The sequence below is a fragment of the Sarcophilus harrisii genome, chromosome 4 (assembly GCF_902635505.1).
Source record: "Sarcophilus harrisii chromosome 4, mSarHar1.11, whole genome shotgun sequence".
Lineage (NCBI taxonomy): Eukaryota > Metazoa > Chordata > Mammalia > Dasyuromorphia > Dasyuridae > Sarcophilus > Sarcophilus harrisii.
The window spans coordinates 456,921,919-456,984,366 of NC_045429.1; the positions used below are offsets into that span (position 1 = coordinate 456,921,919).

The following is a 62,448-nucleotide window of genomic DNA, read 5'->3' on the forward strand; positions in this document are numbered from 1 at the left end:
TGTAGCCGAATGCCCTGCCCTGCCCTTCTCCCTACCTCCCACAGTGAAAGCAGGAGTGCTCTCTCTTTGGCTTTCTATTCCCCACTGCTTAGCCCAGTGCCTGACACAATAAGTGCTTAATAAATGCTTCCCCCCTCCCTCCATTCATTTGTTCCCCTCTCCTCTCAGGTCTCTGATGTAAGCTCGGACAGAGAAAGGATCAAGTCCCGTCCCTCTGCCCACCCGAGCTTCGAGTAGAGAACTTCCGAGTCACTGCTTCCCAGGCAGGCACTTGCCTGTTTTCTGTTACACAAAGCGGCTCCCCCCGGCACCCCTCAGCGCCAGCCAAGGAAGCCCCGGCTTTGCTCGTGGTGGAGCCGGAGAAATCGGAACAAGTCACGGCCGAACAAGAGCGACGGCAAGTGAACCTTAGCGACAGAGATGCAAGAGCTTGAAAGACAAGTGGGTCAGTGGTTCATGAAGGGCAACAGTCATCCTTGAGGGCTTGCCACCTTCTTTAACGGTTTGTGCCCATTATTCTCCTCATTCTCTCCTCCACAAGCACTTTATATCTATTTTCCCTCCCTTCCTTCCTCTCTGGCTCTTTTTCTTTCTCCCTCTTCTCTTTTCCTCTCTCTGTGTCTCTTTCCCTTCCTTCTTTCTCTCTCCCTCTGTCTCCCTCCCTCCCTCTATCTCTCTTTGTCTCGCTCTCTCTGAGCACCCTTAAAACTTGCCCCAGTTCTCTGTGGCTTCTCTAGTACATCGCTATACTAATGCGGTGAGTAGACAGGTATTCACGAGTACAAAGGAAATGAGGGTTTGGGTGATAGTTTTGTTTTTGAGAAAGAGAAGGGGGGGGGAACACAGGGGCAGAAATAGAGAGGAAAACAAAGAGAGAGGAAAGGAGAGAGATAGGGGTGGAAGGAAAGAGCAGAGACAGAAATAAAGAGGAAAGAGAGACAGAGAGAGGGAGGGAGACAGAGAGAGAAGGAGGGAGGGAAAGAGCAGAGACGGAGATAAAGAGGAAAGAGACAGACAGAGAAAGAAAGAGGGAGGGAAAGAGCAGAGACAGAGATAAAGAGGGAAGAGAGAAACAGAGAAAGGGAGGGAGAGAAAGAGCAGAGACAGAAATAAAGAGGAAAGAGAGACAGAGAGAGGGAGGGAGACAGAGAGAGAAGGAGGGAGGTAAAGAGCAGAGACGGAGATAAAGAGGAAAGAGAGAAAGAAGAAAGAGAGAGAGGGAGGGAAAGAGCAGAGACAGAGATAAAGAGGGAAGAGAGAAACAGAGAGAGGGAGGGAGAGAAAGAGCAGAGACAGAGAGAAAGAGGAAAGAGAGAGGGAGGGAGGGAGGGAAAGAGCAGAGACAGATGAGGAAAGAGAGAAACAGAGAGAGGGAGGGAGAGAAAGAGCAGAGACAGAGAAAGGAAAGAGAGAAACAGAGAGAGGGAGACAGAGGGAGGGAGGGAAACAGAGAGGAAAGGAGAGAAAGAAGCATGAAGAGAGAGGGAGAGAGGGAGAAGACTGGGGGGGGGGGGGGAGGACCTGGGGAGAAGGGACAGCGGGGAAGGGCGTCCGGACCCCGGAGCTGGTCTGGCGGCTCTCGTGGGCGTCCTGGCGGGCAATTCACCCCCTCTCCCCCCTCCCGCACTTGGCTGGCGGCCGTGCCCGCTGCCCGGATCGGGGCCCGGGGAAGCCGGGAAAGCAGAGGGAGGCCGAGCCCGCCGAGCCGATACCTCTGGAGCCTCCTGGAGCCGCCGCCGTCCCGCCGGAACCGAAGCTGCCGCCGGCCGAATGTCGGGGCCCGGGCGCGGGGCCGGCCTGGCCGGGAGGGCGGCGGCTCCGGGCAGGCCCCGGCGCGCAGATTGGAGGCTGCAGAATGGGCGAGAGCCGGGAGGGACCAGGGGGGCGGGGGGAGGCTGGTCCGGGCGCCTCCTCTAATCTGCGAGGCTGCCGGGCGCTCGGGGACGCGCCCGCTTCCCTGGTGGCTCCGCGGGGCGCGCATGGCTCCTGTGCCCTCGGCCCTCGGCCCCGAGACAGAGTCCGGCGGGGGAAGCAAAGGCTCTGAGCAGAGCGCTCGTCCCGGCCTCCCCCTCCCGGGCCGCCGGAGCCTCCCCCTCCCGGGGCCCGAGCTCCGCGCTGACCCTGAAGCTGGCATGAGCCAGAGCCGTCTTGGGCCTCTTGGCTGGCGCCCGGGCCCCTCATCGGATGGAGGAGGAAGGGGAGAAGCCGCAGGGAAGGAGTCCAGAGCTGGCTCCTAGTGGCCCTGGGACCGGGGCTCAGCTTTGCAGATGCCCCCCATCCAGGGCTCTCCGGGCCAAGCTTGGGTGAGGGGTCATGGTCAAGCCTCCCCCCCCAGGGAGGTGTGGGGAGGGGGACAGTGACCTGGGATGGCTCCGGCCATCTCAGGGGAAGAGAAAAACCCCGTCCCGCTCTGTGATCTCAGACACCTTGTAGCTGGTGTCTGTGTATGTGTCCCCGAGGGTCCATCCTGAGCACCCAGCACAGAGCCCGGCAGTAGCAGGCGCTTAGCCACTGCTTGGGGAGTTAGGTCGGTCTTTAGGGGACAGAAGAGGATCTCTGAGCCTAGGACGCGCCGGGGATGGCGCAAAGGCCACTGAAAGCGGGAGGAGCAATCATGGAAAGTTCCAGTGCCCAGGGCATCCAACGCCTTGTGCACAGCTGGTGCTGGGCGCGCAAGGCAGGAGGGGGGAAACTGAGGCAGGCGGTGGCGAAGGGAGTCGGGGAAGCTGCGGGGCAGGAGTTCTAGACAGAAGCAGCCTTCGGTGAGAACGTGCGGATGGGCTGCCCTCTGCTCCAGTGGAGGGTCTTCATGAAGGATCCCCTGGGATTCCCCCGAACAGAGCGTGAACAGTAGCTGGTGTTTAAGTAGCTTTACGCATTAATCTCATTTGAGCTTCAAACAGTCCTAGGAGGAAAGTGCGATTGTTACCCTCGTTTTACGGAGGGTTAAACAGAAAGAAGCGGAAGAATATTGACTTGGTCAAGATGTTTCTGAATGTCTGAGGGTGAATTTGAACTCCTGTCCTCCTGACTCGGGGTACAATGCTCTCGCTGCTCCACCTAGCGGCCGATCCAGGAAAAACACCGTCTTTCCACAGTGCGCAGGTGCAAACGAAAACCCTTGGAGCCTTCTGGGAGATGGAGTCCCTTCGGCAGTGAGCCTGCGCAGTGTGATAGGACTGCCGGACTCCATTTCCCAGAAGGCTTTCGGAAGCCCGAGGGGAGGAATCGTCCTTCCAAGGATTGGCCCCAGCCCCAGACCAAAGGGGGGGGGGGGGGGGGGTGGCGGAGCCCCGGGTGAGTGTAGAAAGGAGGGACAGAGAGTGCGCAGGCGCCTCCTCCAGCCTGCTCCTTCCGACTTCCGCGACCCAGAGGGTGAACCGACGAAAGGGCGGGAGAGGAAGGGACTGCGCATGCGCCTTCTCCCCCTCCCTAGAGTGGGCAGAGCGAGGAGATGGGAGGGAGTGCGCACGCGCAGAATTGATTTCTTTCCCCTCTCATTTAAGTCTGGCTTTGTCATTCCCTTACTCTGGAAACTGGCTGCTCCCTAGTACCCCAGCATCAAGTCACAGCGCGCTCAGCCTCACTACCCGTGTGGCCCAGGTCGAGTCCCTTCGCCACCGCCTGCCTCAGTTTCCCCATCTGTAAGATAGGGGTAACCATGGCACCCGACCCCCTAGGATTACTGGGAGGTAACATGTGTACCCCACGTAGCCCGGAGCCCGGCGCCCCACGTGGGGACTGAAGTCCTCTGGCTTCATGGGGAAGAGACCACGATGAGGGACGCCCCCTCCCCAACCCCCCTGACGACCACCACCACTCCTTACCTGGTGAAGGGGAGGCAGGACCTGCTGCGGACCCCGACTCACCTTTCCCCCACTGATTAAAGGGGGCACAATTTACATCAGAGAGATTATGTTCTAAGGGTTTTAAGAGACAAAAGACAGGGTGAGATAAAGGGAATACAGGGAGCACGAAAGAATGAGGATAATAGGAAGGGATGCCGACAAGCAGCAGAAACGTACAGGTCCTGAAAAGGAAAAACAAGGTGGGGAAAGACAGAGAGGAAAAAACTCCAATCTAAGGAGTGACCTTTGGTCAACTGGGGCACAAACTGTGGCCCATGAAGGCAATGGGATATTCTGGAAATGTGAGAAAATACAAAAGAGAGTTTTCAGAGAATTCCTGCCTTGTACAAATGGATAGAGAGTCAAGTGAGAATTCACCTAAAGACAATATTGTAACAAACCAAAACATGCAAAGACTGAAGTACTCAGACCATGGTCAGGCCTGGAGGAAGGAGGCAGCTGGCCTTCCTCGGGTTCCAAGGTGCAGAGAGACGGTCATAGATGCAGGTCGTGGCCCCTTTCTGGGAGGGGCCTTTTGTTTGTTTGTTTGTTTGTTTTTATTTTCAAAACATATGCACGGATCATTTGTCAACATTGACCCTTGCGTAGCCTTGTGTTTCAGATTTTCTCCTGCCTCCTCTACCCCCTCCCCTAGATGGCAAGCAATCCAATATATGTTTAATATGTTCAGTCTAATGTGTGTAAACATATTTATACAATTTTCTTGTTGCACAAGAAAAATTAGATCCAAAAGGAGAGTAAGAAAACAAAATGCAAACAAACACCAACAAAGAGTGAGAATGTTATGTTGTGATCTACACTGAATTCCCACAGGCCTCTCTCTGGGTGCAGATGCTCTCTTCGTCACAAGATCATTGGAACTGGCATCAATCATCTCATTGTTGAAAAGAGCCACGTCCATCAGAGTTGATCATCATACGGTCTTATTGCCCTGTACCACGATCTCCTGGCCCTGCTCATTTCCCTCAGCATCAGTTCATGTAAGTCTCTCCAAGCCTTTTTGAAATCATTCTGCTGGTCATCTCTGGGCAATACTTACATGAGTATTCCATAGCATTCATATTCCATAACTTTTTCAGCCATTCTCTGACTGATGGGCATCCATTCAGTTTCTGGCCACTACAAGGAGACCTGCCACAAACATTTTTGCACAGGTGGGTCCCTTTCTCTCCTTTAGTATCTCTTTGGGAGGTAAGTCCAGTAGTAACACCTCTGGATCAAAGGGGATGCACAATTTGATAACTTTTTGAGCATAGTTCCGGTTGCTCTCCAGAATGGCTGAATCCATTCACAATTCCACCAACAATGTATCAGTGTCCCAGTTTTCCCACATTCTCTATTATCTTTTCCTGTCTTCTTAGCCAATCTGAGAGGTGTGTAATAGTGTCTCAGAGTTGTCTTAATTTGCATTTCTCTGATCAATAGTGATTCAGAGCACCTCTTCATATGATTAGAAATGGTTTTAATTTCATCTAAAAATTGTTCATATCCTTTGACTATTTATCAATTAGAGAATGGCTTGAGTTCTTGTAAATTTGAGTCAATTCTCTATATATTTTAGAATTAGGCCTTTATCAGAACCCTTAAATGTAAAAATGTTTTCCCAATTTGTTTCCTTTCTAATCTTTGCATTCATTTTGTTTCTACAAAACCTTTTTAACTTAATATAATCAAACTTATCTATTTGGTGTTCAATTATGAGTTTCAGTTCTTCTTCGGACACAGATCTGAGAGGTCAACCATCCTTTGTTCTTCTAATTTGCTTATAATATCACTATGTCTAAATCATGAAGCCATTTTGACCTTACCTTGGTATGTGGTATTAGGTGTGGGTCAATGCTTAGGTCTTGAGACTGTAGAAAGCAGATGTAGCTTGTGGCTCACTGGATACGGTACAGGGCCAGTTCAAATGCAGCCTCACATACTTCCTAGCTATGGGAACTTGAGCAGGACACCTGACCTCTTATTGCCTGACAAAAAGATCCAGTCCATGGGAGATGGAAATGGCAAATCACACTAGTATGAGAAAACCCTATGGACAATATGGCCCATGGGGTCACTAAGAACAACAACAAAAACTACAGGTATCTGGTCTGTCACCTCATTAACCCTTTCAAATAAGGAAAGAAGTTCTGTTAAGTTTGACCTGTCTTTTTAAAAGTTAACATTGATATTTTACTTTTACATCACTTTCCTTTCCAAATTCTTCTCTCCCTCTTTACTCCCAAGGAATTCATGCCTTGGTAAGAAAAAAGGAAAAAAAAAGTTCAATCGTCTTGTTTTATTATTAACTTTAAAAATATAAACAAACATTTTACATACAAAAAACAAGAGTGTACCCAACATTGACTTTCTATTAAATACTAAGCTGTTCTTTTTAAAAAGTATATATTAAACTCAAAGCAATCATACTAACATTGCTCTAATTCAGTCCTTTTCTGAACTTCTAGTTGTCTTCTTCAGGGCATTTAAAAACATTTGATCGCTCCATCTTCCCTCCTCTGTTCTGTTACCATCTCTATCCATTCTTTTCTCCCCTCCAACCCCTCTCCCCCAAGTAAAAATCCTCCCTTGTAACAAATTGGTATAGTCAGGCAAAACAAATTCACCAACTTATACCTCCACAATACATGCCCTCCTCAGATAAATAACCCACAGTTGTGCTGGATTACTATAATTCCAAGCATTGATCTATATTTATCTGCTAGCCCTTGTATACGTTGGGTTCCTAATTCAGCTTACTTTGCTATTATTTTGTATCGGGTATTTTTTATATCCCAGACTTCCCAGATTTGTTATTACAGCACAGAATCATTCCATTATATTCCCATGTCCCAGTTACTTTAGCCATTCCCCATTTGACAGCATCCACTTTCCAACAGATGTTGTGGACGCTGATGTTGCATTCAAAATGAGCCAATGCAGATGTTCTCTGATATAAGGGATCTTAAGACTGGTCCACATCAGCTTCAAAAGATCTCTTTCCAGCATGAGCTCTCTGGCAAATTCAAGCACCCCACGGGCATCCCCTCTCAATGAAAGTTTTCCCACATTTATTACATTTAAAAGCTTTCCGAGATGAGTGATCTGATGAACACTAAGGTGGGTCCTCTGGCTGAAGCCTTTCTTATTCACTATTTAAAGGCTTTCATTTCAAATAAAATGAGATCTTTGTAAAATCATTTAGCACAGCAAATGTCGGCTGGCATATAGTAGGTGCTTAATAATGCTCATTCCCTTCCACTTCCCTGGTACGAATTATCTGTAGGATTCTGAGTAACCTACTTTCACTGAAGAGTCTCTCACTTTATTTGCTGGCAAAGCTTTGATTTTACACAAGTAAGAGTTCTTTGACAGATAATAAAGATCCTCTCCAACTGAGGCCTTTCCTACGATCATTTTAAAAAAATAAAATCATTATTTTCTGTCTAATATAAGTTGCTGCTAGAAGGTGTCTCTTCTTGAGGTGGCAAACTATTGGAAACAAAGTAGATAGCCAACCACTCAGGGGGGAATGGCAAAACAGGTTATGGTACATGGATGTAATGGAGGTGTTAAGGTGCTATAAGAAAGGGTCAACATGAAAAGTATAGGAAGATCTACATGAAATGAAGGTAAAAGTAGGAAAACAACATATAGGGAGGGAAAGAAAACAACATCTAAACTAATTTATATGAAATTATGACCAGTTTGGCTTTGAAGAAATGAAAGGGTATCTGATTCTTTACAGTAGTAGGGAACTATGAGTGTGCAATGTTGCATTTAATGTCAGATTTTTCAGGTGTTGTTTGATTTTGCTGGATCAGTTTTTTCTTTGGTATAGGGGATGGCTTCCTGGGAGGCCAGGAGGAGGTGACACATTGGGAAATGCAGAAAAACAAAACTCGCAAAAAAATTTTTAGATGATGTCCCCTCCAGCTAAAACCTTGCTCATATTATGTTTAAATGATTATTTTATTATGAAGTTTCTGATGTGTAATAATTCCTCTGCCTAAAGATTTTTCTCAATCATTATATTAAAAAAGCTTCTTTCCAGTATGCATTCTCTGATAGGTAATAAGTTTTGCCCATTGGCAAAAGGTTCTTCCCCAGGATACGTTCTCTGGAAAGTAATAATTTTTTGATATCTTGCTGAAATATTTTTCACATTCATTACATGGAAAGAATTTCTGATGCTCAATACAGCATACAGTGTCCCCTCCAGGAAAAGCCTTTCCCACATTCATAAGACCCAAAAGGCTCATCTCCAGTATGAATTCTTATATGTCTTTTGAGCATGGAAGGTGGGGGGAACTTTCCTGTATTTGTTACATGAGAAGAGTTTTCCTCTAGTATGTATTCACTGATGTCCTCTGACAGTCTTAGGAATGCTAAGGACTATCCTAATAAATTGTTTCCTATATAATATTCAGAGTGCTTCTCTCGAGTATAAGTTATCTGATAACTTTTGAGTATTTTACCCTCATCAAAGACTTGGACACTGTAATTATATTCAAAGGTTTCTCTCTAGTATGACTTTTCTAATAAATGAGAAGGCTTGCTCTCTGGGTTCACCCAGAGTTTTCTGATGAGTGATGAGGTTTTTCACTTCACTGAAAACTTCCTCACATTCCCACATGCAAAGAGTTTCTCTTCAGTACAAGTTCTCTGAGGGCAATAAAGTTTCCCCTCTGGTTACAGTCTTTCTCACATTCATTACTTTTAAAGGATTTCTCTCCCCTATGAACTTTTTAATGATTAATGAGGTGCCCCCTCTAGTTGAAATTCTTCCCACACTGTTTAAAGCCTTTCCTTGATAATTAATAAAGTGCTCCCTCTGGCTGAAAGCTTTCCCACACTCGGTATATTCAAAGAGGTTTTTTTTTCCCTCCTTCCAGTATGAATTCTCTTATGTCTATTCAACCTTCCCCTGATTACTGATGTAATATTCATTAAATTTAAAGGGCTTCTCTGGAGTATGAGTTCTCTGGTGTATAATAAGATCTGACACCAGACTAAAGTCTTTGCTACACATTACATTCAATGGGGTTCTCTGCAATATGAGTTCTCTGATGACTAATAAGATTTCCACTCTCCCCAAAACCTTTCCTACATTCATTACATTTAAAAGGATTCTCCCTAGTATAAAATCCTGGGTGATTAATGGGATGCCCCCTCTGGCTGAAGCTCTTCCCACACATCATATTTAAAGCTCTTCTCTCCACTATGAATTCCTTGATGATTAATAAGGTGTCCCCTCTGACTGAAGGTTTTTCCACATTCATTACATTCAAAAGGTTTCTCTCCAGTATGAGTTCTCTGATGGGTAATAAGGTTTCCCCTATGACTAAAGTCTTTCCCACATTCCTTACATGAAAAGGGTTTCTCCCCAGTATGAGTTCTTTGATGAGCAATAAGGTTTCCTCTCCGTCTAAAGTCTTTCCCACATTCGTTACATTTAAAGGGTTTCTCTCCAGTATGAGTTCTCTGATGAGTAGTAAGAGTTCCCCTCTCCCTAAATCTTTTCCCACAGTCACTACATTTAAAGGGCTTATCTCCATCATAAACATGAATCGCTTCATGATAAATGAGGTGTCCCTTCTGGCTGAAGCCTTTGCCACATTCATTACATCGATAGGGTTTCTCTCCAGTGTGAATTCTCAGATGTCTGTTGAGGCTTCCCCTGCTACTGAAAGCTTTCTCACATTCATTACATTCAAAGGGTTTCTCTCCAGTGTGAGTTCTCTGATGGGTATTGAGGGTTGCCCTCTCACTGAAAGCTTTTCCACATTCATTACATGTAAAAGGTTTCTCTCCAGTGTGAGTTCTCTGATGACTAAGGAGGCTCCCCCGCTCACTGAAAGCTTTTCCACATTCCTGACACACGAAAGGTTTCTCTCCAGTATGGGTTCTTTGGTGGGTAATAAGACTTGCCCTCCAACTGAAGCCTTTTCCACATTCTCCACATTTAAAGCGTTTGTCTCCACTGTGAATTCCTTGATGACTGGTAAGGTGTCCCTTGCGGCTGAAAGCTTTCCCACACTCAGTACATTCAAAAGGTTTTTCTCCACTATGAATTATCTTATGCCTGTTAAGTCTTCCCCTTATACTGAAGTATTTTCCACATTCATTACATTTAAAAGGTTTCTCCATAGTGTGAGTTCTCTCATGTATAATAAGGTTTGACACCAAACTAAAGCCTTTGCCACATTCATTACATTCCAAGTGTTTTCCTCTGGTATGAATTCTCTTATGTTTAGTCAAGATTTCAGTGTAGCTAGTTTTCCCACATTTATCACAATTACAGTATTTCTTTCCAGTATGTATTATCCAATGTTCAGTCAGATTTGATCTTTTGCCACAGGCTGTCCCGTCCTCAATGTGTTCATGTAGTCTTCTTCCAGCATGTATTTTATGAAAGGCAATTAGATCTGAGTGGTAACTGAAGGGCTTCTTATGCTTGGTATATTTAGAAAGGCTCTTCTCTAAGGAGACTATATTGCATATAAAGTGGTTGGGAAAATCTTTCAAGCTTTTTCCAAGTTTCTTATCTTTATGGAGACTTTTCCCCATAGTGCCTTTCTTCGGTATAACAAAGCCTGACCCCAAATGAAAACTTCTCCCCAATGTATTATGATGAAGAACATGCATTTTATTAGGGTCTTTGCTGTAACTAGTTACTAGTCTGGATTGTCTCCTCTGGCTATCTTTCTGTTTCTCTAAAATGACTTTGAATCGCCTCATTTCTCTCTTTTTAGAAGGCTGAGGACTATCCTTTGGCAGGCTTTTTTTATACGATGTTCCTGGGGAAATGCCTTGTACCAGACTGGAATCCTGTCTTTCATACCAGGTCTCTTCAATAAAGGAATCTGAAAGAAACAACAAATTGTCATTCCCCACTATTTGCTAGGCTGAGAGAAAGGAATCCTCTTTAAAGGAAGTTCTAGTTTCTCTGTCTTTTGTTAAAAAAGAATGATGCTCAGCTTGGATCAGGGAGAATAGTGTCTTCAGAAACTGAATCTAGAATGGGTTCTATTCATCATATTGGATACTCTGTTTAGTTCTCAGCTGCCCCATTAAATGAAGGCCATTGATGATTAGTAGGGTATCCACAGGATCAGAGACAGCACAGTCTGCACCTCAAATCTGTGGAGAAAGGAGGAATTTATCGCCAAAAAACCCTAGAAACCAGTAGCCAGTCAGAGGAACTAAGGTTTGTCCTCAGATTATGGGCTTGCTCTGAAGGATCGTGTATCTTCAGATGGTGGGTTGCTGATCTCTCATGAGGAGAAAATAAAGGTATTCCTAAATTGCATTATGAAATGCAAAATCTATCATTTGGAATACATTAAATTAAAAAGGGTTTGCACAAACAAAATCAATGCAACCAAGATTAGAAGAAAAGAGGAAAGCTGGGGGGGGGGGGGAATGTACAACTAGTATTTCTGATGAAGGCCGCATTTTTAAAATATATAAAAATTGACTCAAATTTATAGGAATATAAGTCATTTCCCAAATGACAAATGGACAAAAGATATAAACACAAAATTTTCAAGTAAAGAAATTGTCATTTCTAGTCATATGAAAAAAATGCTTTAAATCACTATTGATTATAGAAATGCATATTAAGAACCCTCTGAGATACCATCTCATATCTCTCATATTGGCTAAGATGACAAGAAAAGATAATCAATATTGGAGGTAAACTAGGTAAGTTGCGACAATGATGTGTTGTTGGTGAAGTTGTGAAATGATCTAACCATTCTGGGTTTTTTTCTGTTTTTGCTAAGGCAATTAGGGTTAAGTGACTTGGCCAAGGTCACACAGCTAGGAAGTGTTAGGTGTCTTAAGGCTGGATTTGAACGCAGGTCCTCCTGACTTCAGGGCTGATGCTCTATGTACTGCTGAAGAGGGACAATCACTGCAAAGGCTGCCTCCCTCTCAGGAACAAGAGGACTAGGGCTTGCACCAGGGCAGGCAGCCGGCAAGCTCTCTGTCCAACTCAGCTCTGCCCTCCCCAAGGGGCCGCCGCGCTTACCCACAGAGACCAGGTTCTGGAAGTTCTCCAGCATCACGTCCCTGTGCAGGGCCCTCTGGGCCGGCTCCAGGATGCTCCATTCCTCCCAGGTGAAGTCCACGGCCACGTCCCGGAAGGTCACCGGCTCCTGAATCAGACACAAGCCTGCTGAGCCCCAGACCGAGCCTGCCTCGGTGTCCTGCTCTCCTACTTGTGGGGGCCTCGGGAGCCTGCTCACACCGGGCTCCCCATGGTCCCCCCGACAACCCTCTCCAAGAATTCCTCCTGACGCCCCAAACCTCCCAGGAGAATGAGCCGGCATCTGACCCCTGAGCACAAAACCAACACTGGCAATCATAGTCCAAATATGGACGCCCTGTAGGTGCCCTAATTGATCCGTCTCCATTACTGACCAAGAGGGAGGGCCCAGGGCCAGGGCCTCACTCGGCCTTTGTGTCCCTGCTGACCCGAGCCGGAAGAAAGAAAGGGGGGTAGGAGGAGAGAAGGGGCGGGAGGAGCCGGGACTCACCTGAAAGGGGGCCATGAGGAAGCCAGAAGTCGGGCCCTCCTTGGCCTCCATCTGCCGCTGGGGAAGAGCAGGGTCTTTACGGGGCTGAGCTGGAGGAGAAAGAAGCTGTGAGGGGCCCAGACCGGCTCTGCCGGGAGCTCCTGGACAAGTGCCCTCCCCCAGCCCCTCTGGGAGCTCGAGAGTCGGGGAGCCCTCTCACAGAAGGGCGGGTCTGCTGAAGGTCTGGGGGCCTCCCCTGTCCTGGCCCCACCCCGGGGACTTTCTGGCCTGGGAAGGACCTGGCACAGGGGAGCAGGAGGACGGGGAACAGGCCCCTGGAGCCGGCACCAGGGAGACCCTGGCGGGGGGAGGAAGCAGGAGCCCCGATGGTGCCGTCCTGCTGAGGAGGTGACTCACTAAGGGCAGGGGAGAGCCAAGGGCCTTGGGGGAAAGGGGAAGGATGTGGCAGGGGTGGGCACCGCTGGGGTCTGTGCAGGCCATGGAGACACCGAGGCAGGAAGGAAGCAATCCTGCCAGGAGGAAGGGGGGAGGAGGGGACAGGGAAAACTGCTGCACACAGAGAGACAGACACAGACACAGACACACACACTGTACACACTGGCAGCCAAAGGAGATGCAAGCTTAAGATCTTTGGTGCTTTAATTCCAGGACATTTTTACTTTTTCAAAGCTTTTCTAACAAACCAACGTCCGGAGCCACTGTTTGCACCACTTTGCCTGTGACTTCCTGGGATTCCCGGCTGTGAAACACATCACCTCATGGAATATTCTCCCAGACGGGGCCCCCTCGGGCCTGGAGACCCGGTCCCGGCCCAGGCTGGAAGCGCAGGGGCTCCGGGGCCCTCAGGCTGCCGCTGCTCTGGGCAGGTTCTCGGCCCCGACCTCCCCGATGCCCCCTGAGCCCCTCCCCCCCTCCCCGGCCCACGGCTGCCCCGGCCTCAGGGGCTCCCCCTGTCGCTCAGGCCGGATGCGCTTTGGCCCTCGGGTGACCCCCGGGCATCCACCTCCCCGGGAGCCCCTCTGGGCTCGGTCAAGTTTATCATTAAACTTTTCAGGGCAAATTGAAGAAAATCAGCACAAACACCAGCGGAGGAGAGAGAGGTCCGTCCGCCTCCGGCCGAGCCCGGCTCCTGCACGGGGAACCACCCCCTGGAACCGCCCCCCTGGGCGCAGTGTTGGGAGGACCTTCCCGGGTCATGCTTCTTGCAGGGAAGAAAGTCGGGCTGGGCCCGGCGGCCAGTAAAAGGGCTTCTGACGCTGCACCGAGGATACAGAAGTGACTCAAGAAGGATGTGGGGCCTGGGGGAGAGATGGGGGGGAGTCGAGCTAAGAAACAAAAGCTGGAGCAATAAGGTGACGCCCCACGGGGGAGGAGCCAGAGGGCAAGGAGAGGAGGCAGCTTGGGTCCAGCTGCAATGAGGGGGGTCTTGAAAGGGGCGGGGACAAGAGTCGAGGGAGCAGGGAGGCTGAGGGAGATGGGGGGCGTGCGCACGCTCAGGAGTTAGCCCCCACCCCCTGCGTGCACAAGGACAAGATCACAGACTGGCTCCCCAGCCTGGGGGCTCAGCAGCGGGCTCGCGCGTGCGCACTGTCAGGACTGAAGCCGGGGGGGGGGGGCTCCCCCCTTCCGCCTGTGGCTCACACAGCAGGGCGCAGGCAGCGCATGCGCAATGACACTAACCGCAGGGCGGGCACCAGAAACTTGGCGATGAGGGGGCGGAGTTGAGGAAGCACGTGCGCGATGACCCGCCCTCTTTGCCGGGCGTTCCTAAATGTTAAGCGATAGGAGGGCAGGGCAGGGGAGGCAGGAGCAGGGGTCGCGAGTGCTCACTTCCGCGCTCACCTTGGTGGCTCCGACGGAGCTGGCAGCGGGGAACGGGGAGCGAGGAGGAAGCGCGACGGTGGCGCGAATCAGAGGTGCACTCAGGGAGGCGGAAGAAATGTTCCCATGATGCATTTCACTCGGCGGGAATATTGACAGCCTATAGTGCCGCAGACCGACTAATCGCAAAACCTTATGGGAAATCGAGTGCGGAAGGGGAAGGCTCCGTCCTGCACGCGAGGGAGAGCCGTTGACTTGGACTACATCTCCTAGGAAGCGCTGCGGCCCTTTCTCGGACAGCGTTGAGTCTGCGCACTGAGCATTCTTTTCCTGCGTTCGATTTCACCGGGTACTTTGCCCGTTCCAGCGTCCCTTAGTTCTCGCCACAATGACCGCTTCGTCTGACCCTCGTGTAACAGACGATTGCATGATTCGCTGTCCCGCCCCTCCCGCGCAAGGCCCCTGCAGTGCCAGGTTCGGCTTTGGAGGTGACTGTAGTTGTTCCAGAACCGAGGGGAGCAGTCCCCGGCACTCTCATCCCTTTGCGGGGCGCTGGCTCTCCCCGGGCCGCCATCTAGACCCCCGATCCTTGGGCTTTGTGTAGGGCCGCCACCTCCGCCTCAGGCTATGCAGTTAGGTCTGGGACTAAGGAGAGGAATCGCTGTCCATGGGAGACCTAGGAAGAGAGGCGGGGCTGGCTCGGGGGCCCCTTGGGGACGTACTCCGGGGCCGTCAGGAGGGGAATCTCTCGGGGATTCGGGAAGAACTCCCACTTGGACCCTGTGGCACAAGAGTTCTCTGCGCCCAGGTCCGGATGGAGGGAGGTTCAGTGGGCGCTCCTCCAGGGACTCGGTGCAAGAGGGGCGTCACCCCTGGTTTCTCCCGCCCAGCTTTCCTGCCCGTCCTTGGGCTCCTGCAAACTGCGGGGCAGGTGCTTCCCTTCTTTATGTCCGGGTTCGGGCACAAGACGGGGGAGTCCCCCGAGTACTGGGGGGCCTTTCCTCCTGGTTCCACTCCTGTTTAACTCCCCAGTGGTCACTGCAAGTCTGGGCGCTGCTCGTGATCCCGAGGGGGTCAATGGCCTGGAATCGAGCTCTTACCCAGGGGGGCGTGGTCAGACGGGCAGAGACTGGCTTCTCCGCAGGGATCGGGGCTGAGGGGAAGCTGGGGTGGGAGTGGGATGGAGACTGAGGCTGTCCTCAGAGGGAGAGGAGGACGGTGCGCAGTATGGGTGTGCTTGTGTTTCGGAGCCTGCCTGGGTGTGGGTGAGCCTACGTGTGTCTATCTGGGGGTGTGTTTGTGTGCACATTTGTGTGAGCCCGCGTGCGTGCGCGTGTATGGCTGCGTGCGTGTTTTCTCTGTGTGTGTCTGAGCCCGCATGGGCGAGCACTGAATGTGCGTCTGTATCTGCGCGCACACGGGCATGGGCGTGTCCTTGGAGTTTGGTGGGTATATATGATTTATGTTATTCTCTCTATCAATGGCGGCCTCGGGGAGACTCATGCCCCCTAAAGGGTTGGGAGTTCGGGATCTGCTCTTCTTGGTCCTGATCCCACTACAAGTGGTCGGGATCCCAAACGAACGGGGAGTTTCAGGGCCGGTGCGCGGGGCTATCGGGGCATTGAGTCACTCAATTATTTGCAACCTAAGGCACCACAGAATGTGGATAGTGCCCGGTGAAACCCCCGCAAAGAATGGAATCTCCTCCACATTCTTCTAGTGCGCAAACTCAACACTTTCCAAAGGGAGCCGCAATGCCTGATGGGAGATGAAGTCCAGGTTAACCACTGTGAAGCGCGCGCAGGAAACCTTCGGCTTCCGCACTCTACTTCCCAGAAGGCTGTGGGGACGGCTGGTCTGCCGCACTATAGGCTGTCAATATTCCCGCCGAGTGAAAAGCTTCATGGGAATATTTTTTTCTGCCTCTCTGAATGCCTCTGATCCGCAGACCGGGAGAGGTTAAAGCGGTAAGCGCGCCCGCCGCCCGTTCCCTCGGAGCCCCCAGGTGAGCGCCAGAGCACAGTCGGGCCGAGTGCGTGCGGTACCTGCCCCTCCGGCCCTTCGCCCTCACTGCCCTTCGGTGTGCGCCTCCTGCCGTTGCGGGGAGCGAGAGCGGGGCACCTGCTTCCTCAACTCCCTCCCCACCATCTTTGCCGCCCGGTCTTCTGGGTCGGGCGCATGCGCGACTCGGCTCCTGCTGCGGGAGCCTGGGTCAAATCGAGGGTGAGAGGACGTCAGCCGTAACATTGCGCACGCGCGGCTCCGTTTTTTGCCGAGGTGCTGGCAAAGTGAGGGCGGGATGCCATTAGCCGTCAGGATACTGCGCACGCGCAAGCCGGCAGCTGCTTCCCTGTTCGTGGGACTCCTGCTGTGACTTCGGAGGTGGCTAAAATGAGGTCTTTACAAAGGTTGTCGTTTCAAATAAAGTTCACGTTTTTAAAGCCACCAAAAGGCTAGGGGCCGTTTTTAGTTTGATAAAAGGGCCTTTATTTTAAATGTGACCCCGATTTGGGAAAAGTCCGGCAAAAGTGTGGGGGTAAGTTTTGGGGCGCGTGGGGGGTGTTGTGGACGGGCGCGGGGGGTGGGGCAGGTGGAAAGGAGGGTTGGGGGGAGCCCGGGGGTGGTGGAAGGAAAAGGGGGTGGAAGGGGGTTTGGAGGGAGGGAAACCCGGAAGGTGGAAAAGGGAAGGAAGAAAGACCCCGGGAAAGGAGGGACAAATGGGGAGGGAATCCCAAAAAAAGGTCCGTCAGGAGGTCCAAAGATGGGCTTGCACTAAGAAAACCTTTCCCCCGGGTCCCCAGGGACTTCTGCAAAGATGGCTGGGCAGGGGCCCCTGGCCAAAGGGTTGCTTTTGATCTTTCCCCAACCGGGGCCATCACCCAGTGAATCTGGGAGACTCATTTTCAATTCAAAATTGAATGAGATTCCTTCTCTGGGATTGCCCTTATGCCCCTTCTAGAGGAGGGTTTGAGACCCCAAATCACCCTCCCACAGTTTCAGGGCCTCAATTTACATCAAATGTATGAGGGTATGTGTGTGTGTGTGAGTGTGTGTGCAGGTGCCCTCTGCCAGGCGCCCTTCCAAGGCCGGAAAGCCCCCAGGGTGGGGCTAGGACAGGGGAGGGCCCCAGACCTTCAGCAGACCCGCCCTTCTGTGAGAGGGCTCCCCCACTCTGGAGCCTCCCAGAGGGGCTGGGGGAGGGCACTGTCCAGAGCTCCCGCAGGCCTTGGGGCCCCCTCACAGCTTTTCCCCTCCAGCTCAGCCCCCAAAAAGACCCTGCTCTTCCCCCAGGCAGATGGAGGCCAAGGAGGGGCTCTGGCTTCCTCATGGCCCCCTTTGGTGAGTCCCGCCCTCCCCCCTCTCCTCCCCGGCCAGGTCAAGGGACACAAAGGCCGAGTGAGTCTGGCCCTGGCCCTGGGCTCTCCCTCTTGGTCAGTAATGGAGATAGATCAATCAGGGCACCTACGGTACATCCATATTTGCACTGTGATTGCCAGTGTTTTTTGTCTCCAATGCCGCCCTTCTCCAGGTTTGGGGCCGGGAGGAAAGGGCCCGGCCCCGGGTTCTTGGAGGGTTTCGGGGAATGGGGAGCCCGGGTGAGCGGCCCCAGGCCCCACCAAGTAGGGAGAGCAGGACACCAGGCAGGCTCGGCTGGGGCTCGCAGGCTTTGGTCGATTAGGAGCCGGTGACCTTCCGGGACGGGCCGGGAAACCTGGGAGGAATGGGATCCTGGAGCCGGCCCAAGGGCCCGACAGGGACGGATGCTGGAGAACTCCAGAACCGGTCTCTGGGGCGCCGCCCCTTGGGAGGGGGCGAGGGGATCATAGGGGTCCCAGTGCTCCCTCAGCCTGACCCGTGAGAGGAGAGCCAGGGATTGCCCCTCCCCACAGAATGGAGCGTGACCTGGTTTCCCAGCTAACCAGACCTTCCGGCCCCTCGACAGATGTGGGATTTAAGCCCCCAATGCTGGGGAAGTCTCTGAGGCCCCCTGTCCTTGTGGGCTCTTTTGCCATTGTTCCCCTGAAGTTCCGGGGCCTTGGGCACCTCCTGCCCGGCTTCCGCTGCCCCGCCAGGTCCTCTTCTCCCCTGTTCCCCTTTCTTGGGAATCCTCCTTCTTTAGATGGGGCCGCTTGGGGTAGGGACTTTAAGGTCCCCTGGGGGTCGGGACGTGAGAACAGCCCCCGGGAAAGGCCCGGAGCCTTCCTGCTTTCAGGGAGTCCTGTCACACGGGAGGGACAACATGCAAACTGCTTAGGGACAAAGGAGATGTGGCAGAGAGAACTGGGGATAATCCAGAGGGGCCCGGACAAGGGGCGGGGAGGTTTGGGCAGGAGGTGGGATTTAGCAGGGAAGAAAGCCACAAGACACTGAGGGAGCTGAGAAGTCCAGGGGTGAGGGAGAGCCCCTGAAAGGGCCGTGTCTGATGGGCAGATGGGGCATCTTGTTCTGGGAAGCACACGGAGGCTGGTGTCCAAAGCTCCCCTGATGGGCTTGTTCCTATTTTTCACCCTCTCCTCAATCCCTGAGGACCTTGTGTGCCCTGCTCTCCACCCCTGGTGCAGTTGTGACTGGATGCTGGAGTCAGGGCACAGCCAGGGGGAGCTGGTTCTTCGAGGGGCTTTGCAGCTTCCTCCAGGCAGCCTGGCCTGCCCACTCTCCACATCTGCCCCTGAGCTCCATCCCCAGTCCGTGGAGGCCAGAGTCTGAGCATAGTGAGGGCTTCTGGGTCTCCTCCTCGAGGGCAGCACTGTTGTGGTTGTCTCAGAGCCTTGACAACTTGCGAGTCTTCTGAGAAGGGTCTGGGAGTAATCTGAGCAGGAAAGTCCCAGTAGGGAAGGAAATGCTCTTGCCTAGATTGAAGATGCCCCTGGATGAAGAGCTTGTCCCCCAGTGAGCATGTCTGGGACAGACAGCACGGGGGGGAGGGGGGAATGGACTTAGGGTCGGGGTCCCTGCTACATGGGGAGACAGAGTTGAGAGCTTCAGAGCCCTCTGGCCATCCTCCCCACCTGCTTGTCCCTGAGTAATTAAGTTCCTGATGTTCTGTCCCCGTGTGCAGGGATTCCTGTTTCCAGACTGGATGTGATCTCCCTGTTGGAGAAGCAAGAAGGAGCCTGGAGTCCCCAGAGCCGAGACTCCATTGGGTCTCATCAAGGTGGGTGAACAGCAGGCAGATGCTGGGAGTCAGCCCCCTCTGCCTCGTTCTCTGTCTTGTCCAATATGGTGGTGCCATCCCTGGATCCAAGGCAGGAGAGCTTGGCTGCTTGTGTCTGCATTGTGTATCCCTCTGGTCATGGCTCTCCTGTATTTGATTTTATACTTATTTTTGTGCATTTGACATTCTATTTCAGAGAAACCGTCATTTGTATTTTTTAGAAATTTGAAGAGGTAAAAGACTTTTCCTAATGCTTCTTGCTAATTTGGGTTTCTTTTTCTTTCTTTTTGTCTTTTTCTATTAATTTGGCCATTTACGTTAATAATTTTGCTAAAATATTGAACTTGTCTTTCATTCATTGTATAAATTCCACTTAGTCATCGTGTAGACTCTTTTCAATATGTTGCTAGATTTCCTTTGCCAATATTAACACTTTTGCATCAATATTCAATAGGGACATCAGTCCATAATGTGCTCTTTTTGTCCGTTTGGTTATCACAAGCATAATTCAGTCATAGACCTGTATTCCCTCATTATAGAATGGAGCCAGTTAGTCTTTGAATATCTCATAGAGCTCCCTTGTAGAATTATCTGACCCTGAATTTTTTTCTTTGGAAATTCAGTTATGACTTCAGAGTGACTTTATCGTCTAGATACGCCGCCATATTCTTTTCTTTACTTTTGTTGAGCTTCCTAATATCGTGGCATTTTTTATATCATATATAACTCCCACTATGACACTCGAAGACCTTAAGGCTCCCAACAGATACTGGACTCTTCTCTGGCTAGTAGAATACAAGCATTTCGTTATCATCTAGTCCCTTCCTTTAGCCCAAATGTAGTTACCATTCTAAATTTCCCTTGTTTCCTGTGATTACATTTCATAATATTCATTCAATTTTGATCTTTTTATCAGCAATACTTAAAAATCCTCTATTTCATTAAAGATCCATTTTTCTATTTTATTGAATTTTGCAAGATAATAACTTATTCTTAGTTGTAAGCCAACACCAAAATTTCCTCCTCATTATACTGGTAGCTGCTACTTGTGTGGTGCTGAGCTCTCACTTTGGGCTGCTTAATGGTATTTTTAATTTTGACAAAGCTCTGGACTGTGGTCAGGATGTTCTTTGTTGTTTGCATTTGCAGTTTCTTTCAAGCAGGGATGATTGGATTTTTTTTTTCTAGTTTCACTTTGCTTTCTGGGTAGTTATCATTTGTAATTTCTTAAAATATAATATTCATCTTCTGTTTTGTTGAGGGTTTTTTGTCACTGCTTTTAGGTAACCTCTAACTATTAAAGCTTAAAACTGTACTGAGATGTTTGGTAAGCTTTATATTTGATATTTATTGTCTTTTATGCTTACTTATTTTCAGTGTCATATTTCCTCCTACTTTCTTCCCTCTAAAAAATTTTTAATAGAAAAAACATACTAATTCTCCATAGTTAGATAAATGTCTCACTTGAGATCTGTCAGAGAATCATAAATGTTAATAGTTGAGTAAACCTTAATGGACTTATCTAACCTATACCCAATGGCTGACAAATGACTTGTTCTCTTAGGGCTCCAGTGAAATGAAAATCACTGCTCCCAGAGGTAGCTCATTCTAATCATTTAGAAACTTCCCCTTCCATCAGGCCTAAGTTTCTCCCTTTGCAATTTGTACCCATTATGGGTCATTCTTCCCTTTTGACCATTTCCCCATAATTCTTTGAGAGGCAACATGATGAATAGAGAATTGTATTTCGAGCCTCTAAGTCATATTTAACCTCTCTGGGCACCAGCTGTCTCCGGGTCAGTAGAGGAAATTCCTCACCAGGAAATCCATGTGGAGATTAAGTCTAGGTCTAGTACATAAAAGATTTTTCCCAGCTAAAGGCTGTTTCTTTTTTTAATGGCATCTGAGGCTGTCTGCCATGCTGGAATGACGCATTCAGTCCATTTTATGAACTTCAGGGAAGTTCATTGAGCTTTTGTCTTCTGAATGCTAGACCTTCCTAAGGATAGTTTCTGAGTATCTTTATTGTCCAGATAAGCAGCCATATTCTTTCTTTTATTTATAATGAGCTTCCTAAAATCCTGGCATCTTTTAAAGATGACCTGTTTTCTAGCCATATAACACCCTCGCATCCCCCCAATTTTGTATCTGGTGAGTTTCTATACCAAAATGTAGGACTTCATAATTATTTCTTACATTTCTTATAAATTAAAATCTGTTGATTTAGTCTGTTGAGATCTCTTTGAATCCTAATTCTCATAAATATTGTTAGTTACTTGTCCAAATTTTGTTATTTCCATATTTCACTAAATTATCATATGTGACTTTATTCAAGTCACTTATTAAAATAGGTTGAATTTTAAAGAAAAATCTTTCCTTATTGTTTTGTACGGCTATATATATTTGCAAAAATATCTGCTTTTTCTTGTCTTCTGATAGAATAGGAAACAGGGTGAGAAAATTCAGAGCTGAAAATAAAATGAAACTTTTAAAAATGAAAATTTAAATAAAAATGTAATTCCCTATTTCATTGAGGAAATAAAGTTAATCTCTTAACCTTTAGTATGTGATATTTAGGGTTTTTACTCCTTTTTTCTTTTCATAGCAAATTAGATTGCTCTTATTTGATATGCCATGCCCTTCTTGGTTATTTAAAAAAACTATAAGTTAATTGTTGCAGATTGACATTTATGGATCTTTGTGAATTTGTCATTTTAGTTTGGGAGTGTATAAATTCTGTGTTTAAATATCTTTTTTCTTCAAGGTTCTTGGTAACTTAAAATATTTATACACATATATACAAATATGTACATTTTCCTGAAATATATTAGTTGAATTCTTTTTATTTTCCAATTTGGGGAAAGCTTAGTAATTCTTAAGATTTCTCCAATTGCTTATTGTCGTCTAAATCTCACTTTCACCTATATAGATTCTAAGTTGCATATATTTTCACTTGAGTGATTTTTCTCTGCTAATTTCCCCTCTCTTGTGTGGCTTTCTATTCTTTAAGGATACAAAAAATAATTTAGCTTTCCATTAAATGTTATTTTTCTTGACATCTATAATTATTTGAATGCACTGAAATGCACTTAGTCCTAGGCAACTAAGAGTCTTTTGTTTTCTTTTTATCTCTCTCTGGCTTCAGTTCAGACAAACAGCGCTTTTTCTGCTTGGTTCAAAGTGAGCATAATTGTCTTTATGGGTAGGGACAAAAACTAGAACTTGCTCAAAATAAGATTCCTTGCTCTCAGTACAGAATCAGTGACTAGTAATGTTTTTTAAATTTTTTTTTTCAGATTCCTTTAGCAACGAAATAAAATTTGAAAGAAGGAGCTCAAGTCTGATGCAGAACATTTCTGTAGAAGCATCGTCCAGGAAGACACAATCGAAGGGCACAGCCTGGCACCGCAAGATGGAGAAATCTGAGGAACATGATGTTGATTTAGAAAAATCAAAGAGCAACTTGGAGAGAAGATCCAGACAAATAGCAGTTACTCCCAGAACAATGTTTAATAAAGAAAATGGAGTTCAGAGTAATATATTTGGGAGAAGATTTAGCTTTGGATCTGTCCTTGTTTCACTGTGGAGAGAAATAATGAGGAATCGTCTCTATAACTATAAGATGCTTGGAAAGGATGTTAAAGATTTTCCTGCCCTAATTATTAGTAATACATTCTCCTTAGGGAAGGAGTTTTCTGTGTATACCAAGTGCAAGACACCCTTTAGGTACCACTCAGATCTAATTAAATATCACAGAATACATGCTGGAGAGAAACAACATAAATACAAGAAAGGTGGCAAAGCCGTTGGCAGTAGATCAAATTTTACTGACTGTCAAAATAGAGACAAAAATGAGTGTAAGCAAGATGAGAAAGCCTTCACCTATAAGAGAAGCTTGACTAATCCTAAACAAATTCATATTCAAGAGAAATCTTTTGAATTTAATGAATTTGGAAAAGCCTTCAGTGAAAAGGGACATATTGCTCATCAAGGAATTCAGACTAAAGAGAAACCCTTTGAATGTAATCAATGTGGGAAATCCTTCCGTGAGAAGGGAAGCTTTAATAAACATCAGAGAGTTCATACTGGAGAGAAGCCATTTCAATGTAATGAATGTGGAAAGGCCTTCAGCGAGAGGGGAAACCTCAATGTGCATCAGAGAATTCATACTGGAGAGAAACCTTTTGAATGTAATCAATGTGGGAAAGCTTTTAGACAAAAGGAAAATCTTATTCACCACCAGAGGATTCATACTGGAGAGAAACCTTTTGAATGTAAAGAATGCAGGAAAGCCTTCAGTGTGAGGGGAAGCCTCAACAGACATCAAAGAATTCATACTGGAGAGAAACCATTTACATGTAATGAATGTGGGAGAGCCTTCAGTGAGAGGGGAAACTTTGTTAAACATCATAGAACTCACACTGAAGAAAAACCCTTTCCATGTAATGAATGCAGGGAAGCTTTCAGTACAAGGGGAAGACTCAATAGACATCAAAGAATTCATACTCAAGAGAAACTCTCTGCATGTAATGAATATGGGGAAGCCTATAATGGGAAGGGATATTTCACTAAACAGAGAACTCATACTAGAGAAAAACCCTTTCCGTGTAATGCATGTGGGGAAGGTTTCAGCACAAGGGGAAGCCTTAATAGACATCAAAGAATTCATACTGGAGAGAAACCCTTTACATGTAATGAATGTGGGAAAGCCTTCAGTGGGAGGGGATACTTTATTGAACATCAAATTACTCATACGGGAGAAAAACCCTTTCCATGTAAAGAATGTGGAAAAGCTTTCAGTAAGCAGGGAAACCTCAATAGACATCAAAGAATTCATACTGGAGAAAAACCCTTTTCATGTAATGATTGTGGAAAAGCCTTTAGCCAAAAGGTCAAACTTATTACCCATCAGAGTATTCATACTGGAGAGAAACCATTTGAATGTAATGACTGCGGAAAAAGTTTTAACAGGAAGGACTCTCTCATCAGTCATCAGAGGACTCACACTGGAGACAAACCATTTGAATGTAATGAATGTGGGAAAACTTTTAGCAAAATGGGAAAGCTTAATATCCATCAGAGAACACATTCTGGGGAGAAACCTTTTGTGTGCAGTGACTGTGGAAAAGCCTTTGGCCAGAATATATACCTTATTTATCATCAGAGAACTCATACTGGAGAGAGACCCTTTGCTTGTAATGATTGTGGAAAAGCTTTCAGTTGGAGAACAAGCCTTATTATTCATCAGAGGACTCATGCTGGAGAAAAACTCTTATAATGTAGGAATGTGGGAAAAGTCTTCAGCGATTATATTCCAAAATTATCAGAGATTTCAAAGTTATACCAGAGAAGGGGCTTTTGTGGTGAATATAGAAAAATTGCTGGAAGGCAAGTCTTACTACACATGGGAAACTCATACAGGGAAGAAATCATTTGAATATAATTGGAAAAGGCTTCATCAAAAACCTCATGCTAGAGAGAATGACATACAATAAATCAAGTATTAAGTGCTTACAGGTAATGTGCTAAATTTGAGATACAAAGGTAAAAGAGAAATAGTCCCTTCCCTTAAAGAGGTTACATTCTAATGAGGTAGACAAACTCATGTACAAAATATGTCAGTTTAGAGAGGGTCCTAATGGCGGGGAGATCAAGAATCCATGTAAAAAAGTTGCATAAACTGATACTTGGTTTTTGACCAAACTGATACTTGAAGGAAACAGGAATTCTAATGGTGGAGGGAATGACTTTCAGACATAGAGAAGAACCATCTCGAAGCCAAAGACAAGAAATAGAATAGTTCAATGTGACAGCCTTGCAAAGTTTGAGAAGGCAAGTTTGCAGATTTATCTGAATACAAATGACATTTGAATCAAGGAGCACTATTGAGATCTCTTAAGTAATGTAATGTAGAGCAAGCAAAAAGAGAGTTTTATGTACACAATGGTCATGACAGGAATAGTCATCAGCAAGGGAGACAGGAGAAGCATTGTCCAGAGGAGAAGAGAACCGGTGTTATGGAAACCCAGTAATAATAGAATATTCAAGAGGAGTTTGGTAGTATGTGAAATACTTAAAAAAGATCAAAAGATAAAGAGGGCATTGACCTTGCCAATTAAGCAATCACTGGCAACTTTGGAGAGAGCACTTTCAACTGAGTAATGAAGTCAGACAGCTTTTTACAGAAGATTGAGAAGAGAGGGAGAGGAGAGCAGGTGAAGCCTCTGAGAAGAAAGAGCTTTTTCCAAGTTGCTTTGCCAAGAATGAAAAGAACTCTGTGAGAATAACAGAAGTGCTAATATCTTGGGGAAGGTAATGGTGCTTAGTAGGACTTGGTCATGTGTGTGGGCAAGAGGAAGGAACTAGTAGATAAGGAAAATGAGAGAATGTGGGAAAGTCGTCAGTGATTGGAGAAAGCTTATTAGAGAACTGATACTGGAGAAAAACTCCTTTGAATAATGAATTAAAACAGGTTATATTAAAATCAATGCCATTTGATTACAGGATGAAATTATGACGTGGATATAATGCAATATCCTATGTGGTAAGAATACAAAGAATTTAAATATGTAAAATATGAAAAAGAAGGAATAAGAAGTAACTTACATAATAGCTACAGGAACATAAATAGAAACAATGACAAAACAACCCAGTGCTATATAATTATGACCAGGTTAATCCCAAGAGAATGAAAGAATGTACCTTCCTCCCCTAGCAAGAAAGGAGGAGAATGGATGGTTAAACACATTGCATGGCTCTAGCCATCTTCCTGCCATGTTTCTTTGCTTCATCTTCACACTTTCCATTTTAGGGCCAGGAAATACAAGTCCATTAGTAGCCCTATGGTCTTCTGTATCTATCATTTTTTAAAACAATTCTTGCCTCCATAGCCACCATTCTTCATATGCATATTTGCATATTAGAATGAAAGCTCCTTAAGGAAGGTATCGTATTGCTTTTTGTATTTTTACCCCAAATGCTTAACACAATGCCTGGCAAGTAAGAAGCATTTAATAAATGGGTTTTTCCTTCATTCGTTGCATATCTTATACAACTTGCTAGATGTGGCGATGGCCTAGAAGGGCAGAACGAGACATTCTTTTTCAGTTGTGACATTGTGGTATTAGTTAATTGGTTTTACTGAGTTATGCCTATTTTAAAGAGGACTTTTCTTAGCAGCAATAGCTGTAAGAAGGATTGGGTGAGTTTTATACCCAAAAAATAAGTAATGCCAGGAAAGAGCAAAAGAACATTGAAAAGGGAATAGAGAGATACATCAATGGTGATACTATCCAGCTAAATTAAACATATGCACTTTATTGAAAAAAATATACATAATAAAGATCTTCTGTTTTATATTTATATATCATCCTTTTTCTGTGGGGGGGGTTGGGGTTTTTTTTTTTTTTGTTTTTTGGGGGTTTTTTGGTATGTCATGTTTGTTGTTGCTGTTAAGTTCATAATAAAAAAAAAAATTGAGGGCAGCTAGGTGCTGTGTGGGACGCAAAAGCCCCTACCCAAAATGACGACTCACAGAGTTCACTCAAAGTAGAAAGCAGAAAAGGTTGTTTATTATAGCAACTCATGAGTGTTGGGGCAGACCCACTTGGACATAAAGAGACTAACAGCAGGACGGCCCAACACTCCGGCTACATAGGGTTTTTGTTACAAGAGATTACACCACAAATTAGAAAGTATTAAGAAGCCTGGGGCCTCCTAATTGGATATCGCTACAGCAAAAAAAAAAAAGATGGGAATGGAATGTTTCAGTTTCCCTGAAATTACCTGCTTTTTAGGAAACCACAAACCAGCAGGTGACTGAGCTGACAGTGTTTAAACGAATAGGCTAAAGAATGTCAAACATTGATAAAGACTACCAGTTTAGGATAAGTAAATATGTCTGAAACTGGTCTAGGTTTAAGTAAATAGAGAGGTACACATAGGTCATAGCGAGATACAGAAATAATGAAAATAAAGAAAAAGTATTCACACATCCCTGTAAGTTCTTCATTTCATCTTCCCATTCCACACAGAACACCAGCCCTGAAGTCAAGAGGACCTGAGTTCACATCTGACCTCAGACACTTAACACTTCCTGGCTGTGTGACCCTGGGCAAGTCACTTAATCCCAATTGCCTCAGCAAATAATAATAATAATTGAGCCTCTTAAATGTTATAAAGGATAGTTTTCTGTCTTAGTATGGGAAAGGTACTATGAAATTAAATATCCATAAAACATGTGAAATCAATTCAAATACATCTTAAGTACTGATTTTTTTTTTGACCAAGTGCTATGCTAAATGTCAGAGATTCAAACACAAAGAATGAAACTATTAGAAATTATATTCTGAAGTGGGAGGCAAATATTTATAGGTGTGTTAATGTATAGATAACAGAATGAATGTAAAGTTGACTATACATGTAAATACAAGTTCTTAAATTTAACGTAGTTTGGGAGGGCATTTGTCATTCAGGGGTGATCTTGCAAAAAAATGGCCCCAAGCTCCATCCTAAAGGGAGACACTGACTAGTAGGCAGAGATAAGGAGGAAGAGCTTTCCAAGCTTGGGGTGATGATCACTTGTTAAGGACCATACCTAAGTGTGAAACCTAGGGCCTGTAACAAGGGGTCCTCAAACTACTGCTCCCAGGCCAGATGCGGCAGCTGAGGACGATTATCCCCCTCACTCAGGGCTATGAAGTTTCTTTATTTAAAGGCCCACAAAACAAAGTTTTTGTTTTTACTGTAGTCCAGCCCTCCAACAGTTGAAGAACGGCGAACTGGCCCCCTATTTAAAAAGTTTGAGGATCCCTGCTGTAAAGGATTAAAGGGTCTGCACCATTAAGGGGCAGGGCAGTCTCTATAAGCCTCCACAGCTGTGAATTATTACACACTTGAAGGAAATGGAAATCAGCTTTTTCTGACTCAGATGTTGCTTGTGGATTGGGAATGAAATAAATAAAAGGGGAGAGGAGGGATGTCAGAGAACGCAACTGCCTCTCAGTCTCCTTGTATTGTCATCCTTATATGAAGGGATCTATTCTGCTAATCAAAATTAGAGCCCCAGCAACCACTGGCAGGTGGCTCCCATAACATGACATTACTTGTAAGCATCCCAGCTTTGCCATTTCACAAGAGGTCTAGCGATAAGCTATACAGTATTGTGTGTGAAGAGCAGGACGAAGGTCAAATTGGCAAGATTTCAGAGTGGGAACGATATCCAAGAAGGCAGAAAGGTAGGCTAAGTCTGGGCTTTAAAAGCTAGAAGAAGAGATTGTAGTCTAGAGGCAGTAGGAAATCACTGGATTTGTTTCAATACAAGACTGATAGGATCAGAGCTAGGATTAAGGAAAAGCACTTGAGCCACAGTGGGTAGAATGGGCTGGCGTATGGAAGTCTTGGAGTAGACAGCCATGTAGAAGACTTGCAATAATCTAGGTGAAGGAATGAAGGCATTAACTGAGATGGTAACTGAGTCAAGAGAAGTAATGATGTAAGTGAATTTGTGAGGTACAAGATTTAGCAATTGGATGTGTGGAGTAAGGAAGAGTCAGGAGTCAAGAATGTCAAGTTGAAAAATTATTTTGGAGGATGTCTGTGTCTTTGAGAAGAGTAGGGAAGTTTGGAAGAAGGATGGCTTTAGAGTTAAAAATGGTAAGTTTAGTGTTAACCACATCGAGTCTAAGATATTTGAAACAGGCAATTGATGATACAGTACTGGAGCTTGGAGGAGAGACAGCTGAAACTGGAAGAACACCTGCGTGGATATGATAGCTAATGGACCCATGGACTCTAGAGGTTACTGAGAAAGACAGTACAGAGAAAACAGGAGAAGACCTAGGATAGAACCTTGATGAGCACCACAGTTAGAGGATGTGACATGAATGATGAGTCAGTCAAGGAGACAGAAGTAATCAGAAAGACAGGTGATGAACCAGGAGAGGTTAGTGTAAGAAATACCCAGAGTATCCAGGAAGAGAAACCATGACACTTTCAAAATTATAAATTTCACTGGCCTGAATTGATTTCTTTTCTTCTTTCCTTCCAACTGAAAGATCAGGACAATATGGCGACCAATCAAACTTGCATAAGTTCTGACAAAATAATTGACAAAGTTTCATGATAATGCTCATAGAACTGATCTAGACAATAGTACAATTAAATAGATCCCAAAATGGGTTAAAGGCAGTCCTTAAGAGTCACTAATGTTGAATAAATTATATTGAAAAGCTTACATCCAAAAAATCCAGGGAACTTCACTGTTAGAATATTTTTCTAAGTGACTTGATTGAAAACATAAATAAACCTTGCTTATTCAATTTTCAGATGACACAAATCTGGTAGAGAGTGAACATAGCTACTGATAGTGTCCAGAGCAGGCTAAATTGCGAAGGCAGAATTTAGTATGGATAACTGTTGGGTCTTGCACTTGGATTTTAAACAAATCTTCAAAAATCCAAGTTAGGGTTTAGGGGAAGAGTCAATGATTGATTCAACAGCAATTGGAGTAAGATTTGGGAGGTTTTGTTGGTTTAACTCTCTATTTGAGACTAGCATAATATAGTAACCAAAAAATATGGCACTCTTTGCATGTCTTAAGAACTGAATAAGTTTCACTTTTCTCTGCCCTAGTTTAAACATATGTGAAGTCATGTGTTCCATGCTGGGTAACAGCAGGGTATTGCTGGGTCAAATTTTTTTTTTTTTCCTGAGGAGGGTAGCTTAGAGTGGTCTAGCCTGGCCAGAGGAACTTCTAGTCATTTTCAAGTATCTGAACGGCTGACATGTGGAGGAGGAATTAATGTGATCCTGCTTGTTCCCCAAAAGTGGAACTAGGAACAATGGGTGCAAGTTCCCAACTTTAGACTGAATGCTTAAAAAAAAAAAAATCCTTCCTCGGAAAAGCGATCTCTTTAAGAATCTTTTTATATGGAGAATTTAATGGAGAAAAGGGCGGGGGGGGGGGGGGGAGTGCTTTTTTGTAAATGAAGTGATTTGTACTCAGTGTCAGAAGGTGTAGGACATTGTCCCTCTTGTGGATGAACATTGATATGTGAGTAGAAAAAGAAATACTTTAGGGGCAGCTAGGTGGTGCAGTGGTTAGAGCACCAGCCCTGAAGTCAGGAGGGATTTGAGTTCAAATTTGACCTCAGACATTTAATACTTCTTGGCTGTGTGACCCTGGGCAAGTCACTTAATCCCAATTGCCTCGGGGGAAAAAAAAGTGTTTTAATATGAACTCTGTATGAAGAAACAGCTTTCAGGTGGAATCATGGATAATGGAGAAAAAGATCATCTGTGATCTAGATTTGAGGAATTGGATCTTGGTGTCAACAAAGTTGGAGTGAGGCCTTATTTATGTGAAAACAGTTGACCACAATAAAGAACTAGAGAAAGACTTTTTATTTATAAAATTATTATTTTATTTATTAAAAATTAGAGAAATGTGAGTATAAAGAAGTATTTTCTAAGATACCAAAGAGATCAAGTGTCTTGCTGGAGATTTCAGAGCTGTTGGCTGCCAAAGGCAGAAGACCCAAGATGCCCTTTTCTGAATGAGTGAAAATCAAGCAACAACTTCTCCTTAATCTGTTCCATTTCTGTGTCAGGAGGCTCAGTGAAATGAGCCCTGCCCTGGAGTCAGGACCAGATTCTACTGCTGATTATTGTTACCTTCATGACTCTAGGTAAGTCTGTTAATCTCTCCAGGTCTCTGTCTCCTCATCTATAAAATGGGCTGAAGGAAATGATAAACCACTCCAGTGTCTTTGCCAAGAAAACCCCTTATCTTGGTATAGAGTGTGAGATGTCGGTCAGTGCCTAGTTTCTGTTATACTATTTTGTGCTTTTTTATATGTGATATAATTTACATCATTTTTACTTCCCCTTCCCTCTTCTCCCGTAAAATCTTTTTTCCACTCCTTAATTTCTTCTTTTTTTAAATCAGTTGTTATTGTCCTTTTTCCTCAAAGAGGACCAAAATGCTATCATTGTATTATGTTCAACTGTGGCTGAGCAGATCAGCATGAGTCAGAATACTCTATCACAGTGGGCCTTAAACAGTCCCCATGAACATTAGGGGTGGATTCTCTAACTTTGTGCATCTCTCACATTGCTTCTCAGCTAATCCAATTTTGCATTACTCCTAGAGCATAGCACCTTCTCTGATGAGGGCCCTCCAATGACCGGCAGTCCTGTACCAGTGTTTCTCATGTGATGCAGTCAGTTCCAACGTCCCTAAGAGAGACCTTGAGAGTGTCCTTGTCTTACTTTTTTCCTGACCATCTTGTGAGTGCCTGTCCTGTGTGAGTTTTCCATAAAATAATCTAATTTTGGCAATTACACGTTTGGCATTTGAACCATGTGGCTAGCCCAATGGAGTTGCATTCTCTGCAGTCAAATTGGAATGTCGGGCAGTTTAGTAGCTTATCCTTCCAGGTTAAGGACAATTCAATTGGAAGCGATTCAGGAGTAACCGTGTTTTCTTGGTGGCGTTAGGCCAAAATGAGCACAAGCAGCAAAGAATCAATTCACACTTTGGTGCATCTTGGCTTCAGAGGCTGCCCCCTTGCAGGGGTTTCAAGTTGCTCCTGGTCTTTGTTGACACTTTTAAGCTGAGCCCCTTTGAACTTCTGTATGGGAGGCCCTTCCTCACTTCTGACATTCTCATAGATCCAGAACAGCATCTGGTCACCCAGTTTACCACACAACATGGGGCTCTTTTTGAATACACAGACGAGCATCTCCCTAAACCTAAAGATGCTCATGCTCAGACAGCCTCCCCTGTGAATCCAGGGGACGTGGTGCGCTTGAAATCTTCGAAGCTTAAGGTACTGACACTCTGGGTATAAAGTGGAAAGAACCATATAAGGTCATTCTGACCACCCCAATGTCAGTCAAACTGGAAGAGTCCCCCAGCTGGACTCATGTTTCCAGGATTAAAAATGCTGCTGCTGTGTCCTCTCCTTTAGATACCTCAGAATATTCCCGTGAGCCCATAGAGGACCCTTACGTTTCTGTTCCACAAGACTCCTGAAAACGCTCTGGAGAAAGAAGGTAAAATTGTCTGTGCCCTTCTTTCTCTCACTAATCTCCATTTTTACTTTCTCACCATGAGAACTTTACTCCTAATATTCTCTCTCCAGCTTTCCTGGTCTTACTCTGAGAGCCCCCGCCAGTGGGGAGATAATTTTCTAGCCAGACTAGGGAACTCTGAGGGTAATGGGAACATTCAAGATTGTTGGGTGTGCCATCAACACCCCCAAGGCGGCCCACAGATGCAACCTAATGCATTTTTTTGCAAAGATCCCATTCTCAAATGTCACCATCTGCACCTTGGATGCCACCCCAACTGTACCAGCTACACTCTGACTCGGCTATCCCGTTTTCTTGCTGGAAAAGACCTTTACCTGCATATTACCACACCAATATCACAGGGACAGTAGATGTCACCATGGCCCATAGGGCCCATGTTTACACCCCTGATGTTGGGACACTGACTTGTATCAACAATACTATTGGTGCAAGTGAGTGTGACTCTTCTCAAGCCTGCTGCAATTTCACCACAACAATCTGAACCAGCTGCACAGGTGGGTCAAGGGCTAGCTGTACCTATGACTATGGACCACTCCAAGAAATAACTGTAGGGCATCCATTCCAAGATTATCCTGGCAAACTCGCTCATAATGCTTCTTCAGCACCTTCCATGAAGCTTCTTCATAACTTCCTGAAAACTGACATTCCGACTGATAGAATGTTATGTAACTACAAGCACCTTGGGGACAATTAACCAGGAAACTACGACAAAATCTGACCTAAAGTACTATCTGTGTACCTAAGGGATATCCTGTTCTCTGTACAGTAAATTCTCCATTCTACGTCAATGTTTCTGAGGGATCTGTTAGGAGGAATGCCTCTGACTGGAATCCTCCCTAGCCCGTAATTCTCTCTTCCTGATTTTTACCCTCTTTTAAACACTATGGGTCTTACACCCTAGATTACCTAAGAACTCCTTTCACTGTATATAATGTCACTGCCTTAAACACTGCCCCCACCCCTTTGAGGAAACAAAGGCAGGGATTTGGGGAAAATGTTCTTTGGTAGTTAAAATCACAGCAATGCTAGCTCCCTAGTGGGGTACTTAGCACATGAAAACATACTTTCCAACCTGACTGCCACAATCAACCAGCTGGCCAAGGAAACTGCGCACTCTCTCTGAGAGATCCAAGAATCTTTGGACTCTCTTGCTAACATGGTTTTAGATAACCGAATGGCCTTGGATTATCTTCTTGTTTCAAGCAGTGGTGTTTGTGCCCTGGTCAATACCAATTTCTGTATGTACATCAACAACTCGGGGAAGGTTGAGCTTCGTACTTAGAGAAAGCTGGCTGGGTGCGAGACCTTGATGGAAAACTACTCACACACACCCGGTCTTTCTCTGGGTGGGGTTTCTGGCTATGGTGTCTAATCCTATAATAACTCCACTTCTAATAATTATTTTTTTACTCATATTTGGCCATTGCATTTTCAATCTGCTTATGAGATTTGTTTCCTCCAGACTCCACACTATGAACTTCTAACTACTCGTTCATGGAAAAACTGACTTGGACACTCATCCTCTAGATGCTACTGCTGCCATCTTCATATCTCACACTTCCCCTTCTGGCCTGAACCCCCATTGAACATAGGGATAACTCTACACTCCTTGTCAGCTTGAAGCAGCTCCAGAAGATGAGACCTTCATCCCTTTGTGCCAAATGAATTTTAGATGACTGCTTGAGGGGGAAGTGATATAAACTGAGATTTTGGGGGAGGAAGGGCGGTTCTGGGTTAGAAATCTCAAACCCCTCTAAGAGAGACTCTACTCTCCTGTTCATAGGGGAAACTCCCAGATAAGTAATTTCATTCAGTTCAATTAGAGATCTTGGCTAGGGGCATAATCCTTAACCTCTATTGAGTTGAAAATTACGCCTTCAAATTCATCTGGAGATTGGCCCCCAGCTCTGGGCCAAAGAAACTCAACATAACCAAAGCCTGTGCACCCAAATCTTTGCAAAAAAGATCCTAATAACATTTTGCCTGCTAAAAGAGCTGTTTTTTTTAGTGTAATAAATCCACTTTTTTTGCCACAAACCTTGCCATCCGGGCTTACACACAAGGAATCTGTGGTACCAACCAAGGGATTTCTCAATCCTCATTTCTCACACCTCAACATAATGAATGTGGAAAAGCCTTCAGCCAGAGAATAAATCTTATTGCACACCAGAGAATTCACATTGGAGAAAAATACTTTGTATGTAAGGAATGAGGAAAAGGCTTTTAGTCTGAGGGCTATTTCAAAGAGTTCACACTGGAGAGAACCCCTTTGTATATAATGAGTATGGGCAGTCCTTTATCCAGAGAACAAGTCTTATTATCCATCAGAAAATTCATATTGGAAATAATGTAATGAATGTGGAAAATCTTTCAGCCACTACTTTTCTTCAAAGGACTCAAGCTGGAGAAAAACTCTTTATTTGTAATGAATGAGGGAAAGCCTTCAGGCACTGGGTATTACTTGTCCTCAAAGAACTCAACAGAAACACCATTTGAATTACAGGAGTGTGGGAAAGCTTGCAGTCAGAAAGCAAATCTTATTACCCATCAAAGAACTCATATAAGAGAAAAACTTCTTGTATGTAAGGAATGGAGCAAGGCTTCAGCAGGAGGTCTAACTTTATTACTCATCAGAAGTTATATTGAAAAGAAACAATTTGCTAAAATAGACACAGAAATGGAAGTTATTTACTAAAGACTACCAACACACACACACACACACACACACACACACACACACACACACACACACACACACACACACAGCTACCCCACAGAAAAACTGAAAGGAAGGGCCCCAGGACCCGAGGGACCCCACCTCACAGACTGCCCCATCTTGTGGGCAGAACCCGGACATAGAAAGAAAACCACGAGCCCCACAACGCCCAGGAAGGGCAGGAAAGCTGAGCAGCGGAAACCAAGGCTGGACGCCCCTTTTGCACCCCATTCCCGGCCCAGCCCACTGAGCCTGTCGGGGCGGACAATGGGGAGACCTTATGCCATAGAGTTGGGGATAGTTTTTCCCCTCCTGACTGCCCTGGAATACGGCCTCCAGGGGACCCTGAGCAAGCCCCACCTCTTTTTCCTAGCTCTACCACGGACAGCGACTGGTCCTCTCCTCTTAGGCCCCCAAACCACTAGGGGGCGCAGGCAGCAACTCTAGACAAAACTCGAGGGAAAAGGAGCAGGGGGCCCTGATGGAGGCACAAGGACGAACCAGTGCCCCCAAAGGGTTGGGGGTGTGGGGACTGCTCTTCTCGGTCCAGGTCCCACTGACCCGCCGAAATCGAACCTGAGGTTCGCGGGGACATTGTGCGGGGAGCCACATCTGTTACAGAAGGGCCAGAGAAAGCGGTCATCGTGGAGGAGAGACCTAAGGGACGCTAGAACGGGGTTAGTACCCGGTGAATTCAAAAACCAGGAAAAGAACGGAAGCTACACAAACCTTCATTCAGTGCACAAACGCAAAGCTATCAGGGCGGGGAGGGGGAGATATTAAAAAAAAAAAAGGGTCGCAATGCTTCCTGGGATCTGTAGTCTATGTCAACGATTCTCAAGCACGCGCACGACGGGGCCTTCCCCTTCCGCACTCTACTTCCCAGAAGGCTGTGCGGGCATCCGGTCTGCAGCACTCTAGGCTGTCTATCTTGCCGCCCAGTGAAATGTATCATGGGAATGCTTCTTCCGCTTCTCCGAATGCGCCTCTGATTCGCTGACCCGGAGAGGGTAAAGGAGCAAGAGCGTCAGCGTTGCATCGGATCCCCGCTCTCCGCTCCTCGCTTCCCGCTCCGTCGGAGGCACCGAGGTAAGCACGGGAGGGCAGCAAGACTGAGCCCTCGCGGTCCCCGCTCCTACTTCCCTGGCTCTCCCCTCCCCCTCCGTGAGCTACGCGGGACCAGCGCTCGCTGGGAGTGAGGGCGGGGCACCGTGCACGTGCTTCCTCCACCCCGCCCCCTAGCCACCATGTTAGTGGTGCCAGCGGTGCAGTCGGCGGTCCTACTCTGGAACGACTCCTGGCTCAGCTGTGCGAGTCCCGGGAAGAATAAGGGCGGGAGGACGTCATTCACGACAGTACGCACGCGCCTTGCTGCCTTCTGCTGACATAGAGGGAAGGTGGCTCGGCATCAGGGCTGGCAGTGCGGCAATGCGCATGCGCAGCTCCGCCTCCAGCTGCATGGGCTCTAGGTAGTGAGGCAGGCAAGCATCAGTCCTGACAGTGCGCACGCGCAGCTCCGCCTCCAGCTGCATGGGGCCTAGGTAGGGCAGGCAAGCATCAGTGCTGCCATTGCGCACGCGCGAGGCCGCTGCCGAGCCCCCACTCCTGGGGACCCAGTCTGTGGTTCTGTGTCCTTGTGCACGCGGCGGGTGGGTGTTACCTCCTGAGTGTGCCACGGTGCAAGCGCTTGTTGGGTACCTGTAAGGTGTGTGTATGTGCAGCTCCCCAAACTCCCCCTCAGCCTCCCCTTCCCCCACGCTGCCTCTTCTCCTTGCCCCCGGCCCCTCCTGCACGGGGCGTCCCCTCCTTGCTCCTTTGCCAGTTTTGTCTCCTACCTCGCCCCCCAATCCTTCTCCGGTCCTTCCTGCATCCTCTGGGCAGCCTCAGGAACCCTTTCCTGGCCGGGCCCGGCCCCGCTTTCCTCCCTCCCAGAAGCATTGATGGAGACTCTTCTAGGGTCATAGCTGGGCTTGGTGAAAAGAGGGACCACCCCGTGGTGGCAGAGAGGAAGGGCCCCAGGGCGAGAGTTTCACCTTTCTTGTGGATGGGGGGCCAGAGCCATGGTCCAGGCCCCCACTGGGTCTTTGATGAGTTTCCACCCCCCTCCCCCAACCCGCGCGCCCTGGGCACCTGTGGGGAGGTCTGAGCCCAGGCTCGGGCGGCCTGACTCCCTTCCCGGGCTTTCTGTGTGGTTCCCCCAGGGGGGGTCGGTGCCAGCCCCGGGGCAGCCCTCCCGGTTTGGCCGCCAAGGCCCTGGTTTGGAGACTTGCCCGGCCAGGCCCGGCGGTCGCTGGCCCCGGGGCTTGCCGATGTGAAGGAAGGGGTCCCTCGGGCAGCCGTGGGGGGGGGGAGGGCCAGGGCTCGGGAGGCGGCAGACCCTCCCCCCGGGGCTGATCTTCTTGGGCCCCTGGTTTTAGCCTTGGGCCCGGGCCGGGGCTCCAGGCCGTGGGGGTCTCGGGGAAACCATGGGTGGTTGTTTCAGGGGAACCCAGGGCCGGGGCAAAGTGGGCCGGGGAGGGGAAAAAGGCTCCTTCAGCATCAAGGTCGGGCCAGCCCTTTGCGGCAACGGCGGCCCTGGGGAGCGCCGGGGCCCCTGCGCTTCCAGCCTGGGCCGGGACCGGGTCTCCAGGCCCGAGGGGGCCCCGTCTGGGAGAACATTCCATGAGGTGATGTGTTTCGCAGCCGGGAATCCCAGGAAGTCACAGGCAAAGTGGTGCCAACAGTGGCTCCAGACTTTCGTTTGTTAGAAAAGAAAAAAATAAAAGTTTTGAAAAACTTACAATTTCCTGCAATGTATAAAACACCAACGATCTTAAACTTGGGTCTCCTTTGGCGGCAACTGTGTCTGTGTCTCTCTGTGTGTGCAGCAGTTTTCCCTGTCCCCCTCCCCCCCCCCCCTTCCTCCTGGCCGGGATTGCTTCCTTCCTGCCTCGGTGTCTCCGCAGCCTGCACAGACCCCAGCGGGTGCCCCCAGCCCTGCCACATCCTTCCCCTTTCCCCCCAAGGCCCTTGGCTCTCCCCTGCCCTTAGTGAGTCACCTCCTCAGCAGGACGGCACCATCGGGGCTCCTGCTTCCTCCCCCCGCCAGGGTCTCCCCGGTGCCGGCTCCAGGGGCCTGGTTCCCATCCTCCTCCTCCCCCTCCGCCAGGCTCCCTGCCCAGGCCAGAAAGCCCCGGGGCGGGGCTAGGCCAGGTGAGGCCCCCAGACCTTCAGCAGACCCTCCCTTCTGTGAGAGGGCTCCCCCACTCTCGAGCTCCCAGAGGGGTTGGGGGGGGATACTTGTCCAGGAGCTCCCGGCAGAGCCGGTCGGGGCCCTCACAGCTTCTTTCTCCTCCAGCTCAGCCCCGTAAAGACCCTGCTCTTCCCCAGCAGCAGATGGAGGCCAAGGAGGGCCCGACTTCTGGCTTCCTCATGGCCCCCTTTCAGGTGAGTCCCAGCTTCTCCCGCCCCCTTCTCTCCTCCCCCTCGGTTTAGCAAACAGCATTCAGGGCTTCCTACCTGCCGGGCAGCAGGGACAGAAAGGCCGAGTAAAGGTGGGCCTGGGCCAAGGGCCTTCCTCTCTCAGGACGTGGATACACAGGGAGGAGGTGATCAATCAGTGTAAGAAAGGGGCAGAAGGAGAGACAGGAGAGGTGAGAGGAGGAGGTGAAGCAGCTGGGTTCGGGGAGCAGCCACCACATCCTAACCACTCTCCAGACCATGTGCTACTTCTAGAGGGAAAATGTACAAATGTTTGTGGCCCTTTTTGTGTGGCAAAGAACTGGAAACTGAGTGGCTGCCCCTCGGCGGGGAATGGCTGAGTAAGTCATGGTATAGGAGGCTTGTGGAATGTTATTGTCCTGTAAGAAATGACCAGCAGGAGGATTTCGGAGAAGCCTGAAGAGACTGACAGGAACTGGTGCTGACTTGAGTTAGTAGTACCAGGAGATGATTATATATGGCAACAGCAAGACTTTCCAGTGATCATTTCTGACGGACACGGCTCTTCAACAGTGAGATGACTGAGGCCAGTTCCAATGGTCTTGTGATGGAGAGAACTTCTGCACCCAGAGAGGACTGTGGGAACTGAGGGTGAATCACAGCATAGCATTTGGACCTTTTTTTGTTGGTGTTTGTTTTTCTTTTGATCTCATTTTTCTTACACAAAATTACAAATATGGAAATAACTTTACAAGTCGTGCACCTGTGTAACCTACTTGGAACCGCTTGGTTTCTTGGGGAAGATGGAAGGAAGGAAGGCAGGAAAATTTGGAATACAAAGTTTTACAAAACACATCTTGAAAAGTATCCTTACTTATATTTTGAAAAGTAAAATACTATTAAAAGTCGAAAGAAAAAAAAAAGAGAGAGAAATCAATGGGTATAACTAAGGGGGCGTCCATATTTGGACTGTGATTGCCAGTGTTGGTTTTGTGCTCAGGGGTCAGAGGCTGGCTCCTTCTCCTGGGAGGTTTGGGGCGTCAGGAGGAAAGGGCCCAGGGCTCCGGGGATTCTTGGAGAGGATTGTCAGGGGGACCACGGGGATCCCGGTGTGTGCAGGCTCCCAAGGCCCCCACAAGTAGGAGAGCAGGACACCAAGGCAGGCTTGGTCTGTGGCTCAGCAGGACTGTGTCTGATTCAGGAGCCGGTGACCTTCCGTGACGTGGCCGTGGACTTCACCTGGGAGGAGTGGAGGGTCCTGGAGCCAGCCCAGAGGGCCCTGCACAGGGACGTGATGCTTGAGAACTTCCAGAACCTGGTCTCTGTGGGTAAGCACGGCTGTCCCCGTGGGGAGGGCAGAGCTGAGTGGGCCAGAGAGCTTGCCGGCTGCCTGTCCTGGTGCAAGCCCCGCCCCCTTGTGCCTGAGAGGGAGGGGGCCCCTGGGGAGACTGTCCCTCTGGGCCTCTCTTCAGAGCCAAAGCCCCCTTCCCTGCCCCCACGTGGGATCCCCCTGCCCTTCTGGGCTTTTCCCACACATTTGAGTCTGCCTTCCCTGGGTTCAGGGGTGACCTCCCTGGGGTTCCTTGTACATACAGCACCTTCTGACTCCTGTCTGCAACTTGTGCACCTAGAAGTGTCCCCCCTACATGGGGAGCCCAGTGGTCCCCCTACCCGGTTGCTCCCCATCCCCCAAAGGTCCTGTTTCCTATTCTTTATCCTGGTTCTCTTCTCTGTCTCTGAGGTTAGCTCAGTGAGGCCTGTTTTGTGTCCTGCCCAGTGTCTCTTCCACAGCCTGACCCGTAGTGATGGAGAGCCAGGGACCAGCCTTCCTCCCTTAGCACAGAATGGAGCTGCTGACCTGGTTGTCCTTCCAAGCCTAACTCAGACCTTGGCCGGTCCTCAGACAGATGTGGGATTTGGAAGTTCCCCCAGTGCTTCCGGGAGAAGTCTCTGAGGCCCCCCTGTCCTTTGTGGCTCTTGCCATTGTTCCCCCTGAAGTGGGGGGTCCAGGGTGCCCTTGGGCACCTCCTGCCCGGCTTCTCCGCTGCCCCTTGCCAGGTCCTCTTCTCCCCTGTTCCTGTTCTTTGGGAATCCTCCTTCTTTATGTTATGGGGCCTGCTTGGGACAGTAGGAAGACCTTAAGGTCCTCCTGGGGGTCGAGCCTTGGCTGAGAACCGGGCCCCCGAGGAAAGGCCCGGAGCCTTCCTGCTCTCAGGGAGTCCCGGTCACACAGGAGGGACAAGGTGCAAACTGCTTAGGGACAAAAAAGACATGGCAGAGAGAACTGGGGATAATCCAGAGGAAAGGCCCCGGACTTAAGGGGGAGGGTGACTGGCTTTGGCAGGAGGTGGGATTTTAGCAGGGAAGGAAGCCACGAGACACTGAGGGAGCCAAGAAGTCCGGGGGTGAGGGAGAGCCCCTGAAAGGCTGTGTCTATGGGCAAATGGGGGAGAGCCCCTGAAAGGGCCGTGTCTGATGGGCAGATGGGGCATCTTGTTCTGGGAAGCACACGGAGGTCGGTGTCCAAAGCTCCCCCAATGGGCTTGTTCCTATTTTTCACCTTCTCTTCAATCCCTGAGGACCTTGTGTGCCCTGCTCTCCACCCCACTGGTGCAGTTGTGACTGGATGCTGGAGTCAGGGCACAGCCAGGGGGAGCTGGTTCTTCGAGAGGCTTTGCAGCTTCCTCCAGGCAGCCTGGCCTGCCCACTCTCCACATCTGCCCTCAGTGGAGCTCAGCCCCGAGTCCAGGTGGAGGCCGGAGTCTGAGCATGGTGAGGGCTTCTGGGTCTCCTCCTTGAGGGCAGCACTGTTGTGGTTGTCTCAGAGCCTTGACAACTTGTGAGTCTTCTGTGAGGATCTGGGATTAATCTGAGCAGAAAGTCCCAGTGGGGAAGGAATTGCTTTTCCTAGATTGAAGATGCCCTTGGATGAAGAGCTTGCCTCCCAGTGAGCGTGTCTGGGACAGACAGCACAGGTCGGAGGGAAAGTGGACCTAGGGTCGGGGCCCCTGCTGCCTGGGGAGACAGAGCTGAGAGCTTCAGAGCCCTCTGGGCATCCTCCCCACCTGCTTGTCCCTGAGTAATTAAGTTCCGGATGTTCTGTCCCTGTGTGCAGGGATTCCTGTTTCCAGACTGGATGTGATCTCCCTGTTGGAGAAGCAAGAAGGAGCCTGGAGTCCCGAGAGCAGAGACTCCAGTGGGTCTCATCAAGGTGGGTGAACAGCAGGCAGATGCTGGGAGTCGGCCCCCTCTGTCTCGTTCTCTGCCTGTCCAATATGGCAATGCCATCCTTGGATCCAAGGCAGGGAAGCTTGGCTGCTTGTGTTTGTTTTGTGGTAGCCCGCTGGTCATAGTTCTCCTGTATTTGCTTTTATACTTTTGTTAGTTTTGTGCATTTGATATTCTATTTCAGAGAAACTGTCATTTGCCTTTTTTAGAAATTTGAAGAGGTAAAAGACTTTTCCCAATGCTTCTTCTAATTTGGGTTTCTTTTAAAATTTCTTTTTCTTTCTTTTTATCTCTTTTTTTATTAATTTGGCCATTTACATTAATAATTTTGCTAAAATATTGAACTTGTCTTTCATTCCACTTATAGTCACATAATTCCACTTAGTCATTGTGTAGACTCTTTTCAATATGTTGCTATAGTTCCTTTGCTAATATTGAACATTTTTGTGTCAGTATTCAATAGGGACATTAGTCCATAATATGCTTTTTGTCTGCTTGGATATCAAAAGCATATTTCAATCATAGACCTGTATTCCTTCCTTATAGAATGGAACCAGTTACTTTTGAATATTGAATAGAGCTCACTTGTAGAATTATCTGGCCCAGAGTTTTTCATCTGGAAGTTCAGTTATGAGTCGTTCCATTTATTTTTCTGAGAATGAGTTATTGAAATTCTTTTTTGTCTATCAAAGTCTTCATTTTTTTTGTTGACTATGATCTGTCTAATGGATGTCATCCATTTTTTTGGCATGTAATTATCAAAACAATGTTGTTCAGTCATCAGTTGTCTCTGACTCCTTTCGACTCCAGGCACTACCACGATATTCTATGCTCCCCTGTCTCACAGTCTTTCCACGTTTATCCTGTTGTTTCCATGGCATGATCTAATGATCTCATCCTCTGCCATTCCCTTCTCTTTCTGCCTTGAATCTTTGTCAACATCAGCACTTTCTCATCATGTGGCCAAAGTATTTCAGCTTCAGGATTTGATCTTCCAATGAATTGCTTATTGATTCTAATTAATTACTGCCTTTCCTTTTTTAAAAAAAAATATTGTAAATTTTCCCTTTTTGATTTCATTAATGATTTATTTTCTTCCTTGTATCTACCTACTTAGTTCCTTTTTGTCTCCCTCATCTTTCTTCTCTTATGAACATGAAAACATAGGAGCTCTCCATCTAAGCCCTCTGTATCCTATATAACTCCCTCATGACACTTGAGGACATTAAAGTTCTAAATAGCTATGGGAATCTTTTCTTTCTAGTAGAATATAAGCATTTTGATATCTAGTCCCTTACTTTAGGTCAGATGCATTTACCATTTTGGTTTCTCTCATCTCCTGTGTTTGCATTTCATAATATCAGTTCATTTCTTATCTTTTCATCAGAAATACTTAAAAAACCTCTTTCATTTTCCTCCTGTTGGATTTTATTGAATTTTGCAAGGTAACAATTTAGTTTTACTTGTAAGCCAATATCTTTTGGTTTTTGGAATCTTGTATCCCAAAATTTCCTCCTCATTATAGTGGTAGCTACTACTACTTGTGTAGTACTTGTGTGAACTCTTACTTCGGGCTACTTAGTGGTATTTTTTTCTTTGACAGAGCTCTGGGCTATGTTCCTTGGTCTTTTCATTTTGCAGTTTCTGGATTTTTTCAGCTTTCATTTTTACTTCCGGGCAGTTATCATTTTTAATTTCTTAAAATATATTATCTGTTTTCTGTTTTGTGTTTTGTTTTGTTTTTTTTATCACTGCTTTTAGAGAGCCTAATTAATGATTTCTTTATTATTTCTTCAGGAATACCTTTGGAACAGTTCAAGCTACTAAATGTTAAACTTCACTTGGATGTTCAGTACACTCTGTTTATGATTTTAATTTTTTTTCCCAATTCTAACCCTAGCCCTATTTAATTTTCATTATTATATTTCCTCCTTTAATTTCTTCCATTAGAAAAATTTTAATAGAAAAATATACCAGTTCTCCATAATTGAGATAAATGTCTCATTTTAGCTGTGTCAGAGAATTCTAGAAGTTAATAGTTGCATGAACTTTCATGAACATCTAATCCATTCCATAACTGATGGCTGTCAAATAACGGTAGCTTATTCTCCAAAGGCTCCAGTGAGAAGAAAATCATTGCTTCCAGAGGCAGCCCATTCCACTTTTCTGAAGCTCAAATGATTAAGAAGTTTCCCCTTCCATCAAGTCTAAGTTTCCCTCTTTGCAACTTGTACCCACTGCTGCTCATTCTTACCTTTTGGCCTGTCCCTCATCAGTTCTCTCTGAGCGGCAGCATGGTGGGTAGAGAATTCTTTCAGGACTCTGACTCATGCTGTTTGGGTGCCTTAGAACAAATGGATTAACCTCTCTGAGCACCAGGTGTCTCGGGGTCAGTGGAGGAAATTTTTCACCAGATTTAAATCCTAAGTCCATCCTATAAAAGATATTTCCCAGCTAAAGGTCCTTTGTTCCTTTTATGGGATCTGAGACTGTCTGCCTTAGTGGAATGTGGCACACAGCCCTGCAGGTACAGTCTTATCAGGGAAGTTCATTAACTTTTGTCTCCTACTCTCTAGGCCTTCCTAAGGATAGCTTCAGAGTGCCTTTACAGTCCAGATAGGCCTCTATATTCTTTCTTTTACTTCAGTTTCATTTCCTAAAATCCTTTTATCTTTTAAAGATGACATGTTCTTTAGGTCCCCATAAACAGTCACACTCTTTTGTAGTTGTAGAATGAATTTTTATACCAAAATAAAGGACTTGATATTTATTTGTAATGTCCAGGCTAGCTTTCTGGAGGTCCTCCCAAAGAGCCTTGGTCTCAGCAGGAAACACACCATGAGGAATGGTCAGGAATAACATCTAGATTCTATATTCAAGCCCAGTCTTGATCTTAGTGCAGGAGGCAGGAGAGCCACCACAGAGCTGGTCAAAGATAAAATGTCTTATTTCCAGTCCTTCTTAGCCTTTATATACCTTATTATAATTACATCATTACAGCATACTGAGTATGTGAACTAGAGAAGCATTACATCACCATACCAAGTACTAAATATATATGGGAACTAGAGAACCATGATCTCATCAATTCCACTGAGTTAACACCTTGTTGTAAGTATCCTTGTTTCAAGTATTCTTCTCTAAAGTTCCTGCTCTCTACAATTATCTCTTATTTTTCTTATGAATTTCATCATATTGATTTAGTCTGTTGAGATCCCTTTGAAGCTCAATTCTCACACATATTGTTAGCCACTTTTTCAAAGTTTATCATTTCTACATTTCATTGTATTACCATATGTGCCTTTATTGAATTCATCTATTAAAATAGATCATTTGATCCTTCAAAAATCATTCCTTTTTATTTTGCCAGAGCAGACATTTTTGGTAATAGGTCTGGTTTTTCTTGCCTTCTAAAGGATTAGGAAACAGAATTAGAAAATTCAGAGCTGAAAATTGAATGTTACTTTTTTTTTTTTTTTAACTGAATTTTTAAAAAAGGAAAAATTGAAAGAAAAATACGCTTGTCTATTTCATTAACAAATAAAGTCAATCTCTTAACATTTAGTTTATGATATTTATGTTTTGTCAGTTTTTCTTTTCCTAATAAGTCAAATTGCTCTTATTTAGTATGATGTGCCTTTCTTCTTGGCTGTTTTAAAAAATTGTCAATTAATTCTTGTAGACTGACAAAAATGGATCTGTGTAAATTTGTAATTGTAAGTTGGCAGTCAATTAATTCTATGTTTAACCTGTCATTTTTTCTTCAAGATTTTTGGTAAGTTAAAATGTATAAGCATATGTATATATGTTTTTCCTGAAATATAACAGTTTGATTCTTTTTATTTTCCCAATTTGGGGAAAGCTTTGTAATTCTTAAGATTTCTCCAGTTGCTTATAGTCTTGTAAATCTGTCACTTTTATCTATATAGATTCAAAGTTGAGTATATTTTCATTTGAGTGATTTTTCTCTGCTAATTTAGAAGATAATTTAGCTTTCCATTTAATGTTGTTTTTATTGACATATATAATTATTTGAATGCACTAGAATGTAACTCACTTAGTTCTAGGCAGCTAAGGGCTCTTTTGCTTTCTTTTTAATCTGTCTTTAGCTTCAATCCAAACAGTCCTTTTTCTGTCTGGTTCAAAGTGAACATCATTATCTTTATTGGCAGAGACATAAACTAGAACTCAGTACAGAATCAGTGACTAGTAATTTTTTTAAAAAATTTTTCAGATTCCCTTAGCAACGAAATCAAATTTGAAACAAGGAGCTCAAGTCTGATGCAGAACATTTCTTTAGAAGCATCATCCAGAAAGATACTTCCAATGGGCACAGCCTGGCACTGCAAGATAGAGAAATCTGGAGAATATGATATTGATTTAGAAAAACCAAAAGACATCTTGGAGAGACGATTCAGACAAATAACAGTCACTCCTAGAACAACTCTTAATAAAGGAAGTGGAGCTCAGAGTAATCTATTTGGGAGAAGATTTAGCTTTGGACCAGTCTTTTCACTGTGGAGAGGAACAATGGGGAATCATCTCTATAATTATAAGACACTCGGAAGAGGCATCAAACATTTTCCTGGTCTGATTACTTATAATCCATCCTTCTTAGGGAAGAATTTTTCTATGTATACCAAATGTAAGAAGCCCTTTAGGTACCACTCAGATCTCATTAAATTTCATAGAATACATGCTGGAGAGAAACAGTGTAAACAGAAGACAGGTGGCAAAGCCATTGGCAGAAGGTCAGATCTGATTGACTGTCAGAGCAGAGACACATATGAGTGTAAGCAATATGAGAAAGCCTTCAGTTATAGAGGAAGTTTGACTAAATCTAAAAGAATTCATATTAGAGAGAAACTTTTTGAATGTGATGAATTTGAAAAAATCTTCAGTGAAAATGACTATATTGTGCATCAAGAAATTGAGAGTAGAGAGAAACCCTTTGAATGTAACAAATGTGGGAAAATCTTCAGTAAGAAGGGAAACTTTAATAAACATCAGAGAATTCATACTGGAGAGAAGCCATTTGAATGTAATGAATGTGGAAAGGCTTTCAGTGAGAAAGGAAACCTCAATGTGCATCAAAGAATTCATACTGGAGAGAAACCTTTTGAGTGTAATGAATGTGGAAAAGCTTTTAGTCGAAAGGAAAATCTTATTCCCCATCAGAGAATTCATACTGGAGAGAAACCCTTTACGTGTAACGAATGTGGGAAAGCTTTCATTGGCAGGGCAACCTTTAGTGCACATCAGAGAAGTCATACTGGAGAGAGACCCTTTCCGTGTAATGAATGTGGGAAAGCTTTCAGTACAAGGGGAAGCTACAAAAGACATGAAAGAATTCATACTGGAGAGAAACCCTTTCCATGTAATGAATGTGGGGAAGCTTTCAATACGAGTGGCAACCTCAATAGACACCAAAGAACGCATACTGGAGAGAGACCCTTTGCATGTAATCAGTGTGGGAAAGCCTTTGGTGTGAGGGGAAACCTCATTGCACATATGATGACTCATACTGGACTGAAACCCTTTGAATGTAGTAAATGTGGAAAAGACTTTAGCAGGAGGGAAGGACTTATGAATCATCAGAGAACTCATACTGGAGAGAAGCCTTTTGAATGTAATGAATGTGGGAAAGCTTTTAGAGAAAAGGGAAATCTTATTACCCATCAGAGGATTCATACTGGAGAGAAACCCTTTAACTGTAATAAATGTGGAAAAGCCTTTACTGCTGGGGGAAACCTCAGTACACATCAAAGGGTTCATACAGGAGAGAAACCATTTTCATGTAATGAATGTGGGAAAGCCTTTAGCCAAAAGGCCAAACTTATTACTCATCAGAGTACTCATACTGGAAAGAGACCCTTTTCATGTAATGAATGTGGGAAAACATTTAACAGAAAGGAATGTCTCATTAGTCATCAGAAAATTCACTGGAGAGAAACCATTTCAATGTAATGAATGAGGGAAAGCCTTTGGCCAGAAGGAATATCTTATTGAACATCTGAGAATTCATGTTAGAGAGAAACCATCTGAATGTAACAAATGTAGAAAAGTATTTAGTTAGAGGAGAAACATTATACATCAGAAAAAAACACAATGTATTAAAGATCCTTTGCTTTTAATGGATGTGGGAAAACTTTCAGCAACATGAGAAAGCTAAAAATGCAGCAGAGAATACATACTGGGGAGAAACCATTTGAGTGCAGTGAATGTGGGAAAGCCTGTATGTAACTAGAGTGTATACTTTATCATCAGAGAACTCATACTACAGAGACCCTTTTCATATAGTGATTATGGGAAAACTTTCCTTTGGAGGCCAAGTATTATTTATCAGAGGAGTCATACTGGAGAAAAACCCATATAATGCATGAATGCGGGAAAAGTCTTTAGCATTTAGATTTAAAAACCATCAGAGAACTCTTGAGTATTCATCCTGGAGAAGAAGCTTTTGTTGTGAATCTAGGAATGCCTCTGGCTGAAAGACAAATCTTATTACACATCGAAAACTCATATAGGAAAGAAATCCTTTGATTATAATGGATGGAAAAGGGTTCATCAAAACATACTGGATAAAATGGAATACAACGAATAAATCAAGCATTTATCAAGTGCTTACAGTAATATCAGACAATGTGCTAAATACTGGGGATACAAAGGTAAAAGAGAACTAGTCCTTTCCCTCTTAAGAGTTTACATTCTAATGAGGAAGACAACCCTTGGATATATAAGTATATATGTGGCATGTGCTAAATTAATACAAGTTAGTTTAGGGAGGGCACTAATGACTAGGACATCAAGAATCCACATATAAGGTTGTACTTGAACTGACACTGAAGGAAACAGGAATTCTGGGGGATGGAAGGAAGGAGGGAACGACTTTGAGACATAGAGAAGAACCATCCTGAAAACTCAAAAACAAGAAATATAATTGCCCAATATGTTAGTCTTGCAAAGTTTGAGAAGGCAAGTGATATCTAAAGAGATTGGAAAGATAGGAAGGGATCAGATGTAAAAGGTTTAAATACCAAACTGAAGAATTTTTTTTGAAGTGTTTTATGAATCCCTCATTTTGTCTACAGCCCTGGGAGGTAGGTTTTGTAGATGAGGAAGCAAAGACAGTCTGAGGTTATGTGTCTTCTAGTGAAACTAGACTTGAAATTCAGGTTACCCTGACTTTACTTTCAGTGCTCTAACCACTGTACACTTGCTTGAGTCATTAAGGAGCTACTGTAGTGTGAGAAAGGTTTGGGTGAGAGGAAAAGTGCTTTCATGATCAAACTGGGTAACTTTTAAGGCTGTGAAGAGAAAGCATTGTCATGGAGAGAGAATACAGGGAAATACGCTATGAAGTTATTGCAGTACAGGTGCAGGATGAGGAAGAAATGCATTAGGATTTATCATTTGCATTGTCAAATGCGTACCTAATGCATTTTAGGATGGTGGCTTTGTGAGTGAAGAGAAGGGGATGTTTCTGAGGACATTGCAAAGATAAAAATGGCAGCTTGACGATAGATTTCATTTGTGGGTTGAGTATGAATGCAGAGCAAAGGAAAACACCAAGTTTTTGAACCTGGGTGAGTAGGAGAATGGCAATATCCTAATCACTTATAGAATTATTAGGGAGAAATTAGGATTTGGGGGCATGTAATAAAACATTTTGGATGTGTTTGAGATGCCTGTAGGACATTCATTTAGAAATGTCCATTACCTGGATCAGGAAATAAGGTGGAACTAAGGAGAAAGAGTGAGCAGGACCTATAGGTTGCAGATTTATCTGAATACAAATGACATTTGAATCAATGAGAGGTGTTGAGATCACTAAGTAATATAGTATTGAGAAAGAGAAAAGACCAGGATAGAGTTTTAGGTGCACATACATTTAATGATCATGACAGGGAAAATCATCAGCAAGGGAGACTGAGGAGAACTATATTCCAGGTAAGAAGAGAATCAGTGTTAGGAAAACACAGAGATGGTTAGCGTATTCAAGAGGAGATTGGTAGTAGTAGTATCAAATGCTTAAAAAAAAAAAAATCAAATAAGTTAAAAAGGGCATTGACCTTGCCAATTAAGCAATCACTGGGAGAGGAGAGCACATGAAGTCTCTGAGAAGGGAGAACTTTCTCCAAGTTGTTTTGTCAAGAATGAAAAGAACTCTGAGAATAGCAGAAGTGCCGATATCTTTGGGAAAGTGATGGTGCTTAGTGGGACTTTGCCATGTGTGTAGGCAAGAGGAAGGAGTGCATGTGGGAAAGTCATCAGTGATGAGAAAGCTTGTTAGAGAACTGATACTGGAGAAAAACTCCTTTGACTAGTACGTTAAAATAAATTATATTAAAATCAACAACATTTGATTATGGAATGATGAAACAAATTATGACATGTGGATATAATGCAATATCCTGTGCCGTAAGAATACAAAGAATTAAATATATAAAATATGAAAAAGAAGGAATAAGAAATAAGCTACAGGAACATAAATAGAAACAACAACAAAACAACCCAGTGCTGTATAATTATAATTATACAAGAGAATGAAAGAATGTACCTTCCTCCCCTAGCAGAAAAGGAGGAGACTGGATGATTAAACACATTGCATGGCTCTGGCCATCTTCCTGCCATGTTTCTTTGCCCCATCTTCACACTTTCCATTTTAGAGCCAGGAAATACAAATCCATCAGTATCCTTATAGTCTTCTGTATCTATCACTTTTTAAAACAAATCTTGCCTCCATAGCCACCATTCTTCATATGCATATTTGCATATTAGAATGACAGCTCCTTAAGGAAGGTATGGTATTGCTTTTTGTATTTTTACCCCTAATGCTTAACACAGTGCCTGGCAAGTAAGAAGCATTTAATAAATGGGTTTTTCATTTGTTCATTGCATGCATTATAAAACTTGCTAGATGTGGTGATGGCCTAAAAGTGCAGAAGGAGACATTTGTTTCCACTAATAACATGGAATTGCTTTTGCTTAGCTATGCCTATTCTGAGAAGGGCTTTTCTTGGCAGCAATAGGTATAAGAAGGACTGGATGAATTTTCATGCCAAAAAAATAAGTAATGCCAGGAAAGAGCAAAAGAACATTGAAAAAGGGATAGTGATATACATAGTAGTGATGGTATTAACCAACTAAATTTAATATATAAATTTTTTAAATCTATGTATAATAAACATCACTAGTTTCATATCTGATCTTTCTGTTTTTTGTATATTAAAATGTCAGTGTTTGTTATTAATGAGAAGTTTATAATTTAAAAAACTGAACTAATTTTCCCTCTTAAATGTTACACAGGACAGCTTTCTATGTTAGTTATAGAAAAGTTCTTATGAAATTAAATATCCAAAAAATATGTGAAATCAATTCTGTCATATTTTAAGTACCATTTTTTGTGTGTTTGTTTTACCAAGCACTGTGCTAAATGTTAGAAATACAAGTACTAAGGATGAAATTCCCTATTAGAAATTGCATTCTAATATGGGAGACATTTATGTGTGTATATATATGTAACAGAATGCATGTAAAGTTGACTATACACATACAAAGTTATTAAATTTAACATGATGTGTGGAAGGTCATTAAATCATTCAGGGATGAGGAAAATCTTCCTGCAGAAGATGGTACCCAAGCTACATCCTAAAGGGAGAGACTGACTACTAAATAGAGGTAAGGAAGAAGAGCTTTCTAAGCATGAGGTGATGATCAATGAATAGCTATAGAGATAAAATATACAGTGTTGTGGTTGAAGAATAGGAAGAAGGCCAATTTGGCAAGATTTCAGAGTGGGAACAATGTCTAACAAGATTGGAAAGGTAGGATAAACCCAGGTTTTAAAAGCTAAAGGAAGAGATTGTATTCTGGAGGCAATAGAAAATCAGTGGATTTGTTTGAGTAGAGGAATGATAGAGTCAGATTTAGGAAAATCACTTGCTTTTGTAATTGGTGTGTAAAATGGGCTGGAGTGAGAGATTTGAAGTAGACAGCCATGTAGAAGACTTGCAGCCTAAGTGAGGGGATTAAAAGAGTTAAAAAATGGTAAGTTCAGTGTTAAGCATGTTGAGTCTAAGATGTTTGAAATGTCTGAACAGGCAACTGGTGATACAGTACTGAGGCTTGGAGGAGAGACAGTTGAACCTGGAAAAACACCTGCGTGGATATGATAGCTAATGGACCCATGGAGTCTCAAGAGGTTACTGAGAAAGACAGTACAGAGAAAACAAGAGAAGGCCTAGGATAGAACTTTGGTGAGCACCACAGTTAGAGGATAGAATGAGAGAGGAGACAGAAGTAATCAGAGAGGCAGGTGATGAACCAGGAGAGATTAGTGTAAGAAAAACCCTGAGTATCCAGGAAGAGAAAGTGGATAAGAATTTCCTTTGTTACAAAGAAGTTAAGAAGGGTGACGATTAAGAAAAGATTCAACAACTAAAATCATTGGTTACTTTGGAGAAAACAGTTTCAGTTGTTACAAAATTGAAGGCATTATAAGGAAAAAAAATCCATAACAACTTCAAAAATAACAAATTTCACTGGCCTTAATTGATTTCTTTCTTTGCTTTTTCCTTTTTTCTTTCAGAGTCACTAAACTGGAAGATCAGGAAAAAATATGGTGACCCATAAAAACATAAGAGTGGCAAAACAGCTGATGTTGCTCATGAAACTAAGCTAGACACTAGTTCAATTAAATAGATCCCAAAATGGGTTTAAGATCATTCCATAAGAGTCATTAGTGATGTAATATAATGTTTAAAAATTTGCAGTAGAAAAATTCTGGAAATTTTACTATTAGAATATTTTTGTGAGTGACTTAAATGAAAACAAATGAACTTTGGTTATCCAATTTTCAGATGACACAAATCTGGTAGGGAGAGTGACCATGGTTTTGTTGATAAGTGTCCAGAACAGCAGGATAAATTTCAAAGAATCAAATAAGATTAACAGTTAGGTCTTACATTTGGATCTTAAACAAATTTTCAAAAATCCAAGATGAGGTTTAGGGGGAGCATCAAAGTTTGGTCCAACAACAATTGGAACCAGATTTATGATGTTTTGTTACTTTAAATCTCTATATGAGACAGTAGCTTAATATATCAACAACAACAATGCACAAAAATATCTTATGACCTTGTTGTGGTGCTTTAAGAGAGTTTCCAGAAATGGGCAAGTTTCATTATCCTCTGCCCTACCTTAACCATATATGAAGTCGTGTTCAGTGCAGGACAACAGGAGGGTATTCCTGGGCCTTTTTTCTTAAGGAGGGCAGTCTAGTGTTTTTAGCCTGGAGAAAAGACCCTAGAGGGACTCCTAGCCATCTTTTAAGTATCTGAATGACTGTCATTTGAAGGAGGAATTAGAATGATCCTTCTTGACTCCCAAAAGTGGAATTAAAAATAATGGGTGTAAGCTCCCTAAGGGGAACTTTATATTTAAAAAAAAAAAAAAATCAGAAAAAGTTATTTCTTTTAAGGCCTTTTTTATATGGAGAAATTAATGGGGGGAAAGTGTTATTGTATAAATGAAGTGATTTGTATTATTTGAGAGTGTGGGACATTGCCCCTCTTGTGGAGAAACACTTTTAATCTAACTTCTATGCACAAAGAAACAGCTTTCAGGTGGAATCATGGATAAATGTAGAGAGAAAAATCATCTATGGTCTAGACCTGAGGAGTTGGATCTTGGTGCCAACAAAATGGAGTGAGGCCTTATTTATGTGCAAACAGTTAACAATAATGAAGAAGTAGATAATGCCTTTTTAATTATTAATTTTTTATTTATTAAAAACTAGAGAAATGTGAAGAATTATTATCTTAAGACACCAAAGAAATCAACCGACTTGCTGGAGATTTCAGAGCTAAAGTTTGGTCGACACCTTCCCCATTGTGCATATATGTATATTATGTGTACAGAGGAAAAACGAAACATCCTAGAAACATTTGTAGGTGGAGGTATGATAGAAAAATGACTCTGGGTTTGATGGGAGAAATTGGTAGTTTCTTTTGGTAGCCTTTTCCAATAAAAGGCGAATTCCCGAGGCTCTTATTTAAGTCATTGAATAAAACCTCCAAACGGAAGAAAGCAACAGCACAGCTGTGATGCTGAACAGATGCTGGATGGGAGTTATGGCCCTTCAAAGGAAGCAGCTGAGAAAAGCCAGCTGAGTGATTGGTGATGGATTGGAGAGAATGATGTCCTTGGCCCTGAGAAAGCCACCTTCCAGGTGACAGTCATGCATTTCATTACAAATGGTTGCCCTGGAAAGAAGCAGAAGTGTTACCAGGGCTGTGGTAACCCATGCCTGGGAGCTGGCCCAAAGAGTCAGGGGTTCTGGTTGGACAACACTGGTGTCCAGGCAACTGGCTGGTCTGGTCCCTGGGCCTCAGAGAAAACCAGTGTTTTGTTTGCTGATTCTCTGACTTAAAAAAGGACTGAAAAGGGAAAGGAAACCTTTCTAAACACTCTGTCAGAGGTGGCTCATCGAAAGAGTTTTGAAGACCGGGTTCCTGCAGAGAGATGTCCCCAGCAGAAGGTCCGGGAGATCAGAGATGGCTGGGCCCACTCTCCGACTGCAGGTGGTCCTCCAAGCATGTGCCCGTTCTTCACCGGAGCTATTGCATCTTCTGGTGGAAGAGGTGATCTGGATTTGTATCTGTATGTCACTGTTTATATAATAATAATACAAGGTGTGTATTTATTCTGTTGTGTCTGACTCCTTGTATCTCCATTTGAGGTTTTCTTGGTTAAGATGCCAGAGACAATAGCTCATTGTACAGATGAGGAAACGAGGCAAACAATCACGCAGGGCGTGTCTAAGACCTCATTTGAACTCAAGATGAATCTTCTTGACTAAAGGTTTGGGCTCTATCCCCCGAACCGGCTGCCATCCTTCCTCCTTACAAAAATGGTTCGGATTAATGTCCAAGTGTCATCATCCCGAGTGGTGAGTTGTGAGCGACAGGAAACCCATTTGCAAGAGGGGCTCGGCAGCTAGAATCGGGAGCAGGGAAGCGTGTTTCCCTCCAGCAGCTAAGGGCACCCCAAGAGTAGAACCAAGCTGTAGGAGGCGGGATTCGTGGAGGGCTGGCGCCAATCCGAGGCGGGCACGGGGGTCCCAGGCCGCACTCTAGCACCTCGTTTACTTCATTGCATTTGAGGGGCCATTGGAACATGTCGTGGAGCCGCACTCCTCCCCCTCCCCCGCCGTAAATGACAGTTATGCTAACGAAGGCAGCCACAGGTGACATGGGCGGCTTCCCCCCGCAGGGAGCAGTGGGGGCCCCTTCGTCGGAGGATTTCACACCAAGCCCGAGCACTGGCTGGGCGCACTGGAGACGGGGTTCTCGGGGCAAGGGTTTGTCCCCCTCGCCCCGGGCCGCACTGAAACCTCCTCTGGCACCGACCCCCATCCGCGCCCTCCCGTTACAGCGTTCTCGGAGGCCACGAAACTCCCCGATCTGGGGGTCCTGGCCTCAGCAGGGTGCCACGGGCGGCTTCTCGGAGCGCCATCCGCTAATCCTGGCCCGTAATTCCCCGGTTTCCCCGTAGGCGGCCCTGTTCTGGCAGGGCGCCCTCGGAACCACCCTTCCGCCGGCGCTCCGAGCGCGGTACGCACCGCGGCGCTTCATGGGGATTGGCGTGCTGAGAGGCGCCTGCGCAGTACCATCCCCATGCCTCTCGCCATGATTTTGGATTTTATTTCCCAAAATGCACCGTTCCTGCTACCGCGACCTCTTTGTGTGGGTTGATGCGCAGTGCATTATGGGAACGGGATTGGCAAAAAACTAAAGGATCGGCCGCCTGGGTCCTGGCGCCTGAGGAACGACGCCCACTCGGCCTCGGGGTCTCAGCTGCGAGTGGTTGAGCGAGTGTGAATATGGGGGCGCGCCCCGGAGGAAAGGGACTCCCTAGGGCATTGGGGGGGGACTCCCTAGGGCATTGGGGGGGGGATGGGATGCACACCTCCACGCTCGGAGGTCAACGGGGCTTGACTTTTTTTTTTTCAAGTAACCAGGTTTTTATGATTCATCAGCCCCCCAGCAACCTCCCCAATTAAAGCAGATTCTAACCGCCCCCCAGCCCGTCCCCTCTCCCCTAGTGCGGCAAAGGCAGCCCCACGTTTGCGCGTGAGGACTGGCGTGAGGACGCGAGGTGGGCGCAGGGGCCAGAGCTCCGAGGCCTTTGCCGGGCATCCAGGGCCGGGGGTCAGAAAAGTCTCGTCAGTTTCTCGGAAATTGACCATTTCGTCAGGACCACGCCCCTTCTGAAAGTCCCGCCCTATAAGAGGGGTCATTTCCCACTGACTTCTTGGGGCCAAGGGAACCCTGAATGCCAGGGCCTGCTTCCACGTTGCCCCCGAGATGCCGGACCCCTCGGTACCTCCCACAACGAAGGCATTCCCGAGGTCTCCCCAACAGTCCCTCCCTCGTCCATTCTGACGCTCGGAGGGTGTGAGGCCGACTCTCCAACGTGCTTCAATTTGCGTCTCTCCTTATTAGCGATTCTGAGCTTTTTTTTCATGATTGCTAATAAGGAAATGAGTAAGTGTCTGTGCGGAAAACTGCTAGGCAAAGGACAAATGTTATCTCATTCAAGCCTCAAGCAAGCTGAGGAAGGGGATGTTAATTGCCCCGCTTCACCCAGCCTGGACTTTGGTCTTCCTGACCTCAGGCCCAGGGCACTTTGCCACCTAGCAGCCAGCTGCTAATAGCTCAGAGATTTCCTCTGAAAACTGCCCATTCATATTCTTTAACCATTTATCTGTTGGAAGTATTTAATGACTCAATCCTATTTTTTGTTAATTTTTATTTATTTTTCTCAATAAGATTTTGAACTCTAAATATTTTCTTCCTCTCTTACATCTTCCCTCCCCAAGACAACAAAAATCTGATATAGGTTATACATGTACCATTTTTTTTTTTTTTTTTTTTTTTTGCTGAGGCAATTGGGGTTAAATGACTTGCCCAGGGTCACACAGCCAGGACGGGTTAAGTGTCTGAGACCAAATTTGAACTCAAGTCCTCCGGACTTCAAGGCTTACCATCATTATTATAAAGATATTTCCAAAGAATCCACATGTGCAAAATATGTACCAGCCCTTTTTGTAGTGGCAAGGAACTGGAGACTGAGTGGATGCCCATCAGCTGGAGAATGACTAAATAAGTTGTGGTGTATGAATGAATCTTATGGAATATTATTGTTCTGTAAGAAATGATCAAGAGGATGATTTTAGAGAGACCTGAAGAGACTTACAGGAACTGATGCTAAGTGAAGTGAGTAGACTCAAGAGAACATTGTATACAGTAACAAGAAGATAATGTGATGATCAACTATGATGGATATGGCTGTTTTCAACAATGAGGTGATTCAGAGCAATTCCAACAGACTTGGGATGGAGGGAGCCAACCTCGTCCAGAGAGAGAGCTAAGGAGACTGAATGTGGATCAAAAAATCAAACACTGTTTTTGTTGGTTGATTGCTTTTTTTTTCATGTTTTTTTTCCCCCTTTTGATCTACTTTTTCTTCTTCAGCATGAGGAATGTGGAAATATGTTTAGAAGAATTGTACATGTTTAATGTATATTGGATTACTTGCTGTCATCTAGAGGAGGAAGGAAGAGAAAAGGGACAGAGAAAAATTTAGGTTTTATACAAGTGAATGTTGAAAACTATCTTTGATTTATATTATAAATTGTATTTAACCACAAACTCAATACAAGTCATCAGTGAGATGTAAATTTCATAAAATTAAACACACTCTATAACAAAAAAAAACTATCTTTGTCTTTTGAAAAATAAAAAGCTTTTGTAAAAAAAAAAAGATATTTCTATATTTGTTCTGTTATGAAAGGAAAAATTAGAACAAAAGGGAAAAACCACAAGAAAAACAAAGCAAACCAAAAAAAGGTGGAAATACTATGCTTCATGAAGTCCACAATCGGTCTCCGTAGTTCTTTCTCTCTCTGTGGATGGCATTTTCCATCCCAAGTCTATAGGAATTGTCTTGGATCACTTGGATCATTTTTAAGAAGAGCTCAGTCCATTATAGTTGATCATTATATAATCTTGTTACTATGTACAAAGTTCTCCTGGTTTTGTGCACATCTTTCAACATCAGTTTATGTAAGTTTTTCCAGGCTTTTCAGAAATCAGTCTGCTCATCATTTCTTGTAGAATAATAATATTCAATTATATTCACATGCCATCACTTACTCAGCTCTTAATTAGCATCCACTCAGGTTCCCAGTTCCTTGCCACCACAGATTTATAAAATTTTTTTTGGGGGGGGAAGTTTGGTACTGCTCTGAAGAAATAAATTAGGTAGTATTGTCATTTTTATATTCTATTGGCTCAGCTCACCCATGAGCAATTAATATTTCTTCAGTAATTTATCTGTGTCTTTATTTTTGCAAAGAAAGCAGATTATAAGATTCACATGGTAGCCTAGGTCCATATATTTTCAAGTATCTTAAGGCTTTTGTATTATTTTGCTTTCCCTTATGTAGCTCTTTTTTCCGATTTTGTTGATTGGATGTCGAAATGCTGATGATTTGTGAGAATTTACATAATATCCTGCATTTTCATTGAAAATATTATTTCAAGTTATTTTTAAATGCTTCTAGAGTTCTCTAAGTAAACCCTCTTCTCAATTCCCCAAAGTAATAATTTTATTTTTTCTTATTCCGAATTTCATTTTCTTGTTGCTTTAGCTAGCATTCTTGGTACTATATTCAATAAGTGTTGTTGAAGGGGATCCTTGCTCTCCAATTTATCTTATGGAAAGGCTTTATCTCTATTACATACAATGTTTGCTCTGGGATTTAGATAAATATTGTTTCTGTGCTGTATTAAGGAAAGGTTCCTCCATTCCTATGATTTTCCATTATCACGTGTAAGTAGTGGATTTTGTCAAAAAGCATGACCTGGAATAGTTTTTACTTTTTTTAATTGTTATTATTAACATGCTGTTATTTTGATAGTGTTTGTAGAACTAACCCTACATTCTTGATATAAACCCAGACAGGTCATATCTCTTAGAACACTATTGTGTACCCAAAATGTCCTTTTTAGTGTTCCTCATTCATGACCTTATTCCCTTGCTGCATCCTTGTGTTTGTGTCCTGACTGTGCCTCAGGCTCAGAATACTTGGGAAAAGCCCCGACAGCTGTCCCTGCTTTTTCCCTCATGTTATTTTCTCTTTATTCTGTTCACGGCTGTGTCCAGACCAATTGTTTGCCTTGGCTGGACCATAAGCTTCTGAAAGGCAGAGACTTTTCATTTTCAGCTTTGTATTCAGGCCATGGGTCAGTTATTTCAGTTGTGTCCGACTCTTTGTGACCCCATTTGGGATTCTCTTGGCAGCAATAGCAGAGGGATTTGCCATTTCCTTCTCCAGTTCATTTTACTGATGAAGCAACTGAGGCAAGTGAGGGAAGTGCTTTGTCCAGGATCACACAGCTAGAAAGTGCCTGAGGCTGAATTTGAATTCAGAGCTTCCCAACTCCAGGCCCAGTATTCTATCTCATGCCATCTCCCTGCCCATTCTTCACATAACCCCTAGCATTATGATTGCCACGGGGAAAGTCCCCTTGAAATCCTTGTTGCTGGATCCGAAGATGTGCATGTAAGTAAATAGGGGAGAGTGGATGATAGGGACCACGTACCTATGTGTGTCCTCCAAGGGTTTGTGTGAGCGTGAGCACACACTTGTCTGTATCTCAGGTGTATAACGGGCCAGCCTCCCAGCACTGCCCTGACCGCCCTTTGGAGGCTGCATAGTTTTGAAAGCACTGATGAAACCTTTCCCAAGATCTCAGCAAAGAGGATTTTCCAGCTGCTTAGGAAAGGTCAAGAAATTTTATTACTTCTAAAAATATTCTTCTGAAAGATTTCTGTAGATCTTTATTCCTGTAAAACTTTCCTATCTTTCCAAAATTCTGAAGAGAAAACTTTATATTCAGAACAGTGCCATCCTTGATGAAGCAGGCTGCCTTTTGCAAATAGTATTCCACAGCACCCTTCACCTGACACTCCAGATGGTTAAGGAAGAGGTTCAGAGAAGAGATTGATTGATTATAGACTGTATTTTTTTTTTAATCAAGCAAGCCCCAAAACAGAGACTGAGGTTACCGCCATCATGGAAGGTGCCCAGCAGAAGGTTCCCTTTGGAAGTTTTCCTGGGCTCCTGCTTAAGTATCTCCCTGCTCCGATTCCCCAAGGCCCATCACTTCCTAAATGGGATGGACGGACCCAGCAGAATTTGGCCTCCTTGTCCCTGAAGGGAAAGTCAAGCTTTGAAGAATGATCTGTGCTTGTGGAGATTCATCATGGGTTTGCCTCAGTCCTGGATCCCTTGGGCAGACTGCAAGTGGGAAATGAGCCGGATGCAGCACAGTAAGAAAGCGGGCTGTGTGGGGTCTGGGACACAGGGCGCCACCTTGATTGACCCAAGCTTCAGCCTGAAACAAGCCCACGACCTGGTTGTCTTTCTGGTGATCCTTTCTGCAGTAAATGATGGGAGCCACTGTCTCAGAACTCAGGCTGTGGCTCAAGCTGTGGATAGGGAAGAGGGAGGCAGGTGATTATGGGTCCAGAAATATTTCTAGAGTCTGACCAGACTGTGAGGTGGGCCAGTATAGAAGGGGTACAAGGGCTGAAACAGGGGCAGTCCCTTTGCTGTGTTGGTTTGTTTCCTCCTCTGAGAAGGGCCTAAGAGGAGGCCACCTATGTGTTGGCTGGAGCCCTTGGGAAAGATTTTCTAGGATGTGGTAAATGAGGGCCATGAAAACTACAAAGGGGAGAAGGAGCCACAGTCTCCACTCTTGGGCAGAGAACTCTCACGGGAAAGGTCGCAGTCCATGAAAGTACTGGAACAAAAGCTAGTGTGGAACTGAGCACAATTCTCTGCACGTAGAGGGTATACCAACATGGCAGGTAGAAATTAATTCCAGCAGAGACTTACATGAACGAAATGAGCAGAACCAGGAGATCATTATAAACTTCAACAACAATACTATATGAGGATGTATTCTGATGGAAGTGGATTTCTTCAACAAAGAGAAGATCTAATTCAGTTTCAATTGATCAGTGCTGGACAGAAGCAGCTACACCCAGAGAAAGAACACTGGGAAATGAATGTAAACTGTTTGCTTTTTTGTTTTTCTTCCCGGGTTATTTTTAACTCCTGAATCCAACTCTTCCTGTGCATCAAGAGAATTGTTCGGTTCTGCACACATATATTGTATCTAGGATATACTGTACCATATTTAATATGTATAGGACTGCTTGCCATCTGGGGGAGGGGATGGAGGGAGGGAGGGGAAAAGTCGGAACAGAAGTGAGTGCAAGGGATAATGTAAAAAATTACCCTGGCATGGGTTCTGGCAATAAAAAGTTATAATTACTTTTTTTAAAAAGTATCCAAAGGAAGATCTGAACTTAAAAAAAAATTAATTCCAGGCTTCTTTGTACAAAGGGAATAGTTGGACAGGGTGTGTGTGTGTGTGTGTGTGTGTGTGTGTGTGTGTGAGAAAGAGAGAGTGAGAGAGAGAGAGAGAGAGAGAGAGAGAGAGAGACTGAGAATCAGACAGACAGAGCAAGACAATAGGCAGTGGAGGACCTGATCGCCTCCTAGTTGGGATTCTGCCTTCTGAGTCACTGGTGAGTGGCCACAGAGACTCAATTCTACATTAAAGTCGGTTACACTTTGGGGCAAGATGGTTGGTGTTAGTGCTGTGGATCAAAGCAAATGGGTGTTGGCTTTAGGAGTAGAGGGCACGACTTTCTTGGGTTCCATTTATAGGATTTGTCAGTGTGAACACCAAACTTCAAAGAAAGCAGTCCTCTGGCAGCCCAAACTGTGCAAACTAAGGCACATCATGATTGAGAGATCAACAATTAGGACAGGGAGGGTCCAGATTCCACTGCTGATCATTATTACCTTCATGACTTTCAATGGGTCCATTAACCTCTCCAGGTCTTAGTTTCCTCATCTATAAAATGGGCTGAATGAAGTGGCAAACCACTCCAATGTCTTTGCCAAGAAAACGCCATAAAAAGTTAGGGAGAGCCAGAAGCACCTGAGAAACAAGTGAACAACCACCAAAAGGTGGAGTTGCCTCAATGGTACCGGATCCTTTGTTACAGAATCTCCAGGCTCAAGAGGATGAACCGATGTACAGATTTTATGGCTTATCTCTGTTCCTTTTCAAAAGAATTACACTGTTTTTTTCATCCTGACAGTTGTAGACCACAGTGTCTGCTTCTCCACAGACCCACCAGCAGCGCTCACTGAATACATCTCAGTGGATTTCATCGGTTGGAGCTTGTGTCTGAGAGCCTCTTTTTCATTTCAGTCATTACAGTTATGGAGAGTTTAAACAGTTTTCATGTAGCCTTTGCTAATGTGTTTTGAGGGCACGATCATTGGCCAAAAAAAAAAAAAAATCAGTTGTCCATCACTTGAGGAATTGTCAGTAGTCAGTTATTGACTTTTTTTTTTCATAATTCTCCTGCATAGCTCTCATTTCTTTTCCCAATTTTTCTTTTATCTTTCTTAGTCATGTTTAAAATCTTTTTTTGAGATCTTCCAAGAGAACCTTTTGAGCTTGA

At 45.0% G+C, this 62,448-nt stretch overlaps 3 protein-coding genes and 1 pseudogene across 5 annotated transcripts in view; 2 read left to right on the forward strand and 2 right to left on the reverse strand.

Annotated features, from left to right (window-relative positions):
- Positions 1–1,993, reverse strand: part of LOC100924767 — a 12,376-nt gene extending 10,383 nt beyond the window's left edge. Inside the window, exon 1 of the mRNA XM_031968772.1 lies at positions 1,713–1,993. The gene's annotated coding sequence lies outside the window, so the exon portion shown is untranslated. The remainder of the gene's footprint in view (positions 1–1,712) is intronic.
- A 4,147-nt stretch (positions 1,994–6,140) lies between these two features.
- Positions 6,141–12,562, reverse strand: LOC116423495 (gastrula zinc finger protein XlCGF57.1-like). The gene is made up of 3 exons (XM_031968186.1): positions 12,395–12,562; positions 11,887–12,013; positions 6,141–10,717 (listed from the first exon to the last, which is right to left on the reverse strand). The coding sequence occupies exons 1-3, from the start codon at positions 12,443–12,445 to the stop codon at positions 9,009–9,011; spliced, it is 1,887 nt and encodes a 628-aa protein (XP_031824046.1). The 5' UTR covers positions 12,446–12,562; the 3' UTR covers positions 6,141–9,008.
- A 2,941-nt stretch (positions 12,563–15,503) lies between these two features.
- LOC100930193 (gastrula zinc finger protein XlCGF26.1) lies at positions 15,504–54,535 on the forward strand. 3 transcript variants are annotated; one of them, XR_004234105.1, is made up of 6 exons: positions 36,103–36,270; positions 38,519–38,607; positions 39,803–39,929; positions 41,717–41,812; positions 46,064–51,510; positions 52,421–54,535. XR_004234105.1 is itself a non-coding variant. In XM_031968184.1 (5 exons), exons 2-5 carry the CDS (start codon positions 38,557–38,559, stop codon positions 47,794–47,796), a joined length of 2,007 nt encoding a protein of 668 aa, XP_031824044.1. In that variant the 5' UTR covers positions 15,504–16,220; positions 38,519–38,556; the 3' UTR covers positions 47,797–49,905. The 3 variants fall into 3 exon arrangements, 2 of the variants coding, with proteins under 2 accessions (XP_031824044.1, XP_031824045.1); XM_031968184.1 differs by lacking the exons at positions 36,103–36,270; positions 52,421–54,535 and adding an exon at positions 15,504–16,220 and having other exon boundaries at positions 46,064–49,905; XM_031968185.1 differs by lacking the exons at positions 36,103–36,270; positions 52,421–54,535 and adding an exon at positions 15,504–16,182 and having other exon boundaries at positions 46,064–49,905.
- LOC100925279 lies at positions 19,262–35,606 on the forward strand (annotated as a pseudogene).
- Positions 54,536–62,448: the final 7,913 nt, after the last annotated feature.

Coding starts and splice junctions, on each gene's coding strand:
- LOC116423495 (XM_031968186.1), bottom strand. CDS start 12,445: ATGGAGGCCAAGGAGGGCCCGACTTCTGGCTTCCTCATGGCCCCCTTT. Junction 12,014..12,394: donor TCCTCATGGCCCCCTTTCAG/GTGAGTCCCGGC, acceptor TGTCTGATTCAG/GAGCCGGTGACCTTCCGGGA. Junction 10,718..11,886: donor CCAGAACCTGGTCTCTGTGG/GTAAGCGCGGCG, acceptor TGTTTCTTTCAG/ATTCCTTTATTGAAGAGACC.
- LOC100930193 (XM_031968184.1), top strand. CDS start 38,557: ATGGAGGCCAAGGAGGGCCCGACTTCTGGCTTCCTCATGGCCCCCTTT. Junction 38,608..39,802: donor TCCTCATGGCCCCCTTTCAG/GTGAGTCCCAGC, acceptor TGTCTGATTCAG/GAGCCGGTGACCTTCCGTGA. Junction 39,930..41,716: donor CCAGAACCTGGTCTCTGTGG/GTAAGCACGGCT, acceptor CCCTGTGTGCAG/GGATTCCTGTTTCCAGACTG.